The sequence below is a fragment of the Chaetura pelagica genome, unplaced genomic scaffold, assembly GCF_000747805.2.
Source record: "Chaetura pelagica isolate M959 unplaced genomic scaffold, ChaPel_1.0 scaffold161, whole genome shotgun sequence".
NCBI classification, from domain to species: domain Eukaryota; kingdom Metazoa; phylum Chordata; class Aves; order Apodiformes; family Apodidae; genus Chaetura; species Chaetura pelagica.
This window is the reverse complement of record NW_009951965.1, coordinates 1-64,376: the sequence shown is the minus strand read 5'-3', so window position 1 is coordinate 64,376 and position 64,376 is coordinate 1. Positions and strand designations below refer to the sequence as shown.

Genomic DNA, 64,376 nt, shown 5'->3' with positions numbered 1-64,376 from the left:
GTCTCACCGGGGGGGGGGGCTGCCCGCGGCCGGGGCTGCCTCCGTGTCCTGCAAGGGGCTTGCGTTTGGGGTTGGTTTGGAAGTTAATTCTCTAAATGCAGCGAGCCCTGCAGGAACTTGCTCCTCTCTGGTCACTGGTCTTGGCCAGTGGTCACCTTAATTTTTATCTTTTCTTTTTTTTATAATGCTAACGAAAGGTTTGGGTGAAGTACCACGTTGGTCCTGCCTCCCTTTAGCTCGGAATTTGCATGAGATTGCACCAAAATGTTCTCTTGCAGGGAAGGAAGGATTTTGCATCTTGGGGATAGGTATGTGATGCACACGGCTCATGCAGCGCTCTGCTCAGGCGGACGGACAAGGACAGACAAGTTACTGTAAGAAACGGTGGCTGGGAAGAGAGAAACTGAAACGGGGGTGGTTATAGGGCCTACTTCTGCCTCCAGAAAGGAAGAAAAAAACCCAACAAAACCCAACAGACAAAACTCTCAAGGGCTATAACAGGAGCAGAAAAAGGTCTTCAGCCTTGCATTATAATGGTTACCAGCAGCCTCGTTCTCTTTTTATGGTCATCCTGGTTTCCTCATTGCATGACACTTCTATTGGGCCACTGTTCTTAATAATTTAACCTTTTATGAGATTGTTTCGATTTACAGTGTAGATTACAGCAAGAGTGAAAAAGCATATCACCCATTGGCTCCTTTGTGCAATACAGAAAGGTCTCAGTGGTTTAAAAATATCAAGAGAAAGGTTCTTCTTTTCATTTTTTTTTCCCCAGCTAGCTAGTAATTTTCTAATTTTATTTTTTCCTTACGTGAAAAATACCATTCAGACATTGTAACTTCTCTGTGCTGAGCTATGCAAAATGTATGCTGAGTTCTAGATTCAATGCTTGGCTTGTTTGCTTGCTGGAGTCCTAAGTCAGATAAACTATGTTGAAAATAGAATTAAAACCACAACTCAACATGTGCCTTGCCTCTGTTTGTTTTTTGTGTCTAGTCTGAAACCCAGAATAGCCTGTATTACTTATGATTTTCAAAATGACCTTTGAAATTAAGCAATGGAATGTAACACAGCCTTTCTAAGTTTATCTCAGCATCTCAACTTGTTCAACTAATCAATACAAACAAATCTGTATTGAATCAGCTGGGTGTTATGTGATTTACCTGAAACACGTAGTTTTGTGCTATAGCTCTCAAATTAGAAGCCAACTTCTAATTTAAATTTGAACAATGAATCATTATTGAGTAGTCTACTGTAAATGCAACCCGTGTTACTCTGCTAGAACAAGTTCAGCTGAACAGAACTGTCCCCAATGAAGTAAGCTAATATATTAGCTTTGGACAACATTTCTAGAAACTGGGGGGGGAGGTGGGTTAGGAAAGTGGGGGGTTTGGTGTCATTGGCCAGCAACAGCCAAACTGCCTTCTTTGTACTTAACCTGCAGGTTATGAACTGGTCTCCATCAAATGCACACCACCTTAATTTATGTTCTCAGTTTTCCAGATCCTTCCAATCTTCAGTCTTTGAGTATCAGACTTCCTGGTTTTGAATAACAAATCATATTACTATTTGCAGTATTCATCCTCAGACCAATTCCATGGGCTTGTCGTGCTGTTGTTAAGCCCCATGTTGGCAGTGGTAACTGTGAGGTCCTGGCTGGCCGAGCTGCCCACTTGCTGCTGTTAGAAGAGAAAACCTTGCTCTCTCTTCCCTGCTCCTTGGCTTGGCCCCCTGAGCTGGTTCAGCTCACCAAGCCAGAAGGCTATTCCCTCTCAGTCTGGGTTAATTTCCTGCTGTTTTGGTGAGCTCCTTGGAAGGTCAGAGGGGTGGCAGGGGCAGCACCAGGGATGCTGTGGGGACTCAGGGCAGGAGGGCCTGGGGAGCTGCCACTTGCAGCAGCAGCAAGCTGGCCAGGTGGCTCAGCTGCCTCCTGGAGTCTCCTACCACCTACCAACAACAGAAAAGCAGTGTATGTCTTACAGTAACTGCCATTGCTATGTCAGATTTTTGTTAAAGAATATTAATGTTTCTAAGCAAGGCTCATTTAGAAATGAAAGAATTACAGAAGTTAAGAAGTGCAGAGGTCTCTGATCACATCCTCATGGTTCACTCCTTTCTGATGCAGGATTGCTGTGTCATTATCTTCCCAAACGCCTTCGTTTTTAATAGGAGGCTTTGCCTTTAATTTGTGGGCTTTTCAAGAAAGACAATACTGAAGAAAACATAATATTGGTGTCGTAGAAGGCAACATAACCTCATTCAATAAACCCCTTAAGACTCCTTAATGAGTTGGATTTATGCAAGTCTTAATGGCCAAAGTCTCAGCAGCCAAAATACAGATGTCCATCCAGCTTCTCAGTTTTGGATGCCTGTTTCCAGATTGGATTTTGAATTTTGAGTGTTACCTTTAAAAAAATAAAAATCAGACCTTAATTATCAAGTTGGTTTGATTAAACTAGTAACAGGCTTACTTTTCTTTCAATGTGGAGCTTCTGAGCCATATAGCATACTGATACAGGATTTAGGATTAGAAGCAAGTTTACTCTCGGAATCTGACATCCTACATAATGTGGACTGTAGTATTTGTAATTGAGATTATAACCTGCTTAGTTAAAGTTTATTTTCTAGGAAAAAAAAAAAAGTCAATATGGAAATTTCAAGAAAAGGTAAATATGTACCGTGCTACCAGTTGTTCTGGTGTAATTACTGATCGGCTCATGGTGAATTGTTTGAACTCAATTTTTCATTTCAATTTGTGAGCTTTCCAGCATGACATTGTTGGTTCTTTCCCTGCTAAATAAGTTTGTTATCACTGGAATCCCTTGGATTTCGCCATTTACATTTGTCTCTTTGCTGTTACATAAACAAGAAACACTGGAGCCTTGCATGAGTAATACTAAGAGGGTAAGAACAGTTTAAAAAGCTGCTTGTGTGTTTTCTTTGATCACGGTCCCTGTGCACCATAAGGGAAGTAGCCATGGCATCCCAAGCACCTGAACACAAGGGGAAAAAAAATGACAGTTGGCAGTGGGCTTGCTCAGACATCAGCAAATATATCCTCCCAGTTATCCCTGTGCTGAGGAAACTCTGTATCCCTGCTGTGTTTGAAGCTGGTATTTGCAACCCCTCTCTCACCTTGGTGTTCTTTTTGCCTTCATATACATTCAAGGGTGGTGCTTCTCCCTCTTACCTCCTCTCTCCAAGAAGCTCAGGACATTGAGAACTTCAGGACAAAACAGCTTGTGCTGTTTGGTGTCACTTCCTTCCACATCTGTTGCAAGTTAGGAAAAAAGGCCAAGGTTGAAATGGAGCTGAATAATTTTTAATAAAAATGCATCAGGACTCCAGCTACTGCAAAATACTGTGTGCTTCCCTTGGGCTACTTATGCCACCTGGGTGAGGAGCAGGCCTCTGTCAGGCAAGCAGCGTCTTAGCCTTGCTGGTCCAAGTTGCCTCTTGCCCAGTGAAGCAGCTGCTCTGAACCCAGACACAAGGCGAAGTTGTGGATTTCACCAGCAGCCTAATCTCATCTCTGACCATGCCGCTGCCGTTTGAAAACTAATACTGGAAGTAAGCTCTTTTTTGTTGTTTGTTTGGTTTTTTTATTCTCCACTTTCAGCCAGATCAGTTTGCAGATTGCACAGCTTAAGGAATGGTGCAGAAAATTTGCTGAAGAGAGAAGAGTATGAAACCATGCTGCTGTCACTCAGACTGCTGGTGAAAGCCCTGCCTCTTGGTCTCTTCCCATAAAGGCTAAAACCAAATCAGATTGCAATGGCTGAGGTCCTTCTGTCCCCTCGGCAAGTTGCTCCCTTGATCCACGTGGTTTTGTCTCCTGTTTGCACCCAACATTCACACTCACCGCTTCCCTGCTGAGCCAGATAATTTCCCAGCACTGGCAGAAGCCCTGTGTAATTTTTCCCCTGAATTGCTTCACAGAGTCAGCCAGACAAGTAGCAGAAAAGGAGGAAGACACACTTTTGTGTGCCCAAAAGTGGGATTTGCAGCCACGCCAGTTAAAGTTGCCTTTAATAGTCATGAAGCCATGGCTGCTATCTCATCTAGCAGGTAAGATGCTCTTTGAGAAGGTTGGTTCAAGCAGTAGACAAAAAAAGCAAGCCCACATGGCTGTTTGCACTGTGATCAGCTCTGGAAGTCCATAAGTACCAGTTTTCTTTCATATTGCACTTCAGGAACTTTTTAACAAAGGTTAGAACTGCCTATGAGCCAGCTGCTGGGCTGCCCCTCCAGCACAGCCCATGAAAGCTGCCAAGCCCCTGGAGCTCTGGCCCCTGGGCTGATGGAGCCCCAAGACCCAACCTTGACCTTCCTGCAACCCCCTGCAGTTTGGCGCAGGGAAGATGTGACACTGCTTTGCAGGGATGCTCTGAAACAATTAAAGCCTCTACAGTGCCTAGGAATTTTTTTGGTAAAGAAGTTACAGATAGGCAAGTTAGTGATGACTCAGAGATTGTTTTTCCGTGACACTGTTACAGTTTTGCAACTGTGTACCAACCTGGGAAGGGAAAGCTGAGCTAGAGACATTGGGAATTTTAAAGGGGACGTTGTTGCTTTGTTCCTTTTGTGTCAGTCCCATTCCTCTTGGAAGAGTTTCTTACACTATCGTGCTCTCAGGAATAATCTGTGGGGACGTGCATGTGCGTGCAAGAGATGCAGTGACATGAACCATCTTGCGGGACTATGTCCTAGTGAGCAACTTCTTCAGTTTGTGTGGCTTTTTCATATGCTGGAGAGGAGGAAATGCTTCATTTTTTAAATTACACTGACGTATGTATTTATAAATTTACAATTGTGTGTAATATATACATAATATATATATTATATACATTTATAAATAATGAATTAATAAACTTATAAAACTAATGTATCTTCATCAAACTAACATACATTAAAATATCATTATTTTTTTTTTTTAATAATTTCCAGATTTTATGTTGATGGTGTGGTTTGAGCTATTCTAAACTTTAAAACTACTCACTTCGTTACAGCTTTTTGTATAAGTAGACCTGAGAGGGTCTTATAATCTGGGGCCAGTCATATTGTCCCCATTTTACGGATGGGTAAACCAGGGAATAGAGATGGTCCAACATCAACCAGGAAAGTAGCAGCTGAGGTGAAGTATGACAGCAAGTATCCTAAGTCTTTGCACTTTGTTATGTCTTAAAGACAGGCCAGTATTTTTCAAGTAAGACTTGTGCCCAACGTAAAATGTTTGGAGCTTTGACTGATGTGCAGAAAGTTTTATCCTCCTGGCTTTTTATGCACTCCCTGTGGTAACCATTGAAAACTGCTGCATCAAGAAATACACCTCAATCTAAAATGTCCTGCTGTTGTACTACCAGAAAAAAAATTCACAGCTCTTTACAGACAAAGGTTCAATTAAATTACAGCATTCAAAGGAAACTGCCTTTACACAGACACCATCAATTCGAAATAAAATTAAATATAGTGACAGATTTAAGGTAGTGTCTCCTACATCTTCTGCTGAGTGCCCTGACCAATCTTTGTGAATTGTTTTGTCTGGGGTTTAAAAATCTGTTATGTGGTAAAATTGACATATACAAAAAGAGGCTTTGGAATAGCTTGTTACATGTAGCTGTACTAATTTCTAAGGTGTTTACTGAATTATAGAAATAATAATTTTGAGTATGGGAAGGAAAAATTAAGCTGAAACTTGCTAAAGATAAAAGGTAAAGAGTTATTGAAAAAATGTGTGATGAGAGTAGAAGAAAGCCTGGCATCTTAAGTTGCAGTTAATAAAATATTTTCCTGTAACAGAAGGATAATATCTAAATACAGACATGATCAAGTCAGTGTGGTGCCATACCACAATGTGCAACACATCCAAGTCTACACTGAAAACTGAGATCAAGATTCAAGTTTTCCAGTGTATGTAGTGAATTTCAGTGCAATGGCAGCAGCGTAATTTTTTTCAGGATTTTTTCCATCAGAGGTGGACGTGACATTGGCAATAGCTGACTGCATATTGAGTGAAAAGAGCTCAGGATCAGAGCTATCCCAGTCGTCATATCACTCTTCTTTTAGCAGTTTCTCGGTTTTCCATTTCATGTTCCTCAGCACAGACACAAATTATTTTGCTGATTTTCTGCAGAGTTGAATGTACTCCGTGTAGGGTTTGTTGAACGAACTTTAAAGAAAATAACAATCCACATCTTCTGCTCTGAACTTTCCCATTTGGTACTGTAACCTGAATTTTTATACGGCTCTTTTAATGTCATATGTACTGGTCATTTCTAGGTCTCACTGTGTCTTACTTATTTGTTTCTTACATGTGTGACAGTGGGCAGATACGCATTTAAACTGTAAGGATACAGCTGTTATGATTTTAAAAATACTATGACTAACATGACTGGACTTGTATATCCAGTATATATACAGTATATTCTTTTTATAGGGATGTAAGGCACTTTACATCATCTAAGTGAAATAAGCTGTATCATTTCACATTTTTATACTGATGGAAATGCACTTGCAGTAGAAGACAAGCGTGTTTACATTTCTGCATCAGTGTTTTTGTTTGGTGGCCCCAAAACACTTGAGGACGTGAGAGCAGCACTGGAAAACAGAAAGCAGAAAATGTGATGGAGTTACTGTATAGCTGTGGTGAGACAGGGAACTGCAAGGCACCTCTATAAAGCAGGTTAACAAAATTAGTAGTAGAGGAAAACCAATTTGCTCTATAGCTGAGGCAATTTTGCCTGCAGCAGCTGAAGGGCAGCAGATGACAGGTAGCCCCAGGGATATGTAAATATGGGAAGTCTTACCATATGCTTTCTGATGCATTTTTCTTCCAGAGATGAAGAAATTACCTCCATCCCATTCAAGTGGCCTGTAAATCTCCAAACAAATATAGAAGTTGGGAAATGAAACAGAGGATCCCCCAAACAATCTCCTTGCAGTGCTCCAGATGCAGGCTTAGGTCTGTGAGACTTAAGGTCTCAGATTTTTGGTTATGCTCTGTTGATAAGAGAGCTAGTGGTTGGTACAAACTGGAAATAAGGTTGTTTTCTGAGAGGAAATTAAAAGGACTCTATTTGAGCTCACCAAAGTGTGGAATTTTCCTATAAAAGTCTCTAAAATTTTCCTCTAGCCATGTGAAGTACCAACTTATCTTCCCATATCTGAGAGGTCCCTGGGAACCTACCAGTGGTGACTTAGGGACCAGAAGGCTCATCTCCATCTGTGGTACTCACAGCATTGCCAACTTGCTTGAAAACTTTAAGAAATACCAGGAGTCACATCTAGGGAGGGAAAAGAAGTTTCTTAAATTGGCATTTGTTTTTGTTGACATGTTGGTCTGCAGAATCCATTTCACTTTATTCAGACAAGGCATGCATTTGTGTTTCTCTGGGTATATATTTTACAGCTTATATATCCTCTTAGAGTGCAAATATCTCCCTCCCCTTTGGGAAAAGCTCCACAGCTTTTTGTTTAAGTCTCACGCCAGCTGACTGATCTAGCAGATAGTGATAGCTGAAGACTGAGACACTGATAATTCCTCTGCACCCCAGAGAGAGGCAAAGGAGCTAATTATACATTGATTGTGTATCAGTTGAGGAAATCCCCAGATGAGAAGTTGTGGGTGTATTTCACTTTCTTTCCAATACTTGAGTGATGCGCTGGTAACAAAGGAAGACAAAACAGTAAATTCAGACCTGATTATTCATAGCAAACCTGTGGCCTTCTTAAAACATGCTCAGAGCAGGGAGAAAACCCAGGGTTGAGTGAGGCTTCTTCCAGGCTTGTGGGATGCACCATTTGAGGCCATTCTTGCTGAAATGTCTGCCAAAGACCTCTTGAGTCTGTGCTTGAGGAGCAGTCCTGCATGGAGGTCCTTCCCCAGCAGTGTGCCAGTGTTTTTCCCTTCCTATTACAAGGCTATCTGAAGATCTTGGACCTGTTCCACACTTAAGCTCCAAGCATCTTTGTTGCCTATCTGACCTTGCAATATGATAGGCTGGAAACTTTTACTGCTTGGCTTTTTGTAAGGCTTGTTTCACAATCTGGGCAATGTTGATTTCTCCGCTTCCCATTTCCACTTCTGTAATGTTTATTATATTCAATTGTATGTCTGGTTTGGTGTTCATTTCTGCAGCTCCTGCCTACATTTCACACAGTTCTTAATCTTATCTGCAATTGCTATCTGCACTCTCAACCAGCTCATCTCTTTTTATTAGTAATAGATCCAGTTGGTTCATATGCTTGCATGTGCTCTAGGATGGTAATGTCTTGTCTTGCCGGTAGATAGAGATTTGAAGGTTGTGATAACCTATATGCTTGTCTGAGGGATGTGAAAATAATGTTATGAATGCTGTTTATGAAAACTGGGTTTTGCACAGCTTTAGTAGTTTTCACATACTGTAGTTGGATGTCCTCAAAGAAGTGACAAGTAGAACTGACAGTGTTGCAAGCCCATAGTTTACATCTGATCATAACTGACTGAACAAAAAATCCTCAGCATTTTCCCCTGGTTACCTCTAAGTATATACCACTGTGAGGACAGTTGTGTTTTTTGTTGTTGTTTGTTTGTTTTTTTTAATATCATGCACTTTCTTTGCTCCATTTTAACTTCTGATTACACCTTGTTTCCCCTTCCTCATTTTTTTTTTCTACTGACCTTGCACTATGCATGAACATTCTTCTTAGGGAAATTAGTGAGAAATTTGTAGTTCATTTTTTATGTCTTAGATTTTGTGCCCAGTACATAATGATCCAGTTACAAATCAACTTGTGTGCTGTAACCCTTGCTTTCTACTTCTTCTCTCTACTGCCAACAAAGCAAATTTGTTTTCTAGCATCTTAAAGTACCTCCTTTAATCCTTAACTCTTTACAGATGCTTCCCTCCTTCTCCTTTGCTAATTCAAGTCTCTCTGCTTAGGATTATGCCTGCCTCTGCCATTTGCTGCTCCGAGATGGAAGGCAACAGGTAGCTGCTTCTATTCCACTCCCATTCCTGAGCATGGCAGCAGAAAGACTCCAAATTGCTTAAAACGGGGTCTTGGCTGTGCTTTTGACCAGTTTTCAAGTGAGTGTTTTGAAAACTAGTTAGGCAGTATTCCCAGTGTAGACAGGCTCATAGAAGGACCATTAATTACTCAGCACAAGCATAACCGTGGGCAGGAAAAGGGGGCTTTTGTGTGATTGTCAAACCCTCACCATTATTTGTACATGTTGGTTTCGTATTTAATAGGATTACATGACTTCTTTGCTCTATATGCCAAAATGGATGGTTCCTTTCAGTAATAAAACAAAGCCAATAACCTGAAAGGAACCACGGCTCACAAGCACAAACTTGACCTCTGATTGACCTTGACATTTACAGACTAAAAAGAACTTTTCTTTGAACAGACAGAAGAAGTCAGGGAGCCAGCAAGAACCAGGAGAAAACGGTCTTGTTGCTTTCTGATTACATTGTTTAAACCAACATACTACATGGTTTACAATACTTCATTACAATGTATTAGGGCCTGGAGGTGATTTAATGTCTGTTTATAACTGAGACTAATCTTGAAATAAACAAATGAATGTTTGGAAAATGGATGAAGCTGTTCTGCCGGAGACAGCCTTAAATGCATCTCCAAAGAGTAAATCATGGCTGTACAGTGCTTAAATGCTTTTTATTTCTACCTTCAGTTGTATATCAGTAGTTGTATCTAACAAAATTAATCATGGTACAGTAAAAGAAAATCCCTAATTGGTTAGGATTGTCTAGAAGCCATACATTCTATAACAAATTCACAATTTAAAAACTGTTTAGCCCTTTAAAATCAGGAGAAAAGATAAACGAGAAAATGCTGTAGCATTACACTAGGCACCATGGTGATCTAAATTAAATCTGTTACAACCTGTTCTAATTTAAAATTGCTCCATTGTGCGAATGAAGGGGAAAAGAAGAAAAGTTGGTTCACTATTTCAAAGCATTTTCATATTGCCAGATAAATCTTTCATCCACCCTGCCTTTGCTTGTGGGCTGAACGTTCCCATTTCATCTCTGCATTCCCTGTGTAACTGCAGAAAAACATGATCTCAGTCGGAGCCAGTTCTTCCAGCAGTATCAGTGCTTGACTCTATCAGCTGAGAAGCAGCAACGTCATTGAGCATCATCATTGTGGTGTCCAGCTGCTTGTGACACCCAGAAGCCCTGCAGAGCTGCAGGTAGAGAGGCCTTGCTAGAGCGGGTTGCCCCAGTTTCTTCTGCCAAAACACGGTTGCAGCTGTGCCCGTCCTGCCATCCACTTCTAAGAACAACTCCTTGGACACTCTTGCTTCGCTCCCTCTCCTGCCTCTCCTACCACCCAAGGCCTTATCCGTGGCCCCCAAGCATTTCACAGCACATTTCTTGCCTTCTAACACCCGACTCATTCCAAAAATGCCTTGAATTTTCCTAAGTGTCAGTCACTAAGCAGTGCTGCAGGTAGAGAGGCCTTGCTAGAGCGGGTTGCCCCAGTTTCTTCTGCCAAAACACGGTTGCAGCTGTGCCCGTCCTGCCATCCACTTCTAAGAACAACTCCTTGGACACTCTTGCTTCGCTCCCTCTCCTGCCTCTCCTACCACCCAAGGCCTTATCCGTGGCCCCCAAGCATTTCACAGCACATTTCTTGCCTTCTAACACCCGACTCATTCCAAAAATGCCTTGAATTTTCCTAAGTGTCAGTCACTAAGCAGTTAAAGCCTGATTTGAGAGGAAAAAAAAAAAAGAATAAAAATTAAGTCGGATGGCTCCTCCAGTCCCACCGCCCACACCCTTCCGATTGCAGACTGGAGGGAGTGGGAGCTGGCGAGGGCTTGGAGTGGAAGGAAGCACCAGCAGAGGACTTCTGCACTGCCTGGCCCGCGCAGCCTATTGCCACCTAGTGCTGCGAATCTGGAAAAGCAGGATTCCTCTTTCTGCCGGAGGGCGGGACTCCTGCAGGGCTGCCGGGGTGGTCGTGGCTCAGAAGGTCCTTTTCTGTTGTTGCAGCACTGCTTAACCTGCCTACTGCACCGTATCCTACAACCATTACAACAGTTTGAGGTCTCTGAGCTTTGACAATGTACTTTCTTGCGCTGCAGTTGATACTAAATACCATGGCTTCTCTTTCCTAGTGCAGGGGTTTAAAAAAAAATACTGGTCCTACAGCAACATTACACAGACAATTACACTTGATATGGCTGGCTACGTCTCTGTAGACCCTCCTTCCTATCACTTTGCCATACAAACACGAGTGGCAGAAGTCTCAAGGATAATTAAGTTTGTTCAAGCTTGAAAAATAATCAACCACACAAAAGAAAGGCCTGCTAAGGGGGAGGCTACAACATAAGCTTGTCTGTCCATCGGCATCAGCATGTAAGCAGGGGCGAAAGGCGTCAGCTACAGAAAAAATTTCAAGTGGTGCTTGCACCTTCCAAGGTGTCAAAGCTGACCACCCATGGGCCACAAACGTAGTATTTCTTGGTACCAGCTCATGGACTTCTTTGTATTACCTGCTATGCCTAAATATTTGCTAGCAGTGTTCTGAATTGACAGTGAAAACAAATGAGATCGGGCGCATTTTTGCATGTGTATTTTTTTCCTTTGCTCCCATGTTAATTTTCCTCCCCGGTACAACTCATTACTGACTATTATCTAAGCTCCCATTAAATGTCTTTTAGAGGTTGGCATTTCAGCTCACCAGCTTGAGCTCTAGACTGTTGACGTTACACTGCAGAAAGCAGTGAAATTATCATGGACTGAGTTTGCACTGTATTCTTTCTAAGACACTGCGTGATGAGAATAAATCGTGTTGTCACCCTGACGTGATGTGCCAATGAAGATGCACACCCTGCCCTCTTCACTGGGTGTTAAGTCAGAACCCTTCCTCCGTCTTTTTCTTTCATTTCCACTGTGGAAGGAGCTTTCTAATTCTGCAGATCGGTTTGCTTAGCAATATTGCTGTTGCCTAATGCAATAAAAATCAGTTATGTAACTGCCTTTGCTAGGCTTGCAGAGCACGTTCAGCGGACGGGAAGATGGCCACAGTGTCTTTATGCTTTCCATTGTGTCTCCTGGGTTCACTGTCGTTATGCAATATGCTCTGCTTTTAGTATCTTTTAAAAAAAACATTTTTTCCTGACATCATGTTTACAATATTATCCACCTATAATCTAAGATCATGCAAAGACAAAGCACGGAAAAGAAATAAGCTTATTCTGATTTATGGGTAAAAGGGCTGATATTTTAGCACTAGTGCCTCTAAGGAACAAAGAATTGCCTACAGTTTGTCAGATAGTATTTTTAATACTCTCATTCTGAACCAAATTCCTAAAATAACCTGTGTTTTCAGATTACTGTGTGCTCTTTTGTTCTGAATAATGTCTTTCTTAGCGAAGTAAGTCTTATCAATCCACCAAGTACTGGGTGTCATTGTTCACCTCATTCACAATTCATCTTTTAATTAACATTATCACAGGCAAAATTCTATTTTGGTCAGCATAATTTGTCATTGGAATTGGCAGTGCAGAAATAAAAGAATTACCATCTGAATTTATCTGAACACCATGTAGGAGATGGTGACTACAAATCTACCTCATCCGGCACCGAAGAGGAAGGGAGGGAAACCATGTAAATGATAATGGCTTTAAAAATCATATTTGCAATGTAAAAATCACTACTTTGGTCATTTAGGATCTGCTAAACAAACTGTTTTATCAAAATTACTGTTACTGAAAATATAAAAATGAATCCTACAGTCAGACACGTGCTTTATTTGGTGGAAAGGGTTGCTGATTTAGGGAAGATTAAAGAGATACAAATGTCTTTACAAGGTGAGTATCTTAGAAATAGGTGCATAGTATCAACTTAATGCAGAAAAATTCGGATCATTTGCTTTAATAGTTAAGCTTTGAAATAAAGCTACAACTGCAGTATTGTTTTAGACCACAGACAAGGAAATACATGCTTTTAACTGTACCTTTCACAGAGAATAGAAACAATTCCGAATCCTTCTCACAAGACTTGCCTTTCATGTTTGCCAGAAAACTCCATTGATGTGGGGAAAATTAAACAGCATTTTCTTTTTCTGAGTCTATAAAGAAAGCTTCTATCCCCACAATCTAGATATGCAATATTTCTCTATTTATATCCAAATGCATACAGTGACACTAAACTGACTGCATTTAAGATCCAGTGAACATGCCAGCAAACCAGCCACTTAAAAATTCCATCCAACATCCCTTTACCTTACGATTGCATCCAAATGCAACAGGCCCTGAAGATGGTCCCATTCAAGCACTCCTCAGCCAAGAGGACAATAATTTCTGTAAGCAGAGAGGGTACCTCTTTGGAGCATGTTCTACTGGAGGCCCTTTCTCTTTCAAAATAACTAGGCTTCAGCTTGGCTGTCGCTGGTGACTTCCGTTGAATGTGTTCCTCTAGGGTGGAAGATCCTATTGCATTAGTATCTTCCAAAACAGTTTTAAGAAAAAGAAGCATTGATCTCCACTGTCATAATTAATATTTGCTTGATTATGCCTATGTATGTTGTATTTTTAATGGATGCAGCATTTATTAAATATACTGGAACCTAATCAAGTTAATTGACTGGCAGTCAAAGTACATTTTTGGGGTTTTTTGTCTGTTTTTGTTGCTATCGTTGTTGGTTTTTTGTGTTTGTTTGGTTTTTCATTTGGGTTTTTTGTTTGTTTGTTTGTTTTTTGTAATGGCAGGGGCAAGCAGTGCTTAGACAGACAAGTCAGGAAGTAAAAGAGATATATAGGTGGTATCTATATCTTTTGAAATTATAGTCTGTAGCATTCTGTGGGCTGTCTTGTGTGTTGACAGCGAGGTGACACCCAGAAACACATCTAGAGGGTTTTTTTTTTATTTTGTTTTTTCCCAATTTCTATCTGATAATAGACCTGGGAAGAGTTAGGCTTTTTGGCAGAAGATAAAGGCAGTCTCCTCAACCTTAATTATTGTTCCTGAATTTGAATAATATCATTGCTTATGAAGTTAATGGCACAGGCTAAAAGTTATGGAAAATTACACCCAAAGTTATAAAGAATGATAACCAGGAAGTTGTTACGCTCACATTTAAATAATGGTTTTGCAATCTAATTTCTGTCCGGATTGCCCACCTTTCTAGGTAAAATAAGATGCCTTTCACATTAGTAAGCCCTAGAATTTTTCTAACATTTTCTTCATGCAGTCCAGAAGGAGAGACAATTAAATCATACAGCTTCCTTTTGCCCTATGCCTTCTTCCGAAGAAGCATCCTGTTCTGTATTCCTTAGGCATCATCAGCACATGAATGAGAAACAGCATGGGCTTTGCTGATCTTTTAATGAATTTATCATTATTTTATGTGTTCTAAGAAGAATTATTCAAAAAGTGGCAAACGGTATAAAAATAAATACAGTAAAAATATGCACCCTGCATATAGTAAGGTACAATAAAAGAGAAACTAACCTTATCCTTAGAATATTAGAAGGGGAAGCTAAAATACTACAGGCCATCGTATTACGATTCCCTCATAGCAGTGACTAAACCTATCTTTTTCAGTTCTTGCCATCAGCTTTTCCAGAAGTGTGTGTTCCTTTCATCTCAAAATTCCCTAGAACTCCCAAACGTAGCATGTAAGTAAATGCGATGATTTGTAGACCCTGGAGGTTTTGGAAGCCAGTGCTTACGTGGTGTGACTAATAGGCAAGCACGCACTGCTGCCCCCTGATGCGGGGAACGTTAAATCTCTCTTGAGAGCTGCCAGGCACTAGTACGCAGCCCACTTTCCTCCTTCTATTAATGTATGGCCATAGATGTGTTTATTACTGCTTGGACATATACAGGATATCATCTCTCCCTTGGGTAACTCAATATTTAAATTATTAGTTGAGGGTAGAATGAGGAGAAGGAATAAGACAGGAATGAGGCAAAAAAGGGGAAAACCAACTATGCGTACCCACTGCAGGAAATTTCAGACATTGTTGAGGAATATGAACTGTGAACTGGAACTCTCTTTTAATGGATGGTTTTGTTGTTAGTAGTGTTTGGCACAGGTAACATTGATGGCACCTTCAGCTAGCACTTCAGGCTATTACTGCTCAGTTTGCCTTTCCTGCTTGTTTATTCCCCTCACGTGCATTGTGTGAATTCGGGAACGTAAATTGTGCAGAGCAGGGATTTCCTCAGCAGGATTTGCTGCTGTAGGTTCCTACAGGGTGGGTCCTTAACTCTGGGAAGGCTGACAGAGGGCGTGAGGTGAGCAGAGCGTTCAGCCTGTCCGCAGGGAACCTCGCAGCGAGCCGGGCAAGGTGTGGTGCGAAGCCTTCAGCATCGCTGCCCAGGTGCGAAGTTGGACGCGTCTGCTCAGCTCCGTAGCCCGGCTGTAATTCCGGCGGTGCAGCCCCGACACGCGGGCCAGCTGGCGCAGCAGGTTCTTGGGAGGCCTCGTCAGCAGGAGGGCCTGCGTGAACTGAGATGAAACAGAACGATGGGGATGATGTTGTTACTGAAGCTGCAAACCTGGAGCGGCCGAGGCCGAGCTGCGGCGCAGCAGGTTGGGGGGAAGGAGAGCGCCGTGCCACGGCATTTAAGACTTCAGCAATCTAGTAACATTTGTCTTAAAGCTGCAGTTGCCACATTCACAAAGTTTCCTTTTTTTTTTTTTTTCTCTTTTTCAAAGTTGCAGGTATTAATAATCTTCTCTCCAAATTTCTGGAATGGAACATAAGGAACTATAATTTTAAAATTAGTGTTTAAAAAAGATGAAAAATAGCTTCTTCATTATTTCATCTTTAAGTATAGCTCACTAATTACTCTTCTCAGTCTCTAAAATTGAGGTGAGGGGCAAAAGAGTATGTTGTAAGACTATGCAAGGCCAGAAATGTAATTAACACATGACAGCTTGTCGATACGTTGCTTGGATGCAGGAAAATTCTATCAAAATAATCCCATCTCACCACTGTTTGAGAAAATATTCCCTTATCTGGGAGGTGATCAATGGTCTTCTTTTAATATTCTTCCTTTTACTCTATGATCCTTAAATTTAGTGAATCTTCCTACTTCAACATATATTCCCTCAAACATTTCAGACTACAACATCATGTCACTGCAGTGCTTTACTCTCTCTAGAGATGGTCACACCATCCAGTTGTTTCTCAGACCTATCCTTCTGTTTGTACTTCTGTCATCCAAGTGCCCCATATTGCATTTTTAAGAGAGTCTGGTCAGATATACTTAAAAAATTAAATTTATAAGCCTTTGACATTCTTGGAACTGCCTCACAGACTACAAAAAAAAAAGTGTGAACTCCCCTTTATTTGTCATCAATTCAGTTAGCATCAGAGCTGGTTAAGCTAAAAGCCTATGGTGAATGCCAAAGAGAAAAGCTGGCATTTAGAAGCCAGGCTTGCAGAAGATGCTACAGTATTACAAGTTCAGCCGTGCTTAAAGTGCTGCTGATAAATTGCTTTCCTGTAGGAGACTCATTTTTCAGTATGCCCTGCAACATTTGAGAATAATACTTCTTAAGGTGAGAGCAGGGCCGCTCCCCTGTGTGTCTCTTCTTCATCTACTGCTTTCTCGCTTTTTCCAGAGAGCTGTGAGGTTTAGTTTTCCTATCTAGTTCGCGGCCTTTTTACGTCTCTTAGGGCAGTCATGCCTCGACGTGAGAAGTTCCCCTCTCCCCCATCAGTTCAGGTGGAGGTCTAACCCCAAATATCCTTTGTAGTGTTGGAAGTTTAATTACAGGATTGATTCTTCCTCTCCCTTCCCCCCCACCCTGACCCCATAGTTAAGATGCCCTTCTGGCAAAAGCTTGTACTAGTTAAGCTTAGGACTATTAGAATGGGAGGCTTGTAGAGGAAATACAAGGCGATGTACTATTTGAAGTAATCTGCTCTTGTTTATTTACTCTTCCTGCTTTTATGAAGAGAGGTTGAAAGGCAAAAGTGAAGTCTTGACGATAAAGTTTTCACAGAAAGTTTTTTCTGGCTTAGATGCCTGATCTTTATACATTGTGCATTTGAGGGAATGGATATAATGTTTAAATATTGGAACTGCTCATGTGCATGTCTATTGGATAAGACCTTGAAGAGCTGTCCGTGTGTATTTCAAGGAGAACTGCATGACAATTATGACAATGTTATAATTCAGATTGTCAAATTATGGTGGTATATCTATACATATATCTGGTGGTATATGCAGACAAAGGTATGATTAGATAGTCGAATGTGCATAGTTAGCTATATCCTAGTTAGTTTAGCTCCAGGATAAGTCTTCCTTCTCCTCAACAGAAAACCCAATATTTCCATCAAACACTCTGTATGGTAGCCCCTACCAAGTTAAGACTGCCTTGTTTGTGTGAGTAGCAGATGCTTTTTTTGGGTCACACTGTAGTTAAATCAAAGGCAATGGTGCACCCAGTGGAGCACGTTTACCAATGTGCTGTAGGTACAAATGCCATCTTAAACTTAATCAATTCCTTTTCATTTTTATTCTCTGTGATCTCCAGCCCAAGCTGCAATTCTGAGATCTCTCACTCTCAAGTCTACAGTGTGCTATCAGCTAAATGTGCTGGCACTGCCTGGTGGTATAAGTAAACAACGTACTTGGTCTTTGGCATATTTTTCTCCCTCCTCTGCTGGTAGCCCGATGTTAACAAAACAAATGCCAGCCCAAAGCTATAGTTGCAGGACTCTTGGGTTTCTCATTGCAAGGACTGGATGATAAGCTTCCAAAGAACAGCAGTGAAAAGAATAAATTCTCTGTAACAGAGCAGGAGCCTAGGTTGCAAATGTTTATTTGTGTAGCTAAGAAAAACATACATTGTACCTTTTTAACTTTTGAAACAGTAAACTGAGTTGGTTTATGGCGTATTTGTATTACATGTTTTGTTGCCTAATATCTCTTACTTAGATGTGGATTTAATATAAACCCTGACGCACCATTAGATATTTCCTTACATAAAATGTTATTTGATCAATTCTTTTGTTTTGTTGTTTTTCTTTCCAGAGCAGTCAAACAGACTAAGTTTGAGGGGGGAGGAAGTGGAGAACACTTAGCTTTTTATTAAAAACCTCTCTTGGGAGTGTAGAAGATTGGGTTTTTTTAAATGTGACTTCAGGATAGAAGATAGACAAATACCAACTGAAAATTTGCCTAAAACCAAACTTTTTTTGTTAAAGAACAAATTAAAAATTTTTGAGTAGTTTTGCTGGAGATCTGTGCCTCCCAGGTAGCAATATAGAAAGGCAGCACAACATATATATGCTTAAGTATGTATTTATAGTAACAATTTTACATGTGCAACAGTATTTTGAGTTGCCTTCCTTGTAGCTCTTAGTGTGACATCTGATTCTCTGTCCTAGTAGTCTGTACTTCCTCCCAAAAGTCTTTTAGCCAAGATCTGATTTTCAAAACTCTGTGCACACTTATACATATAGAGCTGACTACACAGAGAGATTTAGATGTGATGACAGCGTTGCCACACCTAACTTTCAGGCAACTACTCCCAGAGTTTTTGGGATGGGAAAGGCATTTACTAGAGGAACAAGAATTTTCTCTGGCTAAGTATTTGTCTGAGCTTGTAATGTAGCTAATATACACTGTTTATTTTCTAGATAGAAAGTAGTAATGTACTGCTGAATTAAAAGGCTGAAATGAATTTGCTTATGCAAATGTAAGTGTAATAGCTAATATTTGCCTTAGAAGATAATCTAAAAATGATCTTATTACATGGAAATCACGGAAGACACTAAGTCAGTTTTGTTGTGATTCGGTCAGTTCCTGGTGGTAGCATTTGGTACAAATGGTGAAAGGGGAGGAAAAAATTAATGAGCTCGGAAGGAAGCCAAATCAAATTCTTAGTAATGAAAACTTTACTTTTTAATTTTATTCTTTTTGTGCAGTACTCTCTGAATCCCAGTGGGAATGTTGAGATTATCTGTAAAAGTCTAGATTGTTGCATCTGGCTTTTTGGCAACATTCTCCCATGGACTTCCTTGGAAACAATCTGGGCTTTGGCCATGAAAGCTAGATCAATACAGAAAGATTTAGTAGACCAATTATGATTTTAAAAGCCAAACTTAAGGAAAGAGAAGGAGGAAAGTATATTATTCTACTCTGCTTTAGAAAGCAAAGTCTAATAAATTAAAATACTATAATGTATTTTTAAAAAAAGCAAAAATGCAGCCGTTATTAAATGGCACAAGTGGTCTGCTGACTCTGTCTGTATCCTGAAGAACTTACTACAACTCTATTGTCTCAAACATAACTTCTTAAGTGTAAGCCAGAAACAATTCAGAGTAAATCAGGCCGTAACATTGTATTACCAAATGCGTTTATGTTGGTATAATTAATTCTTGTTTTTCATGTACAGTTTTAGGTTGATCCTGAATTCTTTTTCTAAAGTTGCCAAGGGGTATCTGGTTGTCATATTTATAATGAGAAATGGCATACTAGGGCTGTTTATATAACACAGGATTTAATCAGTGCACACTTGCAGTGTGTGCTTGCTTCTGTTTGCTTATTATAAAAACCTTGCAGCCTTGATTTACAGTTTAAACCTTTATAAAGTTGTGATCTACCAGGCAGAAATAAAGGAAATGTTTTGCTAGAGGATTTTCTTACTCTGTGTGTATACAAGGGAAAAAAAAACCCAAACCAACCTAGAAAGAGTTCTGAGTTTTTTAGTGGCTTACAGCAGCTTTTCATATGTAACTTGCTGAAATTAAATGAGAGGGGTTGTTACCTAATGCTGTGTTTGCCGTTCTCCTTGTACTTTTTGTCTTTGCCTGTTCTTGCCAACTCTAGGCTTCCACTGCTCTTCTGTGTCCCCAGCTGCACTCCAAAGAAATGCAGTCAGCATAGTTTGGGCCTTATCCTAAAAGTTGGTGCTAATGTTGGGATGTTTTACCGGTCATGCATCCCAGAGGAAAATTTTTAAGAATTTGGTCCCTTACATCTTGTCTTTTTAAAAATAATGTTGCATGTCAAAAGGATAAAATATGCAAGCAGGGAAACAAATTATTCCTTTCCTAATGTCTGTCTTCCATGATTAGATTTTACACTTTAGAAGGAAGAATTTTATTATTGCAGTGCCTTTTTTTATTTTTTGTATTTAGTAGTAAAAATGCCATTTTGATGGATAGAACTATGTGTGCTATTTTTATTAATTAACTATTTGTGTTCTCTTTCCTTTTAATTTAAAAGAAATGGCTGCAAGCAAATGACCTTCAGAAAGAAGTATACCAGCATCTGGCCTATTATGTACCAAAAATTTACTGCAGGGGTCCTAACCCTGCCCCACAAAGAGAAGATATGCTGGCACAACATGTTTTGCTGGGACCAATGGAATGGTATCTTTGTGGTGAAGATCCTGCTTTTGGTTTTCCAAAGCTTGAGCAAGCAAATAAACCTTCCCATCTTTGTGGCCGTGTTTTTAAAGTGGGAGAGCCTACGTATTCTTGCAGGTAGTTCAACCTAGCATTGTGAAGTATCTATAATTTGTCAAGTCATGGAACATTTTTCAGTAGGAATATACTGCCTTAATGAAAAGTTAATATCCCAAATGTATTTTTAAAGTAACCTCGCAGTTTTTCATGACAGCTGGGACCAGGGGAAAATTAACACACTACAGGTTTGTAAGTGGAAAAATATTAACTAATATAATGTAAAGTGGTTTTTGTACAAAAGAAGTGCAAGATTAAGAAAGTGGTTGAGGTGAACTGTTAAGAGTTATTTAAGGACATTAATCCAAGTAAGCAAGCAGATGTAGGTGCATGTAATTCAAGTGTTTATTATCAGCTGTTAGTGTTGATCTTGTATTTTAGACCTCTTTCCATGATCTGTTAAACTAATCTATTGAATGCTTGATAATAACATTTCACAGGACTTCTGGTGTTTTCTTTTGAACAAAATAAGTCGTTTCTCTGAATTCGTGAGACGTTCGTTTTCTTGGTAGTTATTTTTATATTGCAAAATCTGACTCCCTTAATTTTGAGGTGCCTTGAAGACAATTGCATTACGTGTTCATTTATTTCCAGTGTTTCTCAGGAAGACAGTTTAATGTTATGCATAATTAATTTATTTAATTCCTTTTGCTAGAAATACTACTGCTATCTAATATAGTAGTGCTTGTGGAAAGGGCCTTAGTATGGTCTCTGATCTCCTAGTTGAGGAAATTATGTTCTCAGACCTCTTTAGTGAGCTTTTAGGGCTAAACTTAGAGGTTTGATCTAGTCTCTTGAGTTACCATTTTTCTTTCCAGTGTTCAGTGAAAAAAAGTCTTATCTGATCGCTGGAGATTGTTAATACTTTTACTGTGTAACTTGAGAGAACTACTGTTTACCTGTCTGTACTGTGTTTTGTAATTCTTTACTTGCTTAAATACTTGTCTCACTTCTTGAAAGCAGTGGCTTTATTGCCCAAATATACATGCTGCCTAGACGATACTTTAAAGCCTTTTCTGTTATGACAAGAGAATTTTTTCTCCTTCATTTGTTTCCCTCTCCTTGGAAGCCATTCCTTTTCTCTTTCAGTCTGATACATACATTGGTGTGAAGGTTTCTGTTGGTGATGTTTGAAAATTACCTGTTGTAAAATGTGTAATTAAAGGCAAAATAATGTGTTTAATGTTGTTCCCCCCTCTCTCTACCCCACATTTGTTTTACTGTTTTCAGAGACTGTGCAGTTGACCCAACTTGTGTGTTGTGCATGGAGTGCTTTCTTGGAAGTATTCATAGAGACCACCGATACAGGGTTAGTAATACTGCTGGAATATATGATGTCATCATTAATAATTTTGTATATCTGTCAAACTCCTTGTTTAAAGTTTTAAAATGTATGCATAGTTTCAAAATATTGGATGAGCACAAAGTTTGGAATTACATCTGCAATAGTTTTACAGGAATACAGTGTTTTGATCCAAGCCTAAATTCTGAAACTGAACACTTAAAAATACTGAGCAATTAAATTTTATGCACAAAAGTTAAGCTTGCAAATGTGTTATTTGTAACATTGCCCTTCATTGAAATTTACAGCATTAGAGTTGTTTTTTGAGTTGATTATTTTTAAAAGCCATTTGAAAAACTTAAGTCACTTTTATTTCAAACTTACTTCCTTTAAATCTATAAATTGTTACCAAATTCTGTGCCATATTAGGATTTTTGTTTTTAAACATAAAATTAAAATAGCAAAATAAGCATGTAGATGCTGTTTATTTTAGCAATATACTGCTATTGGTAGTACAGATTAGTTTAAAACAACTTTACAAACAGAACTAAGAAGGCCTTGGTGTGTTTTTAAACTAAGAAGCTAAGTGATAACTACCAGTGCAGCCTTTTCTGTAAATCTGTTTTTGACTGTACTGCACTGCTGTTAATGTAAATCCCATCACTGCATGGTTACACTGAGCACTAGGATTTAGGAAATAAAACAACAACCACAAACACAACAACTTACCCCAAGAAACCTAATCAAATTTACTGATACTAGCATACTTTTTGCATGTGACATGTAGTGTAAGCAAATGTTTCGTATGTGTAGACCTGTATGCCAAAAAAAGGTGAAAGAGAAATTCTTCTATGGATTGGCTAATTGTTGTGGTTCAAAAAGAGTATTTATTATTACACTTACTAATTTGAGGTGATCATAGGTTTAAAATAAATTTTATTAAACAGTGTAAATATACCATTACACTTTTCAGATGCTTTTTTCTGTGACTTTTCACTTAGACTTAGGTGGGCAATTTAATAACTTCTGTTTTTAAAGGCTGTTACAGTAAACAGCACATCTTTTACTCACTGTATAAGAGTGAAATGAGTTAGCTTTGTTCAGATTAAAAATGTGAGAATCTGAAATATTACAGATAGCCTTGCAAGTAAAAGATTCAGAAAAACTGAAAACTAGAAAAAAAACCCAACACAGCCTTCAGATGGGGTGGAATGATGGATGTTTCAAGCTTTTTTGTTTGTTTGTTGTTGTTTTGGTTTTTGGTTTTGTTGTTGTTGTTGTTTTAAAACCAAAACCAAACACCTCTTTGAGCATAGGCAAACTGATGTAGATAAGCTTTCAGACATCATAGAAACAGGCTCATTCCCTGTGCGTTTTTAAAAGTACTGGCTAAGGCTGTATCAAGTGGTGTTATCAGGCTTTTGTGCCTGTATGTATATGCACATTCACATTAACTGTGTTGTTTTCAAATTGTCTTAGATGACAACATCAGGTGGAGGAGGTTTCTGTGACTGTGGTGATACAGAAGCTTGGAAGGAAGGTCCTTACTGTCAAAAGCATGAACTTAACACTTCAGAGACTGCAGAAGAAGAGGTAATAGCAATTGAGGCATCATGTTTCAAAATATGGCTAATGGTGTGTGTGTATATATATATATATGTGTGTATGTATGTAAGTCATTCATATGAGGTTATTTTTAGTCTTGTATACTATGTATGAGAGATGGGAGGAAATTTAATAGTAGTATTTGAACCACATTGTTAAACAAAATTAATGTCTTGTCTAACTTAAGGCAGCATTTAGAATTACTTTTTCTCGTTAAAGGCTTTATTTTGTATGTTCTTGGTCGCCTCTGCAGCTTTAATTCTGTTTTTCTGTCTTGTTCTGAAAGGTCAAGAGAATCTGCCATGCAGAAAAAAAAATGTGCATGTAATTATGTGCATGAAGAAGCCAAAATAAGCTGTCTGTGCAACATATGTTCTTATTTTTACCAAAGTAAAGTGCATGGATTTTAAATATGAGAATAACTTGCTGTTACAGGAATGCTGTAGTGGAGATTTAAGATAAAGGTCTATAAAAGCTTGTTTGGTATGGAGAAGGTGAATAGAGAATGTATCTTCCCCAATTCTCATAGCGTAACAACTGGGATGTATGAAATGCAAAAAACCATGCTACATCTTACTGTATGGATTCAAGCTGTTGGACTAACTTGCAGAACAGTGTTGTTGTTCTAAAAGAAGTTTTACATATTTATGGAAGGGAAAAAATGATCAATGACTGTTCAAAAATTGCAGATACCATCTTTAGTTTGGGAAGTATTAGTGTCTGAAGTTGGAGACCAGAGGAACATTCTGTCCTTTTCTTATACTCTTCTTGTAGCAGCTGTTATTACATCTCAGGAATGAAAGTAGCTAGTTGGGCTTCCAATCTAAACCTTCCCTGGCACAACTTGAGCCCATTTCTTCTCATCCTTTCACTTGTTACTTGGGAGAAGAGACCAGCACCCACCTTGTTACAGCCTGCTTTCAGGTATCTGTAGAGAGTGGTAAGGTGTCCCCTCAGCATCCTTTTTATCCAGGCTGAGCAGCCCCAGTTCTCTCAGCTGCTCCTTGTAGGACTTGTGCTCCAAACCCTTCACCAGTTTCCTTTCCCTTCTCTGGACTTGCTCTTCTTGTAGTGCGGGGCCTAAAACTGAACACAAGGGTTTGAGGTGCAGCCTAACAAGTGCTGAGTTCAGGGGGACAGTTTCTTCCCTTCTCCTTCTGACCACACTATTTCTGATACAAGCCAGGATGCCATTGGCCTTCTTGGCCACCTGAGCATACTCCTGGCTCATGTTCAGCTGGCCATTGACCAACATCCTCACGTCCTTTTCCACCAGGCATCTTTCCAGCCTTTCTTCCCTAAGCCTGTAGCATTGCCTGGGATGGTTGTGGCCCAAGTGCAGGACCCAGCTCTTGACCTTTTTGAACCTCATACAATTGGCCTCAGCCCATCTATCCCACCTGTCCAGGTCCCTCTGTAGAGCCTTCCTACCCTCAGACAGATCAACAACACTCCCACTCAACTTTGTGTATTTTGCAAACTTACTGAGGGTGCACTCAATCCCCTCATCTGGATAGTTGATAAAGATATTAAAAAGAACTGGCACCAACACTGAGCCCTGGGGAACATCACTTGGGACTGGTCACCAGCTGGATGTAACTCCATTCACCACAACTCTCTGGGCCTGGCTATCCAGCCATATTTTTTCCCCAGCAAAGAATACACTGGTCTAAGTCAGAAGCAGCCAGTTTCTCCAGGAGAATGCTGTGGGAAACAGTGTCAAAGGCTTTACTAAAGTCTAGGTAATTTGAGGCCTATTTTACTTAAAGAGCTTTGAACATGTATTTCCCACACCTGGGGTGGGGGGAGGGGTTGTGCCCTGGCCAGTGAGCCATCGTACTGCAGCATGTCCTTAGTGTTTCTCCTTTTAATACTGGTTTACACTGGGTGGGGACTGCATCACCCACTTTACCTACTTGTCCGAAGTTGCCAATTACAGAGATTTTCTTCATTGTTCTCTTCCTTGTTGATGGTTCTTTGTATCTTCCTTTAGTCTTTTTTCCTTGCCTTTTAACACAGCAGAAGGCAGTGTGTATTTGTGATATGAACAGGTTATATAGATGTCTCTCTAGAAAATATTGTTGCATTTTTAAGAGTTGGAGAGACTCTTGTGGGGACTTGGCTTTCCACATCAGAGCATCCTCTGCTTGGCTATTTTGCATACGATGGACTTCTCAAAGAGCAGGAGGCTAAAGTTTGATTTTATTTTGCTTACTTTTCCTCCTTTAGAGTGCTAGGTATGGTGAGAGAGAGAAAGGTGATTTTAAAGTCTGTGTTGATGGGAAGTGGAGGTGTTCTTGCAGAGTTCTCCACTGGGGCAACTGGAGCATGTTGCAAAGTTCAGGGAAAGTGTATTCAATTCCTCAGATAGAAACCAAATAAATATGTATGAAAATTGTCCTGACTACATTGACTGCACCTTTTTTATCTGTATAGGTCTTCAGTAGTACCACCCTACCCTGCATATTACTTTTAAAGCTGCCCACTTCCTTTAGTCACACTCTGAGTGTAGTGATCAATGGCTCGATGTCCAGATGGAGAATAGTTATGAGTGGCGTTCCTCAGGGGTCAGTACTGGGACTGGTGCTGTTTAACATCTTTGTCAGCAACATGGACAGTAGGGTTGAGTGCACCCTCAGCAAGTTTGCTGATGACACCAAGCTGTGTGGTGTGGTTGTCACGCTGGGGGAAAGGAAGGCCATCCAGAGAGACCTTGACAGGCTTGAGAGTTGGGCTTGTGTAAACTGCATGAAGTTCAACAAGGCCACGTGCAAGGTCCTGCACCTGGGTCAGAGCAATCCCAAGCACAATTACAGGCTGAGTGGAGAATGGATTGAGAACAGCCTTGAGGAGAAGGACCTTGAGGAGAAGGAGTGTTGGTCAATGAAAGCTCAATGTGAGCCAGCAGTTTGTGCTAGTAAATTCTAAATCAGAAATTGGTCTACTGCTCAATATTTTTAAATGGCTAACAATTACACGTACTTCAAATTGTCATGTGATTAATTGAGTCAGTGACCCAATATATAGTACATGTCCAGGTGACCTACAGGGCATGCAGTGCTCCCTTTCCAGCTTTGTAGAAGAGGAACTGGTTGTTCTGAACATCAGAAATTTGAATTAGAAGAAAAAGAATCATTTCAGAGAAGTTCTTAATGTTTTCTCTTCACACGCAAATCCCCTGAAATGGAGTAGAAGGAAAGGGCAGTGGTATCTGTACTACCAGATTCAGAGTTGGCAGTGGCTCTCATTTGATGCTCCAAAAAGTAGTCCCATGGACTTTCAGACTGAGGCAACACTCCTCTTCCTCCTCCTCCTTTCAGTTTTCCCACCTGCAGCAGCAGCCATTCTGTTCTGGCAGAGAGAGGGTGCTGAGTTTATAGTGACTGCTGCAGATACCATATGGAGGGCACCTTGGAAAGTAGAGAATAGACAGAATTGGGTGCATGGCCCACATACAAAAGCGGAACAGCTGTCTGTGACCAAGACATGAGCAGATCATTAGGAAAACATGTAGTTGTATTTACCTGTCCCTGCCCATGGTAGGCGTTTGGAACAAGATGATCTTTAAGGTCCCTTCCAAGCCAAACCATTCTATGACTTAAGCATTTAATTATATGCCACAGCATGTAAGAGACGTACATCATGAATCATGATCCCAGCGTGCTAGGTGTTGTGTAAGCTTTGATGGGTAAGACTTACGCCTCTAAATGTGTGCCACATATAGAACAAGGCAATAGGTACATGGTTGGTTGTGTTCTGCAGTTTTCTAGTTTTGGGAAGTGGAACAAAAAATACAGTGATTTCAAATAATGTTTTTGAAGGCGTTGCGGAAGCTGAGGTTAAAAGTTTTTCAGAGCTATCTTAGAAGATATGCAGAAGTGGGACCAATGGAAGTGAAAACGGAGGAATGTGTGTGAAAATTTAAGTGGGTCATCAGAGGCAAGCTAACATTTAGGTATGGAATGTTAGATTACTGCTTTGGTGATTGTCAGTGAAGAACTGGAAAAAACAGGATGTTTATTGACTGTTCCTTTAATATGTGAAAGTATTTAAAGACATCGTTAAAGATGCTTACATCATATTTGGCAAAAAAATGTGCAAATTTGACAATTTCTGTTTTAAACGTAATTTAATTTCTCAATTGCTATTTATATTTATTTTTCAGGATCCTCTTGTGCAGTTACCAGAAGATATGGTAGCAAGAGCTTATAATATTTTTGCCATCACATTTAAATATGCAGTAGATATATTAACATGGGAAAAGGAAAATGAATTACCTGGCCTAGAAATGTTGTAAGTATGGTATTTGTCTTCTGCCTTTTAAAGGCCTGCTGGTATTTACAAGAGAAAATGCAAATTCTGATTTTAAGTATCTTTTCTGCCTTTCCTAAAATTGTCAGGAATATTTTGTAGACAACAGACTAAAATATGTTTAATAGATTTGGTTTTTTTTGTTATACAGCCCATTTCTCTCCACAGATAAAATTAAAAAAATCTTTGTAATACCTTCATTTTCTTAAAATTGAAAAGGAAGCATTAATAAAACACAGTACCCTAAAACAAGTGATGAGTTCATTTCTTATGATCAAATATACTGATCTCTTTGATCTTATGATCAGAATGGCAAAAGTATTTTGTACTTTTAGTGATCCACTTGTTTCAAATTTTGAAGCAGCGCAGAATATTTAAGTGTATTGTAGCATCACAGTTATCATGGATATGTTTGTGACATCTCGTTAGTAAGTTATTTTGCTTTGTGTTGTGTGAGTAAGAATGCTGTGGAAATAATGATGGGAATCAAAAGATTGCACCTAATCTATTTAAGCTTATTAAGCTATGGTTTTGATGATTGTGGAGTTTGGGCTTTTTAAGAGACTGGCAACTGTTTGTTGTCTAATAGACCTTTATGCAGTATTGGGGAAACAGGTGTAGGAAAGTAATGTCAGGATGTGTTAAATCTCTGAGAACCCATGGGAAAGTGTATTGACCACAGCTGCAATGGAAGGAAATGTGTTTTCCTTAGTAGGAAACTATCAATAATCAATAAGTGTTCAAAAACAAGAATTAAACTCAAGTATTGTCTTAAAATTTTGCTAATTTTGGACTTAATTGTGCAGGAAAGATGCACATTCCTGTAGAATTTAGGGGTGGTGAGTTGGTTTCAAATATATTGTTGTGATATGTATACAGGAAAGAAGCCCAGGCTTGATGGAAAACTTCAAGCTAGATGTTGATTTTTTTTCCATTACCTTACTTTGAATTATATAAATTCAATCCTTGCTTTGAAGTGAGAAGAGTGACACTTACTATTGCATGCTGTTTAATGATGAAGTCCATACCTATGAACAAGTTATTTATACTCTTCAGAAGGCAGTCAACTGCACACAGAAGGAAGCTATTGGCTTTGCAACAACAGTAGATAGAGATGTAAGTAAATTAATTTTACTTATACCTACCCTGATATGTATTTTATCTGACCACACTTCAGTTTGTTTTCCCAAGTGTGGTTAATGTGATTGAGCACTGTATGTCAGGCTACCCTTAAATGTCAATCCAAATGAGACCCAATATTAAATACATGCTTCAGTGGAACTGTATTGCAGTAAGTCTTCTGAGTGTAAATAGCAGGGTGTCTCATGCTGCTGTCAAGGACAGGCAGCATCTCTAGTTTGTCCCTTACTGTACACCAGGGAGCTGACATTGGAGGAGTCCCTATATGTGCTCCAGGTATGGGAAATGCATCTTTGAGTAACAGCAGTTATCTGTGGGAGATAAAATCCATAATTGGCTATTTTTGTTCTGGTGCTTTTTGCACATTTGCAGTTTTAAAAAATTCGTTTTCTTTTTTATAATTGCCAGGTGATAATGGCAGCAAGAGCTAAAGCATGCTGTTTCATACAGCATTTCAAAAGAACAATGAGTTCAGAATCGCTACACACTGAATATAATTTTAACTAGTATGTCAGTCTTGGAAGTACTCTGGCAGCAGGGTTTGTATTCTGGCTTGTGTGCATTTATTAAGAAAGAGAAACTTGCTAGGGACAACTGCATCTTGTTATTTGTGCCATGAGTCTGTAAGCAGTTGCTGCAAAAATGTTTGGTTTTATGTTGTTTTGTTGACTTCTGCTTTTTTTGGGGGGTGTGCGGGGATGAAGTCTCTTCCAAAATGGAAGTGAGAGTGTTGTTTTGGGTTGTAGAAGTACTGCAAGAAGGTCAGTGAAAAAGGAAATATAACCACCTCATATGACTTAACACTGAACTCAGTTTTGGTTTTGTATTACCACTACTCTTTTTTTTTTTTGTGATAGCAGTAGCCAAGAGACTCCTGCCTGATCCCTGAATGTGTGCTGACTTGAGCACACATTGTATATTGTAGGATGAACTTTGGAAATTCTTCCCTACTGTTGATCCCTGTCCTACTTCTAAACATTAAAGAATGCATATAGACATGTGCATTTGTGTATGCATGTATTATATTTAAAAGAAATGAGAAGGTTGTGCATGAAAACTGTCATTTGGCATCAGATCTAAAATCTCAGTAAGCTATTCTGTCTATAATACACTGTAAGTTGAATTAACTATTGGTTTTAATGTATTGACATTATAGAAAGATTCAATATGGAAACCTTCCTTTTAAATAAACCAAGTGCTTCAGTTGTATGTTAAAAGGACAGATTAGCTTTCATGCTTACTTTTTAAAAGGCAGTGAGAAGTCTGAAGTATCTTTAAATTCTACCCAAACTAATGATCAATGCATTAATACTAAAGAAAACTTCTGGTTATTTTAAATAAGTGTGATGGTTATATCTTAAAAACAATATTACAAACAGAAAATTTAGTAAAATTGGGTAAATGCATATACGGTATAAATTATTTTCTTCTAAAAAGTATAGGATGCATTTTGTGATTTCAAGTATGTAACTATATATGGTAATTTAGAAGTAAAAATAGCATGAAGGCAAGAATGGTTAACGTCCATCTTAAAAATGTACTGAATCTTTTACACTGATATAAACCAAAGCATTTAAACTTACTGTTTAGAAGCTGGTGGTAATGTTGCTTCTTTACCAATTTAAAGGGACGCAGGTCAGTTCGGTATGGAGACTTTCAGTATTGTGATCAAGCAAAATCTGTAATAGTGGTGAGTAATATTACCTTACTTATTTGCCTCATCTTAAGCAGAAGTAGGCTTTGCTACACAGTTTTAGAATATTGTTACCATAATGATTCTTTGTATTTTAATAGTACAAAGTTTTGGGAGATACTACTGACAACGCACACTGTAGAGGTATCAAAATATACAGGTTTAGACTCCATTTTTCTTTGGTTTTTCTACTATGATCTACCTTGCACCCAAAATAATTCCCAAAAGGAAGTTTCCAGCTTTTCCCTTCAGAAAACAGCACTTGATCAGGAACTTCAGGTGTAGACTTTTAGATCACAGCAGTTCATATCTGTGAAATAAAACTTTTTATTTTCTTCAGGAGTATGAAGTTATTTGCCTCTGTCACAGCCACAACTTTGTTACTGATTGAATCCAAATGTGAAACTACAAATACACTTTCATTTTGTTTGTGTGCATTTATGTGTGTATACATGTACTTATACCTATATATATTAGTGTAAGAGCATAGGAATAATATTTTGTATTTATTTTTAACTGCTGTGCTGCAGTACTTAATCACATGAAATAAATAGTTTGTGTACTGCTACTGCTACTACTGAAAAACAAGTGCTGCAGCTTGAGATACCCACCTTAAACTATTTAAGGTATTTTGAAAACATTAATGCATCTTTATAAAGTTATGTAATATTTTACTTGCCACCTCTGCACTAAAAGACAAATGGATTTTATGTGTAATATCTAACTATTAAGGTTACTAACATGAGGGGAAATGTTTTCATACTTGTTTTAACTCTGTTGAATGTGTATTATTGACAAGAGTCTGTTGGACGATCAGTTTCTTTCCATGGTGGGCTGCTATGTGACTTGCATGTCATGTTGAGAGGAGTAAATGTGCGTGACTGTCTTAGGTTGTGCCTGGAACTGCTTATCTGTAAACTGCAGCAAATCACTCTGTACATTGATAAGAGGCCAGAAGTGGAAAATGGGCTGCTTTAAATAGGTTGATATTGCATAATAAAGTCCATAAAATATTAAAAGGATACACAGAGTTCAGACTTTTTGGTTTTCTTTCTTCCATTTGTAGGTGTTAGAAATTATAATATGTACTGATATTATAGGTCACTGAAATGAATCAAACGAATCTGTGTTTCTGTAGAGAAAAATATACTAGTCTTCACTTAAATATGTATTACCTCCTTTTTCCTTTTTTTTTTTTTTTAAAGAGAAATACCAGTCGTCAGACAAAGCCGTTGAAAGTACAAGTTATGCATTCATCTATTGTTGCCCATCAGAGCTTTGGTCTGAAGCTCCTAACTTGGCTTGGCAGTGTTATTGGATATTCAGGTGGGCAAACTTTAACTTTTTTTGAGATAAGTTAGAGAATATTTGTGAGGCAAGCTGAGTTCCTGAAGCAATGTTGTCTACTTATTTCAGGTATGTAATATATAAAGCAAAGCTAGTAATAATTTGTCAGATTCATTCTGTTTTCTGTTACTGAGTGGTGTTCTGAGTTCTAACTTCCATATGAAAGCACTGCCAGTCTTCTCACAATGGTTTCTGTTCAGTTGCTGCTGAACAGAAGCAAATGTTTTGTGCCAACAAACTATTTTTCAGTCCCTCATTCTTTTTAAATAAATGCAGTAAGCTGAAAATAACCTGTATGATTGGATCAGACAAAATTACTTCGTAGTAATTTATGAGTGATGAGAAGGTGGCTGCTTCAGATTTTTTTGTTACGTATAACAGAGAAAATGCAAAAACAGAGAAACAAGGATGTGTGGAGGTTTTGGGGTAAGTCTAGAAGCCAACAAAGTATTAATCCAATATTTATTGAGAGGTTTCTTCAAAGGGAATCAATATGCACACTGTCATTTTTATGGGAAGGCTCTGTATTTGTTTTGGCTTGGTTCCTCCTTTGTCCTGGGGAATCATAAGGTTGTGAAGATGTGGAGCATGAGAGGAAGTAAAAGGAAAATAAGTCAAACTATTTATATGTATAAATGTAAATGCAGTCTCCAATGCACTTTCTGTGCATCTGTAAATGTTAACAAGCATTATTATCAAAGCATACTCAGCTGTAGTATTGCATACAATTTCTGCATAGGTGCAAGATTTCTTCAGAGATTGTACATTTTATTAGTCTGATAATTGAAAAACTAGCCAAGATGTCAGGCATAGGATCTCTATACCATGTTACCTTTTTTTGAAAGATAAGTAGTGTGTTTGTACGACTTCATTTTTAAGGTTACATAAATCAAACTTCTGAAAAGTTATGGTAGCAATTTGTTCAGCTATTTGCTAGTGTTGCTGGAAAATAATAGGTATTAGAAAGGAGAAACTTAAAGATAATTAATTTCAGAGATAATTTTTCCTTTCAGTGTAACATGTAGGTGGGCACTGTTTTTCTTGTATTTTTTAAGTCCAGTTTTGTGCCACGTCACTTAGGCCCGTTACCAAAGTCACTGATTTTCAGCACTAAATAAAAAAATTAAGTATGTTAATGGAGTATCAAATTACAGATGAGCATTGCATTTATAGTTTGATTTGTGTGTGGCTTTTTTGAAATTCTGCAGGGTTAACTTTGTTAAGTTCATTGTCCTTTATGATTCAGAAGGGCAAAAATAATGTTTGATGGTAGCATTATGCTTGTGTTTTGTCTGTCACCTACGTGCTCAACTACTTGCAGTGCCTTCTTCCCTTGGGATGAAGTCTTACAATGTGCTCTGGAGTCTGGTATTGTGAATGGCACTTTTGAAAAAAATGGCATCCCATAGCTTTTTAACAAACACACCCAAACATCTAGATTTCTACTCAATGTTGTAAACAGCCTGTAACTGTTCCTCTGTCATATGGATGATAGATGCGCACTGCTGAGATGGATGATTGTTGTGCAATGAATGTCAAACTTTTGTCAGTGAATAAAGAGAAAAACCTTACTATGGAACTTAATCACAAGCTTGACTACCACATCCTTTCTAGCAAATGTCAGTTCCTTAGGAATAAGCATCTGTTTGCCATTTGTTGAACGATGCAGTTGTTTCTATTAATTTGTTACCCTTCATAACTAGTTGGAATCAAACTCTGCAAGGCAAAAAACAAAAATCAAAACAAACCCAAAACAGCAGAACGAAACCCCAAACTGCAGCATAGGTTCATGGACTGTTCATGGACTGCAGCACATGGTATGGTAGACATGGCACTAAGCCACTGCCAGCTCTGTGTAAGAAGCTGAGATGGCTAAGCAGCATGCAGAAATAAGGGCAAATGAGTGTAAGTCATGTAGTTGTGTTACTGAATATGCATTACCTGCAGTGCAAAGCTAGTTTGCTAATATTAGCATGTCTGTGTTGTGTTCTGTTGCAGATGCAGACTTGTCTGCAAGCATATAACAACTTAGATGTTTATAAATAACAATTATTATTGTTTTCCATTAGGAAAAAATATGTAGAGGAGCTTTAAAATAATAGCAGCCAGTAAGTGTAAAAAAACTTTATATATGAGTAATTTTATATATAAAATATTTTTTTCCTTTTGGTAGGTCTCTAAACAGGAAAAACAGAACCTAGAAAGTTAGCCTGCTGTGTAATTACTTATTACATTAGTAAGCCAGCAGTACTTTTAAGAAAGCATATTATTTGGTAACTTTGAAACAAATCATTGTGCTTGGCAGTTTTCACAAGGTTCTTAATGTTCCCTGAGGTTGGTGTGAAACTTGAAAGGTATTTGTGTTTCTATCAGCAAAATACGAGCAGTGTTGCTCAGCTGTCAAGGAAAAGAAGGCCTGGTGGCTTTTAGTGTGCCTTATGAAAATTCCAGTCTGTCAAAATAATGTACAAATTTGTGTTTAATCTGTAACTAACTTACATAATTTCTATTTAAGATGGCCTTCGTCGAATATTGTGTCAAGTTGGTTTACAGGAGGGGCCAGATGGTGAAAATTCTTCTCTTGTGGATAAGCTGATGCTGTATGATTCTAAACTGTGGAAAGGTTAGTTTTTTTGAACTTGTAGAAAATAATAAGTAATGTTATGCATATAAGTTTTCCCTTTACTGTATCTTCTAATGCTTGATTGTTTTTACTGTGGTGTATTATAGAATTGTGATAATCTGTTTCTTCATGATGCTCTCAAGTGTATTGGAGACAAGAAAAGATGGAGACCATTTGGAGATGGGATGGTTTTAGATCTAGTTTTCTGAAGTAGTCTGAAATTACGGCTGACTTAAATATGTAGATGACTGTGATAGTTAAGGGAAATTGAGCAAACAATGAAGTGATTTGGGGATTGTCTGTTTTATACGATCCCAGTATCTATAGTGTATCTACTGAAATGCCTTCTACTGAAATAAGGTGGAAAGTGTATGTATTATGGAGAAAATGGTTTCTTTAGGTTTTTGGTATCTAACACGTTTATCTCGTGTGAATGAATTCCTGGCACTCAGATTTTTGTTTTGTTTTTGTTTGGTTTTCTTACCACAAATTTTGTGATCTGAATGGGACCACTTCTTTGGACCGTGACATTTTAAATACAGGCTTTGTTAGGCTAATGTCTTTCATGTGAGCAAGCCATAATTTGTGCATTTCTATTTCAATATTTCTCTACTTTTTCATGTATTCCATAGTTACTCTGCATTAAGGAAATCATGTAATGGCTTTTGATTTTAAGAATTACCTACAGGAAGAAATATATATGTATTTCCAAGCTGCACACAGTCAATTCTCATTTGTATTGTTATCCTTCCTGGGGTGCTGCTCAGGCAGACTAGAAATTCAGAGGTAGCTGAGCTGATTATTTTGTAGAGTTGTTTGCAGTTCCCAGGACTTCTCAAAAAGCATACTCCTTTTTTCCCTGGGACATCCAAATCCTCTATTTATCCTGAGGAGGAATTGAGTTCTGTACTTTTTTGCCTGACTTGCCTTTTATTTGAAGGTTTGTTTCCCATTCAACAGCTCAGTATTGTCTTATACAAAAGTACTAAATAATGCCACTTGAAGATTTTTTTTTTTATGTATTCTTAGTCCTTTGCTACCACCTGACAGACTTAATCAAAGCAGCTTCTCCTCTGAAATGCACACTTACCTCATTCTGTAACAGTTTTTTCTAAATGTTTCCATTATATGTTGATAGAAAATAGTGACATGTGGTATTTCATTAATTTTTCTTGACAGGAGCTAGAAATGTATATCACCAGTTATTCATGAGCAGTCTACTTATGGATTTGCAATACAAGAAACTTTTTGCTATCCGTTTTGCTAGAGTAAGTATTTTTCTTACAAAGAGTCATTAAATGATTTAACTGTCCAGCAAAGAGAGCTTAGTTAGCATACAGTGTTTCAAGTGAACTGTTATCCAGAATTTGTTTCCTCTTTTTAGAAGTGAAAAGTTGAAATGAAATGCTGACTATCTTATTTCTGTCCTCAAAATCTTAGTTTTAATGGTATCTCATCTCCTGGGAAGAAACTGGACTTTCTAGGTTCCCCAGAACTAAAGTAGTTCAGATGTTTTCATCTTCACCACCAACTATGCAGGCTATCACTTCTAAAGAGCTAATGGCTTTGCATGAGGTGTTACAGCACTACTTAGAAATTATGCTGAAGTTCAGTTACGCTGATTAGTATTTCTGCAGTAACTAGTATTTGAAATGCTTTAAATCAGCACCACAAAATTCTGCTCACTCTGCTGAAGACAAAAGGCTTTTCTGAGTAGAAAATAAAATATTAGCCTTTATTTTGAAAATGAGAGTGAGTAGATCTTGATTCTTATTATTGTGAAATGAGTGTGAATAAATCTCGGGTGTGGGCATTTTTTTTGAAAAAAAAATAAAAAAATTAAAAAATCTATGTAATAATCCTTAAGAGCTACTCCTCCCTTTATCATGGCATTGAAGTTTCCCAGAGCAGACATTTAAATAAAAAAAAAAATCAGGTCAGTGTGGATTAGAGGTGAATTTCCCCTTGTTGTTTAGAATTACCGGCAGTTGCAGAGAGATTATATGGAGGATGATCACGAACGGGCAGTATCGGTGGCTGCTCTGTCTGTCCAACTCTTCACTGTACCTACTCTGGTGAGTAGTGCCTGTCTTTCTTTTAAAAACTGATAGTTGGCACTCCTTGCCTTTTTTTGCCTCCTTCTTAATAGAACTATGAGCGATTGCAGAGTGATTTTATGAAAGATGACCACGACAGAGAGTTCTCAATTGCTGACCTCTCGATACAGATATTCACAGTGCCTTCTCTTGTAAGTACTGAAAGACCAAAAAAGGAAATCTTTACTTGTTAAAAGCAACTCGAGGTTCTTGAGTCAAGACTGCAGATTTCTTTTAACATTTCTTTGGAAATGCATGGCACTGCTGCTGCACAGCAGTCAGACTGGTTACATATGTTGCTGTGGGTTTAGAAGGTAAAACTTTCAGTATTGCTGAGGCTGACTTCACAGAGTAGCCTAGGTATTTTTGATTTTTCTTTTTAGATTTTTCTTTTACTATTTTAGAAAGGTACTTAAGTGTTTATTTAGAGGCACATACACAACAATAAAATTCCTCGTTGTACTGAGCCACAGTTACTACTTTTAGAAGTCTACATTAGGGTTTGTGTATCACAGTTTCAGAGCATACCATTCTGGTGCAGTTTCATAAATTGTCCACTTTGGGTTCATTTTTCAATCAATACAAGTGCAAGCAAGAGTTGTTTCATGATATTCTCTACTTCCTTTGATACTTCTAGACTCAGGTGATGCTTTCTTTCAGGTTTCCAGTTAATTTTTTTACATTGCTTCAGGCACTCTTACTTCTCCCAGCTCACTAACTCTCCTGGCCTTTCACCATCTTATGCTTGTTTGGAAAACACCTGTTTTTTTGCTCTAGTCTCCAAATAAGTTTCTGTTTGCTTGCATTATGAAAGAGACAAATTAAACTTCAAAGCGGTACTGGAAATAAAACTGGTTTTCAAATGGTTTAAAAAATGAATACTTCAGAATCGTTCAAAATTTAATCAACTTAATTGAGCTCTAAAATTCATTAGTAGGATGGCAGTTACGGTACTGAGCAGAGTTGTTTTTTGCTTTCCTAGGGCTGGTTGTTGTTCATGGAAATTCAACAGGACCTCAGGATTTTATTTCCATGGTTCAGGACAATAGTGTGTTACCTCTTAATTTTGTTGCTGCCAATAAGAATGTTACTAGTATTCAGGACTTACAGCTAGACTTAACCAACTCATTATTCAAATGGTTATGGCAGTTGGGGTGGTGGAATATGTTAATACATATTTTTTTAAAAAAAGGAATGTCAAAGATTTTCCTATAGGCAACTAGTTGCAGTGTCCTTTTTACAAGTTTCCTTTTTCAAAAGTCTGCAAAAATTAGAATAAATTGGTTTTAACTGTTTTGTAGAAGTATAGAATAGATATGACAGGAAAGTAATTATTATAAGCTCCTACCATATGAAATAAGATTTTAAATATATATTTAGAGCCATTTGGAGTTAACTGAATTAATAACTTGAATGTAAAACCACCCCCCCCCAGTAATATTTTCAAACTAATCTTAGTAATTTAAGAGTTTGAGTTCTCAAGTTTAACTGTAGTTTGGTTTGAGGAAGGATGCGTGGTTGTGTTGATGGTGAGGTTTTTTTGGGAAAATAGTAACCACTAGATTTTATTATTTTTACCCTGCAGTAGCATTTTAGAACCTGTATTTGGTAGTATCTGTAGCACCTGTAGAACCCAGAAACTCTAGTCAACAACCACAGTGTTGTTGAGGTAGATCAGAGTAGCCAATCTTCTTGAATCTACCAGTCACATCATAAAATCCTCATGAGATATGAGAACTGCAAGACTCCTGGAGAACCAACAGAATGGGGGTGTCTTGGAAGAGCTCACAAGTAGGAAGTGGCAGTAACTTCTTAGTGCCTCCTCTGTTACAGGGTTGGGTTAGGTTGGATGTGGAAGATGTTTTTTATTGGACTTTGCAATGCTTGTTGATTTGTTTCCTGCAACGTGGATACTTGCAGTAGCCCTTGGGGGGAATCATAAGTCATTTCATGTAATTTCCTTGTGGAAATTGCACTGTACAGTTCCTTAGCAGTTCAAAAGCTGCACTGTTTGCTACAGTGCTTGACAGCTTGTAAACAGAAAGCAGACCTGTTACTCCCCCAAAAAGCTCATACTTAAATTATATGAGGAGACAACACATACTTAAAGGGAGGTACGATTTAATTATAGGACACATAATATATGTTTTATGCCATAATTACATAGCTTAGCAGAAGCCTAGCCATAGTCAAACTTCTGTACAAAAGGGATTTGAAGTGAGAGGTCTGGATTATGATAATTTCTGGGTAGATTGATTTTTTTCTTCTGTGAATGTTTGGCTTTCAGTATGTTCTGTTTTTATTTGTGTAATTATTTTGGATAAAAAATAATATATTTTATGAACTTACTTGGTGGTGCAGTGAGAAACTCTTGTTAGCTGTGTCTGTTAATTACAGCAAATTTCAATATGCTTTGGCATAGGCTCGAATGCTAATAACGGAAGAAAATCTCATGACCACTATCATCAAAACTTTTATGGACCACTTAAGGCACCGTGACATCCAAGGCAGGTTTCAGTTTGAACGTTACACTGCTTTGCAGGCTTTCAAATTCAGGCGTGTTCAGACCCTTATTTTGGATCTCAAGTAAGTATATTAACTAATTGCGTGCTGATTTGATCAATTGAGGAGGGGAGAAAAAATAATTAACACTTTTGTCTTTCTAATGTACCCAGGTATGTGTTGATAAGTAAGCCAACTGAGTGGTCAGATGACTTGAGGCAGAAGTTCCTAGAGGGTTTTGATGCCTTCTTAGAATTACTCAAATGTATGCAGGTACGTAAATGTGAATTATAGAATTTGCTCTGTGTTCAAGCAGGAACGTGGCTGTCATGATATAAATATGGAGGAAATTTCATGTACTCTCCTTTTTATAACTTCAGTGCAGTGTAACTTCTGGAGTAATCAGGTTTTCCTGAAACACATCTCACCTAAGTTTTTTCATTTAGTTTTTTGTGGAGGGCCATAAAAAGGAAGGGTGTTTTAAAAAGAAAAATGTCATTTGGGGTATATTTTGCATCTATGCAGGAAGACAAGACACAGTTACTTGTGTGAGCAAATCTTGGTTCATCTTAATCAACTTTTCCTCATAGCAAGAGCTGGAGTTACTATTTTTCAGCAGAATTGTTCCTTGTATTGAGGGGTAAACAGTTCCTAATACAAATAGACCACTGTGGGTTTTTTCCCCCCCAGCCTTTTCCTATGCTATGTTACTTTTGAGGAGTATTTTAGAAGCAGTGCAGCTTTTACAAGGGCACATTGGCTGTGCGATCAGTAAGGCATAAGTCAGAATCACTGCCATTTTTTCAGTACATCAGTAGCATACCTTTCTCAGAACTTAGCTTTCATTAATTTGTTTGTGATACTCTCTTGAGTATATTGTCAGGTACGTAAATGTGAATTATAGAATTTGCTCTGTGTTCAAGCAGGAACGTGGCTGTCATGATATAAATATGGAGGAAATTTCATGTACTCTCCTTTTTATAACTTCAGTGCAGTGTAACTTCTGGAGTAATCAGGTTTTCCTGAAACACATCTCACCTAAGTTTTTTCATTTAGTTTTTTGTGGAGGGCCATAAAAAGGAAGGGTGTTTTAAAAAGAAAAATGTCATTTGGGGTATATTTTGCATCTATGCAGGAAGACAAGACACAGTTACTTGTGTGAGCAAATCTTGGTTCATCTTAATCAACTTTTCCTCATAGCAAGAGCTGGAGTTACTATTTTTCAGCAGAATTGTTCCTTGTATTGAGGGGTAAACAGTTCCTAATACAAATAGACCACTGTGGGTTTTTTCCCCCCCAGCCTTTTCCTATGCTATGTTACTTTTGAGGAGTATTTTAGAAGCAGTGCAGCTTTTACAAGGGCACATTGGCTGTGCGATCAGTAAGGCATAAGTCAGAATCACTGCCATTTTTTCAGTACATCAGTAGCATACCTTTCTCAGAACTTAGCTTTCATTAATTTGTTTGTGATACTCTCTTGAGTATATTGTAATTCTCAGATCATGCTTCTTTTTTTTTTTTCTTCTTATGCCAAGGTCTGATTAGGTACTGTAGTGGCTAGTCTTTAGTTAGTACTTAATTTCATTTAATTGCACATCCCTAGAAAATACATTCAAAAACCAAAATATGTATGTAAAACTATGTATGCAAATGTTGTTGTACTGTTTGCAATACTGAAATCTCTGCAGGTGTTAAAAATAATTAAAGCTTGTATCCAAAAGCTCTCTTGTCCCATATTCTTCCCCTCCAATTCCTGTTTCAGCTTCAGGTTATTTAGATGTATATAATTCCTTTTCATATGGTCCCAAACTTCTTTTTTCCTATTGTAGCAACACTATAAGGACACATACCCACTGTCTAACACTTCTGCTAATGTTGTCAACTCATTTCAGTGATATATTATTGAAATACAACATTCTTTTTGTCCTAGGGTATGGATCCAATAACTCGTCAAGTAGGACAGCACATAGAAATGGAACCAGAATGGGAAGCAGCATTTACGTTGCAGATGAAGTTAACACTTGTTATTTCAATGATGCAGGACTGGTGTGCTTTAGATGTAAGTTCCTACTGAATTGCTTTTCCATGTGAATGTGTGAAGGGGGGGGTGGAAAACCCAAACAAATGTATAACAATTGAAGAAGAGACATAACTGCACCGTAAGTCAAGATCGTGGTCTCTGAGCAAGTGCAAATCTTTATATAAACATGTTTTATAGCTTGAGCTGACCAAGTCATAAGTGTGTGGTTAAGCCTTTTAAAAACTATTGCAGAGTGTCTTCTGTGATGCATTTGGAAGTTGTGATCATCACAACACTATCAGGTTATAGTTCTCAGAGAAGAGGGAGAAGGCTCTGAATCTACCAAATGCTTTTTGACTATAAGTCTGATTTCTACTCCATGAGTATTTCAAGTTCTAGGAGTACACACCTTCAGCATTATAAGATACGGCTGTGGAGCAAGTGATCCTAGAATATTAGAACATTCAAGCTGGGTTTCATCTGTCACTGTTAGATAATATGCAGGCTTCACTAGCCAAGCATGATCCTTTGCTCAAGAAGTTCACATAATGTAAGTTACAAAAAAACCCAAAATCCCCAAAGAAAACAAAAAAACTAGTGCATGTTTTTATCAACAGACATGCCCATATGAGTTTCTCAGTCAATGTCCCCTTTAGTTCAGCTCTTTTTACTGTATTCCTTATTTTAATTTTGCAGGGCTCTTAATAAAGGTAAAAGCCCCAAACCCATCTGATTTTAAATGCTGGCTGTATTATTTTGTGGAGCTGATTTTTTTTCATAATCTTTGAGAACTGCAATCTTTCTTTTAGGAAAAAGTGTTAATTGAAGCTTACAAGAAATGCCTGACTGTGCTGATGCAGTGTCATAGTGGTTTTACTGATGGAGAACAGCCAATTGTTCTCAGTATGTGTGGACATTCAGTTGAGACCATCAGATACTGTGTTTCTCAGGAGAAAGTTAGCATTCATCTCCCAGTTTCTCGTTTACTTGCAGGTATGAACTAATTAAAAAATGTTTCAGGAATTGAAAAATTGTGTGTAAATATGATTTTTTTATTTGTGTGTACATAAGGAACCCCACACAGTTGGTTTAAAGTCTGAGTACGATGCATTTTGCCGTTTTCTAGCTGTTTGATAACCTCTAGGCAGAATATTGCTGAGTGTTGGAGAAGCTGTTATTGTTCCAGGCCTGGGTGAGATTGTCTTGTCTCTGGATTTGTCCGTGGGGTGTGTTGTAGGCAGATAACTGCCACTTGAATGATGCAAAGAAATGCAACAAAATATGGACTGTGACTGTTTTGAAATATGCTTAGATGTCGGATTGAATAGACTAATGAACATTTTGTTAGAGAACAGATGTATCAAACGGATGTGTCACCAGAAAATTGTGTCTTTATATCTTGTCTATCTTGTTCAACAGTCATGTTGAAAAATGTGGAAGGATTTTAGTTTACAGAATCAGGAAATCATATGATAAAAATAAATTCACAGGCAATGAAATTAAAAAGGTCATCTTTAGGTAAAATACTGTGCAGCTCAGTGTCAAATAACTTTGAATATTTGAATTTTTAAGCACAACCTTGTAGCTTTAAAACAAAGCAATTCAGAAAACCCATATATATTTTGTAGGAGCCTCATTATAGTTCCTGAGGTATTTGATGAACCTCTGAGGACTGAAAAGATGGGATATCTGTTGCTAAATTGTCCTGATAGACCAAAGATTCTTGACTGTCACTGAAGGGACACAACAGAGTCAAAAAAAAAGGCAAAAATCACATTGGTACTGCAAGTTGGGAAAACTAAATTCTCCCAAAATGTGTGCTTTGTAATATATCTCTGCAGGAAATAGCTGTGTAACTCCAGTGTGCTGAATCTGCAGTTTTACTTGTAGCTAGAAAATAATCTGATATTAAATTAGATGACCTTTTTTGTCCTATTTGAGTTATATACAATATTTTATATTTTATCTAATAGTATTTATGTATTTGTTTCATGTATTTACGTAGGCTTGCATGTTTTGCTGAGTAAAACTGAAGTGGCATATAAGTTTCCAGAGCTGCTACCACTGGTATGTAATTAAATGTAGCATATTCATTAAATATAATCAATGCTGAATGTGAAATTTGTCATGAAAAGTAGGATTTTATTAAATAAAACAAAGGACCTTTTTGCTATGAATTATGTTCAGAGATAATGTCTTTAGTAGATAAAATTACCTCTTAGAAGATGAATAGCTAGATACTAACGCCTGGAGCATAAGCAATCAGCATTGCTCTCTTAAATAACCGAAGACTCAGGTTTAAGGTTTGTATTTTTGTTCTTCATGCATTACTTTATTTTTGTAGTAGAAACTGTTTTTAGGAACTCCTGGCGGGGCCTTATTCCTTCTCCTTGGCCTAGGTTCTAATTTTCTTCCCCAGCTGTTCCTTGCTTCCTGTGTGTTCTTACTGGTGTTTTTATTAGGGGGAAGTTAAATAGAACAAGATAAATGAGAACAGGAGAAAACATAACTGGGAGAAGGAGTATCAGTGTCTTTTGAAAGAAGTAGTACTTAATTGAACAAAAGGAAGCAAAGGACAGTGTTAAATGGATAGGGTTGATGTTTTAAATTACAAAATCTCCTGTCTTTAAGAATAAACTAAAGCCTTTGTGGAGTAAAGACAATGTAAGTTTGGTTAACAGCAGTTGGGCAGATTGTGAATAGGCTTATCAAATCTTTGTAATAGTTGTGCTGCATTTGCATCTCTTTTGTATTGCCAAAACATATTAATGATCACAGATATCATCCTTCTTCATTTCACTCCTATTTTCTTTTATTTGCACATAACAAAGTATTTAATTTCCATAATGCAGAGTGAACTTAGTCCACCTATGTTGATAGAACATCCGCTACGATGCCTGGTTCTCTGTGCCCAAGTACATGCAGGGATGTGGAGAAGAAATGGGTTCTCTCTTGTTAACCAGGTAAGTACGTAGTAGCTGTAGAATCACTGTCTTCTGATAACTCCTCCAAGGTAATTTCAGCTCTCAAAAGCTCTCCTTTCTTTATTGGTTTCAAATTTTGCTTATGTAAATCTTAAGGGATGCAGTGCGAGGTAGGTGTTTACATAAGCACTCGCATAGTTGGAACATCTGTGCTTTTAAACTGGTCTTTGATTTCTTAGAAGATGCTTTTTTATTTCAGGACTGCTATGCTGCTCAGTGAGCTTAGTGCTCTGTTCATAAATAAATTTTAATACAATGCAGTGTATGACTCCTAGCCTTTTTATTGTATGCTGTCCAGCAGCAGCATGAAGTGCAGAATTAGACCTGTGCAACTTTAGTAATGCATTAATCACCTTCACATAAAAGTGTCTCAAATATAAAAATATGTATCATTAAGATACTATTACTGTTTATGTTTATAAGGTAATTAAAATCCAAAGACCACACAGAACTGAGTGTTTCTTGACTTTTTTCTCTCATACTTCTAGGAACTAGCTCTGTCCATGTCTAACTGTATGTTCTTTGTACAAACTAGGTCTTAGGTATTTCAGGCATAAAAACTATAAGATGTGAATTGTAGCGTTGGTGCCACGCACTTGGGATGTTTGTCTAAAGTGATTTTCTCAGTAAGACATGGATTACAACAGAAATAGGATTTAGTTCTGAGAGATGCTGATTTATTTGCAAGAAACTTTTCCCTCCCACAGACCCCCACCTTCCCTAGGTAATGGCAATACTTGTGCACTAAGAGGCTGAATTAAGCCGCTCAAGCTTATTCTGTTCTGATACTTCTTGACGCTTTAACCTAAAGTGTCTTTATAAGGTGATATCTTCTATTGTCATTATTAAAGCAAAAGGATCTCTTGTTACATACAATTATAGCAGTGCCCGTATTGCTGTAGACACATAAAATCTTAAATTTTGGCATAGCTTTTGATGGTCAAGTAAGTCTCCCTGCTAATTTTCCCTGGTTGTCAGCATTTCAAAGAGCCTTATTTGGTTTAGGTAATATGGCTGCCACAGTCTGGAAGTCCTTTCAGTTTTGTTTGACTATTGAGAGCTCGTGTTTAGCCAGCTCCTTTTGGATATTTTCCCAGAAGATAGGAGTGGGCATCGATGTGTGGATTATTAGTGTGGGGAAGAGAGGGAAGGCAAGCCTAGCTGTCTTACATATAATTCTGGTAAGAAATTATGTGTCCGTAGAGGAAAGTTTCCCTGGTGGAAGCTTGGCAGCCGTCCTTATTTTTCCGTGATTGTGATAGAATCAACCTTCCCCATGTTTCAGTGATACAGAGCAATTGCCATGTTACTGCTATTTGGTGCAGTACTGTTGAGTTGACTCCCAGGATGGTTTGGGTTAAGTATGGTTCTATCACAGTATTAATGTTTTGCTTAAACTGGCAATACCTGAAAGATTTATCTCAAATAATTAGAGTTATTTATGGAGCAAAGAATGAACATTTCTCCATCTTGCAGTTGGGCTTTCTCTTCCATGAATTTCGAAGTTAATTGCTAAGCAAGTAGATACATTAAAACACATCCAGAAGAGGTCCACAAGATTTTTCTGTCTAAGTGTATGCAATCTAGACATGAGATCAAAACAAACCAGCCATCAACTATGCTTGTTTTGTGTTATATAAACATACTTTTTGCATACAAATATATTTATGTAATTTTTTCAAGTCAAAAGTTCTTTTTGTTTACTAATATTGTATAACAGTTGATTTTTCCAGATTAAAAATAAGTCTAGATTAAATATAATGATTGTTAATTATTGTGGTTTGCTTGTTTCAGATTTATTATTATCATAATGTGAAGTGCAGGAGGGAGATGTTTGACAAGGACATAGTAATGCTTCAGGTAACCTCATGTACCAATTTGTGTTTTTACCAAGCATTTTAAGGATATGCGTGCAAGTGTTTTTAGCTCTATCAGAACCTTTTAATGACAAGGAAAAAAGTACATTTTTGTGGAAGGACTTCAGTTGTTGTTTTTTTTATTGTGTCTGTGTCTTTGTGAGATAATTTGTAAAGGAAATACTCTTTTTGTATTTCTAGTTTTTTAATACACTGTGGAAAGTGCAGAATCTATGTAACATGGATGTAATGCTACATCTTCAAGATGTAGTATTTTAACTAATGGATTGTGCTGTACTGGCAGTTCTGTGAGTCTGCAGATCTTCAGTAACGTACTTAGTGTATATGTTGCCTCCTCTCCCTCCCTTCAAAGCTGGTATATAAAATGTTGGACAGAAAATGGAACCTGATATAGTAGTCTGTGATTTATTTTGGTTTTCCTTCAGAAGAAGTTTTACAAGTCTGGCAGTCTACTTAGCTCTGACACAAAGAGGTCTGATGAATGAGTGGTTCTACACTGAGAACAGTGGAAGCTGAAATTTAAAATTTGGGTTGTGTAGTTCACCTAGACAGCATAATCTTTTCTCAGAAAGTCCCTCAAATTTTACCTCTAGTTAGCAATACCCACTATGATGTATCTGTCCCGAGTTACTTCTGCTTTCAGACACATTTCCCTGAGGCTTAATCAGCTTTATCATCTGCATCTACCCATTTGGGGGGATATCCTTCAATTTTGTTGGAAATTATTTTGTCTTAAAGATGGTCCTGTTTGCAATACTAAACTAACAACAAGTATTTATAGTTGGCTGATGTAGATATGTCGTTTAATAACCAGAAAAATACTTTGGCCAGTAGTTTTCAAAAATCAAAGTAAACGTGGCTACATTGAAACATTAATACTCTTCTTTCTGGGAAGGTTTGGAAGCCTTGTGAAAGTCTTCAGCCTTTGTTTTGAGGATTGCAATTTGTTTTTAAAATCTTTGGTCTGTATGGCAAGTGATACTGTGCCTTTAAAAAGTCGAGCCAGCAGGAACAGGATTGCAGAGACACAGCCAGCCAACCAGAAGTTTTCCATTGCGTTTTATTTAGATCTAAGTATTTGAGATAGAAGGAATAACCCTCAATATTTTACACTTAAAAAGGCATCAGAAATTGCTGTTAAGGCATAGGATCCTGCTTGTCAAACATGCTGTCACTTGTGTTATTTGAGTCCTTAGAGAATACAGCTTTAAGTAATTAAATCTTCATGCCCAGAATAGGGAGAGGCATAAATTTAATAAGAATATACTGTGAACATTGTATAGAAACATACAAATGTGCTATAGTAACATCCAATCTATTTTCTGTTTATAATATTTTTTTTCTTTAATAGACAGGTGTGTCTATGATGGATCCAAATCACTTCTTGATGATAATGCTGAGTCGCTTTGAACTTTATCAGATATTTAGTACTCCAGACTATGGCAAAAGATTTAGCACAGAAAATACAAACAAGGTATTTTTTGTACTACTGCAATAGAAAAATCTGCATTTTTGCATTTTTGTTTTTTAAAGTGTATCAGATGCTGTTGTACAGAGACTGTGCAATTTGCTGATAAAAAAAGTAAAACCTATCCTGTTTGATTTTATTTTGATCAGTTTGAAAGATGCATAAAGGTATTTACCTATCAAACTGATAAATGTCAAACATGCATAATTTTTGCATTGTGTAAGAAGTTTTCAGGCAGTTGTGATTGCATTTCAGCAATTATTTTGGGAATGCTAAGGGTGAAAACAGGCAATATTTTGAAGCAGCAAAAAACATTTTCAGCATATAGAATAATTCTTTTACCCTGAATTGAAAAAAAAAAATTAATTCCTTAATTTTTTTCAGGATGTGGTGCAACAAAATAACACTCTTATAGAGGAGATGCTATACCTCATTATAATGATTGTTGGTAAGTTCAGAATACGTGTAATTTTTAAAAATTAGTCTCTTTAAGGGCCTGGTGTGAGCATTCTTCATTATCTTCTTAACTTCAGTTCTGTTTTCAACTTCTTGTAGTTCTGACTTCTGTCCTAGGAGAAAAGCCTTGAAACTAGCTTAGATTACTGTAATTAATTTTTGAACAGTGGTGGGTGAACATAAAATTTCACAGAAGACGTTTACTTTCCAGTCTTCTGCTTTAAGTTTCGAAAGAGGAGAAAGAAATGTTTAAAATCCTAAAAAAAGGTTACTTTTTTTTTTAAAGGTGAAAGATTCAGTCCTGGAATAGGGCAGGTAAATGCAACAGATGAAATCAAACGAGAGATCATCCATCAGCTGAGCATCAGGCCAATGGCTCACAGTGAATTGGTAAAGGCATTGCCTGAAGATGTAAGTAACTTGGGAGGGAAAAACAAAAAGCAACTTGAACATTGTAAGGCTGATTGCTGAAAATTTTTCTTACTGGAGTTTATGCCACTGAATGTGTAATGAGAGCAGCATGATTATGCTGAGAGTAAGGCTGGCATGCATACGGATTAATACTTGTCATGGAGAAGGTAGAAAGGAGGTATTGGAAGAAGAAACAACATATGAAAGAGGCAGGAGTCCGAGAGTTTCTTCAGCGTCTTTTGTTTTTTTAATACTGTTCCTTATCAGACAATCTAGGCAGGAACCTCTGCAGGCTGCCTGTAAACTCTGAATAGATGTTACGAATGTGGGTTGTTGGAGCTATACAGAAATGTGAGCTGTTCTATTTTAAAGCCAAACAATAATTGAAAAGATGGGGAATCAAACACAATATGAAGACTTGCGTAACGTAAATGCTTTGTTTGCATGGACAAAAACACCTGAATTCTTGTATAAGTGGTTTTGTAGGATAGCAAAGCTTAATGCTTTTTTAATTAATATTTCTAAGGTACTCTTTACACATGATTTATGAAAGCAGTCAGAATTCAGAAGTTAATCTTCTACTATATTGGTCATACTTTTAAGGATAAATTCTGAAATACTCTTCTTTGTTCTAGGTATTTTAAACTTGACCAATTTAAAAGCAAAATTTCAGAATATCATTGATTTTTAAAAAACATATTAGAGTTGGATGAAAGAGCAAACAAGAATTTAAGCTAGAGTTCTAAATTGTATTGTCAGTCTTAAATACCTTTTCCTTGGCTTGTTAGCTGCTGTGAATATGTGTTGCAGGAAGAGGAGGGGAATGGTAAAAGGTAATTTGTGTATCAAGTAGGGTTACATATGTGAGTTGATTTCTCTTGCTGCCTTTGGAGGTTGTTTTACCATTTTTCAGTGGCTTGTTTTTTTAGCTGGCCTGTATTTATTTCATTTTAACAGAAATATTGACCGTATATTCCTAATATAGGCTGCGTAAGCTAATTTAGAGTTTTCTTTTGTTACTGTTATATCCTAGTTTATTATGACAAGGAAAAACTGTAAAAGTTAAGTACTTAAAACAGCATGATTTTTTAAAAATACTTTTTGCAAGATGGTGTTCCTGAATGTATTTTCATGTTATGTGCTTTAGTGTTCTACCAAGTGTCAGTAAAATTAATTTGTACTACCTTTGTTTTACATACTTACATAGCATTGTATGATATTAAAATAGGTTTAATCCAGAAACTCCAGTAACACACCATCCTGCCTTTTTACTCAATGTAGGAGAACAGAGAGACTGGAATGGAAAGTGTGATCGAAGAAGTGGCCTGTTTCAAGTACGTTGCCCTTTATTCTAGTATTTCAGCTTTAAAAATAGAATATCTGAATTAGTGAAAATCAGACAACAGACACAAGGGGCATGGGTCATGGTGCTTTCCTCGTGGTTTTACTCATGTGCATCATTCTTAGTGCTGTTACTTAATTGATTTCTAGAATGACTCTTGAGCAATGTTTTTCAGCTGTTCAAAGTTAATATTTTATGTTCAGAAGTTAATAACCAATGAATGTAAGTTTTTTGTAAATTTGTTTTTTGTCTGTGTAGGAAGCCTGGATTAACAGGCAGAGGGCTCTATGAACTAAAACCAGAATGTGCCAAGAGCTTCAATCTGTATTTCTATCACTTTTCAAGGGCAGAGCAGTCAAAGGTACCTAGTAATTTCACTTTCTGGGTTTTATTTAGTCTTTTTTTCTGTTTGCTTTTTTCCAAAGCTTTATTCTGTGAAGAAATATTACCAGCTGGTTAAAAGTTAACTTAAAAAAGATAAATTATTGGAGAACATTGACAAAATTTTGTCAAAGGTTTTGCAGTGATTGCTGTGCCACCAAATCATGTGCCCTATGCAGAGCTGCTGAAATCAGTGGGGCTTCAGGAGATTGCATGCGGATTCTCTTAGGTCTTATTTTCATAGAATCACGGGATGGTTTGGGTTGGAAGGGACTTTAAAAGATCATCTAGTTCCAACTCCCATCTGCCATGGGCAGGAACACCTCCTTCTAGATCAGGTTGCTCAGAGCCCCATTTGACCTGCCCTTGAACACTTCCAGGGATGGGACAACCACAGCTTCCTTGGGCAGCCTATTCACTGAAAAGCATTTTACTGGAAGTATTTAAACAATTTGTTTTTTCACAAACCTTTATGGAAATTACCATTTTAGCTCAGACTTGTTATACAGCTATATGTGAGAAAAGCAGCCTAAACTGGCTCAAAATGAAAGATTCATTTTGAAGGTGCAGGCCATTTTTACAAGTAAAATGTAAGACGAACTAGAAAGTCATGGAAGCTTCCTTTTTTTTTAAGGCTGGGAAAAAGGGAGAAAAACAGTAACAATATAGTAAAATATGAATGGATTATTTGTTAATTTTATATTTGTACAGGTTTTGAGTAATATTTGTGTCATCTGTTTCAGGCAGAGGAAGCACAAAGAAAGCTGAAAAGACAGAACAGAGAAGATACAGGTATTTCTCTTTGAGACAAGGTGGGAGAAGAGTGAAGCACCTTTCAAACTGTACTGCCTTGACACTTAGACTCAATTCCTGTTCTTGGGCTGGCCAGAAATCAGTGAAGATGTAGCAATTTCCCCTACGTCAGACAGGAATCTGGTCTGTCACGGAACCAGCCTTCTGAATGGATTATTCCTTTGGCTTTTCTGTTGCATGCAAGCTATTTTGAATGCTACAGCCTGCTGTCTGTAATACTGTTTGTTAAGCAGCTGTGTACTGACTTGGGTTAAGCTGTTTGAAAGTCAGGCATTTTATATGAGTGTTGCAAATTTTAGAGATGCTGAAATGTCAAATTCACACATTTCCCTTTCAGCACTTCCACCACCAGCTCTTCCTCCTTTCTGCCCACTTTTTGCAAGTTTGGTTAATATTCTGCAGTCTGATGTCATGCTGTGCATTATGGGAACTATACTACAGTGGGCAGTAGAACACAATGGCTATGCCTGGTCAGAGGCCATGCTGCAAAGGGTATGTCTCCTTATTTAAAATTATGCTTATGCTAAAGGAAAGAATATGCATTTTAGCATTTTAACATGAATTTATAGGTTTGAGTTGTTGCCTTGGTATCTAACACATTCAGAATACTCGAGAAATAAGTGGTGCTTGCTGATATGCAAGGCTAAGGAAACCCTTCCATCTCCAATGCAATTTATGTTTTAAAAGGGAACGGATTACAGAGGTAAATTCCACAATAGAGGGAAGGATTCTACTTTAATTGGTTGAAATAGTTTTTATTGCAGTAGAGAATCAGTTTATCTGAGTTGTTCCATATTAGGTAAAGCACATTGACTTTTTCATGATGTTCCTGTGCTAATTTTCAGCTTAGGCTAAATCACTTCAGAAAGAAAACATCAAAGCACAGAAAATAATTTTCTAACCTGAAAATGTGTTAGTTTTGGGAAACTCGAGTCACCCGTTTGTTCCTCACTATTTATAATGATCTTCAGAAACCTGAAGGGTTGGCGTAGATTTTCTTGTCCATAATGGTCACTTTCTGGGTTCCATGGACATAAGTGGTGAACTGCCATAAAATGGTTATTGATCAGGATTGTTGGTTTAGTGTCCAAACCCAAAATATTAAAAAATACTGATGGCTTTTAAAATAACATTTTGAAATAAAACTCTGACTGAAACTTGATTATTAACTTTTTGACATTGAGTCTTACTGAGTGTAATTTATGATAAGTGCAGTCTGACAAAAATAATAAAATAAATCACAACAAAAACTGAACAATATTGTTACATTTAGGTAATATGAAAAAGCTAGGCTATGGAATAACTATTTCAACAGAATAAGATCTCATTTTTATTTTTATTTTTTTGAAACTGAACTAAAACATGCTCACCAGTTTGTGTACCTCTGTGTTGTTCTTCAAAATGTGATTGATGAGGAACCTATCACTTGTCTCAGAAACAGTGCTTTTAGTTACTGGTGCCATGCAGTTGAACTGCATCTTTTTCAAAGTCAACCACTCTCATCATGTAAGCACCATACAAAGGTTGATGATATCAGACATCTGGAAAAGATGACCCATATCTGACGAGACCTTATTAGACAGATATGATAGACCAAAGAAAAATTGACTTACTTAATAAAAGAAATATAAAAAAACTTCAAGACTCAGCAAATCAGGTTTTACCACTTTTCTGTAGGTATTTTAGGTATGTTAGACTGCATTCCAGTCCTGCTAGAGATTTTCCGGGGATTATCTTTTCCTACATGGGTTTCAGTGTTGATTCCAGGCAATCAGTTATGCGTTTTGTTAAGAGCATCCTGCCAGTTTGTGTGGTGTGATTGATTCAGCATGGCAAGAGTTCATCACCAAGATTTAAGTATTTCATCTTTAAATTTCCATTAAGACTATTGTAGTGCACAATAGGGAAATTTCAATTTTTCAGTTCAAGAAGATTACATCTTTTTACTGACCTAAAAGTTAACATCTTAAAATGTGTTTCTGGAGTGTTAAATTTAGTTTAATAGTTCTAACTTTGTCAGTTAAATTTTGTGTGTATAAAGGATTTGAAGTGTGTCATGCTTCTTTCCAGACACTTGCAATAACATGCAATTGCTAGAGAGAAAGCTAAGACGCACTGACTTCTCACTGACTGGGCAGGACAGCAAACAGAAGGATACAAGTAGTATAAAGTGGTTTTTATCTGTCAAAGTTTCAAGGATTTGTGAACACTGTTACTCCTGTGTAATGTAATAATGACATATATAGAGATAACTTCAAATATATTCTTACTGTGTCATTTTATTATACTAGTTCCTTCTCTCTTAATTAATAACCCAAACTACTGTCCTTGTTCTTGCTGGTTTAATTGCTGATCCTGAGTCGAACCGTGACAACTACATAAAGAGATCATATTAAGTATTTAAGAAAACAACTAAAATTTATCATTTTTTACCTAGGTTTTACATCTACTTGGAATGGCACTACAAGAAGAAAAACAACATCTAGAGAATCTCAGTGAGGAGAATGTTGTAACATTTTCCTTCACTCAGAAAATATCAAGTATGCCTTTCTTTTCAAATGTGTAGCATATTTTAAATAACTGAAAACGCTTGTATATAATATTTTATTCTTCTGAAACACTATTTACCAGAAGAGTGTGTTTGTTTATCTATTAAAATTTTACCAAGTTGACTGTACGTATTTGCTTTACATAGATGTAGATTCTAGGTAGTAGCAATTCTAAAGGTCTTTTCTAGAGGAGAAATCCAGAAGTAGAATCATTGCAAGTAAATGGGATTCATAATATCTTTAACTAGCATCTCAACAAAGAGAGCAGTATATGATGAGATGCTACAACTGCAAAAACTGGGGTGTTCCTGAGTGTTTTTTTTAATCTTGACTCTCCTTTGCATCTTCTGACTAGTGCCTCCAGAGTTGCTAAGACCCCCATTTAAAATAGGTGGGAAACAAAATATTGGAAGTTCTATGTGTCAGGCTCCCAAGGTGATAACAGCCAGGGAGCACATACACTACATTTGTCTTGTAAGAAAATAAAACCAGTGAGCAAGACTTCTAAGAATATTTCCTCTTAACTTTTCAGGATTTAGAGGTAGTCATGAAAATATTTAGGAGGGTGGGAGGAGTGGAATTTCAATATTGTACCTATTTGTTGAACGAATTCTTCAGCTACTGAATATATAGAAGTGTGTGTGTGTTGTTGGGGTTTGTTTTGTTTGTTTTTGTATTAGTATAATCAATGATCTTAATAATTTTTTCTCAGGACCAGGAGAGGCACCAAATAATTCCCCTAGTATACTAGCTATGCTAGAAACACTGCAAAATGCACCTCATCTGGAAGTGCACAAGGACATGATCAGATGGATATTGAAGGTAAATCTGTTTTATATAACTGTTGAAAATCACTGGAAGAAGATTTTTAGAACTTCCTTTATTGATGATGATCTTATTTCCTGGCTTGATTTGGTGTACACCTACTTTTTGCTCTGTTCTGGAATCCAACACTGTGCGTTATCTGGCCAGCATTATTGTATACACAGCTATATTCATGTGTCACAAATAAATTTAGTATGTTGTTTGTTTTTTTTCTTACAGACTTTTAATACTATTAAGAAACTAAGAGAAAACTCTTCTACAAGTCCTGTTGCTGAGACAGAAGGAAATATTATGGAGGAGGTAAAAGTAAGCTGTAACAGATAGCTGTTACCAACAGGTCTGGGTTGTGATTAGCAAAGGATTGTAATTCTAATTGCAGCTCTGAATCAATGTTGGGAAACATCAGTGGTTTCTGAAATTCTTCTCTCAGCTTATAAGTGAAGCCCATTAGTTTGAAAGACCTATTGGGAGAGTCCTTGGACTATTTTACTTTGCTTCATATACTGTAGTTTCCAAATCTTGTGCAAGTTTACTGCTTAGAACTGTTTGTAGTAGTGATCACAGCATTTGATAACTTTGCTCTTTCCATAATTTCAGACTCTTTGGGAAGTTGTTCAAAGAAATGGTATCTATGTATTTTCACCATGTACATCATTACAGATAAGCTGTGCCAATTCATTTAGCTTGACATGACATTTAGATACTACACAAAGATGTTGGAGCATTATAGTGCATTTAGGGATACAGCTGGTCTGGAAGAAGAGCAGTACTAGAGTTCTGTTGCTGTTTATCGTATGAATGGTCAAAGGGAAGAGGAATGCAAAATATAGTTAAAGGTTGAAGGAGAAGTACCCTTCTGAATCTGCAGTTCTACCTTGTATGAGGTAGAGCATGAGCTAAAGAAAAGAGAGCACTAAATAACTTTCTGATAGACTTTTCTTTTGCCTTTTTATGAGATTTTCATTGTTTGGATGTTAGTACAAGTTATGGATTGCAGTTGCTAAAATAAATGGTTGCAATGAGGTATTAGAAATGACTGACTGAACAAGGTAATTTCAGAGCTCACGTGATAAAGACAAAGCTGAGAGGAAGCGAAAAGCTGAGATTGCCAGATTGCGCAGGGAAAAGATCATGGCCCAGATGTCTGAGATGCAACGGCACTTCATTAATGAAAACAAAGAACTCTTTCAGCAGACTTTGGAAGAGCTAGATACTTCCAGCTCTGGAGTACATGAAAACAGGTAAAGGATTCTCATACTCTTTTTTTTCCTTATACTTCAGGTTGTCCTCTTGTTACTGCTTAAGAACGCCCCTTGTTTATTCTTGATTAAAAACTACTTGAAAGTTTTTGAGACTAAAAAAGGAGCAGGATAAGTAACATTTTCTTCCCTGCTACTGTCAAGATGGTGTAATAAGTACTTGTTCCTCCCTTATCTCATCTTCATAGTGCTCAGCATAAACAAGCAATAATTTTTTTTTTGCATCAAATCATCCAGTAAATTGTTAATAATAGTGAGATTATGGTATTAAACATTGTAAATTAGAAATAGTTTATTATGTCTGTTGAGGATCTGAAAGAAAATCTGCTTGTAGCTGGAAATACAAATTGAAGCATGCTAATGACTTTGTGGGAAAGGGAAGAGTGTTTTCAGAATTTATGTCAGGTGCTTAATGTGATGATGTGGAGTTGCAGATATTGTTTCACTGTTAAATTGGAGTGGGTAATACTACTAGGAGGGTATGAATGTTTTCTGGAAAAAATGTCTTGCATAACTATTTCTGGGAATGTAGATATTGTATAAATGCCAAAATTACTTTTGTCAGACTGCATTTATCATAAAACAAGAAAAATCAGTAACTTCATTTAAAGAATGATCTGATTGTTATGCTTTTCAAATAATTTGCTGACTAGTATTCTTTGAATGTTCTAGTCCTGTAATTTCAGATGCAAAGCTCACAGCCTTGGGACCAGAGCAAACTAGAGTAGCTGAACACAGACAGGTTGTTATGTGTATATTGTGTCAGGAGGAGCAAGAGGTTAAAGTGGACAGCAGGGCTATGGTCTTGGCAGCATTTATTCAGCGATCAACTGTGTTGTCTAAAAATAGAAACAAAACTATTCCAGACCCTGGTAAGTATTATGTATTCATAATTGTTTCTAATATTAATTAGAGTCACTGTAGGCATCACAGTTTGTGACAGTAACATTACCTTCTTATGTTAACTGTGTAATTGAAATTAAATTAATTGTAATTGGTGGTAAAACTCCCTTTTTTTTTTTTTAAGTGAGGTAGAAATGTGTTTTCTAACTAATAATGTAAAATTACTGCAGTGCATTATCTGAAGGTCCTGGCAGCCATTTATGACAAATTATTTGGAACTATTAAAAAAAGCTTTCAAAATCGGAAGTGTTTATTCTTAAACTATGTCTGTAACATTACAGAGAGAGGAGGCACAAGATGTACATTTCCTTCCTCTCAGTTGTATAATCTGAAAGGCCTCTTAGTGGTGATAATGTGAAATGGTTGGATTTAGTTAACTTTATGGAACAGATAGCTTTTTGATCAATGGCACCATTATAAGGATCCTTTGGATTCTATTATGTAACACAAAAAACTTCTGTAGCAAATAATTTTGCACTCTCACTCTAAAGGTTCATTTTCTTAGGCTCATTGTTTAAGGATAGTAAACCACCAAAACTGCAGGTAGATGGTAGGAAATTTTACCAGGCCTCAGTGCCTCCGAAAGCTTGGTTTGATTAAGTACACTGCATACATTCCAAACAAAATTACACAATACTAGTAAATGAACTGAACGGTTTATATCATTGGGGATTAGCAATATTTTATGCTTTATCAAATGACATAAGCTTTTGTGCTAAAGTTTAGTAATGATCCAAATGCAGTAATATTTTATCAGCAGCTAAGTATTTTGATAAATGTTTTATCTCAAAGTTGTTTTGTTTTGTTTTAAATACAGAAAAGTATGACCCATTATTCATGCACCCAGATCTGTCATGCGGAACACACACAGGCAGCTGTGGACATATTATGCACGCTCACTGTTGGCAAAGGTAAAATGCTCTATTTAATTTTTTTAGGCCAAATAGCATATCATGCCATCAGTTTGCCTATTGGCACTGATTTTAAGGGCAAAATTAATACAATGTAATTAATTCAAAGCTTCACAGGTCAGCTTTCCTTCCCTTTGATTGTTTTTTATGCGTAATTCCCAGTGATCCAAGTATATCAACAAGAAATCTTATTTTTTCATTTTTTTTTCAGTTCAGTAATAGACATATTCCTGCTGCTTCTTGTGCTCTCTACTGAAGTTTTAAATGACAGTGCATCCCTTGCACTCTCAATTCCTCCATCAAGTTTAGTTTGAGCTGAAAATATCTGTGACCTAGTTCAAACTCATCTTCAACAATGAACTCAAATTCCTCCTTTGTTCTTGGGGTTTTTTAATAAAACCTTTTTCATTTATTTTTGTTCTTTATTTTTTAAGGAGGAAAAATACGCTTAGTGCTATGTGGTGCCAATGTCATGGCAAATGCAATCCATTCAGGCCTCTGGCATTAATTAGGCCCTTGCTTTGGGCCTGTCCATGGCTCCTGAAGTGCCTGGTTTCAAATTCTTTCTTGTGTGTGAAGACCTTTAGGAGGTCTCAGGGATTCTGTGGCTGAAACCCTGGCCAGTTTTCATTTGTGGTCTTTCATATCACTGCTCACTGAAGATGTGGTATTAATCCTCTTGTGTAGCTAATGTACAGTCATGTGTGGTTTTAATACTTTGCCTCTAATATTCTGCTCTTTTCTAAAGATACTTTGATGCTGTCCAAGCAAAAGAGCAACGAAGACAACAAAGATTGCGAGTACACACAAGTTATGATGTAGAAAATGGTGAATTCCTTTGCCCGCTTTGTGAATGTTTAAGCAACACTGTTATTCCTTTGCTTCCTCCACCAAGAGTTTTGTTTAACAGGTCTGTTTGCTTTATAAATAAATGTTAAAAAGTCCTAAAACAAGCTATACCCCCAAAAAAGCCTTCAAAATGTTTATTACCTTTTGCTTTGGTAATCTAAAATGCGTTGCCTTCCTCTGTCTTCTGGTTTATGGGCCTTCCTTGGTTATTGTATAGTATGGAATTTAGTGTTTGAAAGGACAGCAAAATGTCCGACCTATAGGAAGAGAACTAAAGATAGTGAAATATGTGGGTAACAGCAAAATTGCCTGTTGAGAAACAAAACCATGTGGAATGCCTATGAAATACTAATTCTCTATATAGTTTGTTCTTAACTAACATGTATATTCTGTTATATATGTTTTTGGACAGGTTAGACATTTCAGGCCAACCAAATCTAGCTCAGTGGATCAAAACAATATCCCAGCAAATAAAAGCACTGTATTTACTTCGAGATGAAGGCTGTGCAAGTAAGTCTGAAGAAATGCTTATAATTGTATGTGAGAATCATAGAATAATTTAGATCAGAAAAGAGCTTCAAGATCATCCATTCCAACCATTAAACTAACACTGCCAAGGCCACCACTAAACCATATCCCTAAGCAGCAGGACTGTGCATCTTTTAAACACCTCCAGGGATGGTGACTCAACCACTGCCCTGGGCAGCCTGTTCCAGTGCCTGACTGCCCTTTCAGTAAAGAGATTTTTTCTTAATATCCAATCTAAACCTTTCCTGGCACAACTTTTCCCGTGACCCATTACTTCTTACTTGGAAGAGGAGAACAACCCCCACCTTGCTACAACATCCTTTCAGGCAGCTGTAGAGAGCAATAAGGTCTCCCCTCAGTCTCCTTTTCTCCAGGCTAAATGACCGCAGTTCTTGAAAAAGACCCAAGTATTATGGTTCTGCCACAGTGGAGTTGAGAGTTGGTGGCAAAAGTAAAAAAAAATTTTCAGTTTCTGATTATGTGTTCTTGCACCTTTTTATAATATAAAATTTAAATATAGGGGAATAATGGGTGTTTTATTTCTTCTTGTTTTTACAGGCAATTCTGGTAATTCAGAAAAGATGGATCAGCTGCAATTACCAGAAGGATTTAGACCAGATTTCAAACCGAAGTATGTATTTACATCTTAATAAATCGTTAAATCATCATGAAATAATAACATGAAAACAGTATGGATATAATAACATGTGATTTCTGTGCTATAATGTCTCACTAATTGAGGGGAAAACATGAATTTTGCCATAACTAGAAAAGTTTATCCTATTGTTATCATGGTATTGAAGTGCAACGCACAAGTAGTAAATAATGCAGTAGAATTTCAGAGATGGCATGTTGCATGAATGTGGAGAGATGATGCTGCTGTTGTCTAAATTTCAACACCAGGATGGAGCTTTTTTCCCCTATTGCATGTAACTGGATGAAGGACACATCATAGTTCAGCACAATGAGTAAAGCATCAAGAGATGTCGAGTATACTAATATGTAATTTCAGCTACTATAGGGTGTTTGTATTTGAATCTACCTTTTCTTCACTTCACGAGAAAGTAGTTGAAATTGATTACATGGTACGGATGTTTATCTGCCAGCTGCATACAAAAATGAAGGACACCTATCCCACCTTATGACAGGTTTTGCCACGAGTCTCACACAATCTTCTAAACTTAGTCTTAACTATAAGTTGTCTTTGAAGACTGAATGTGCTTAATGCTAAAAAATGAGGTTGTTTCCAGTCAAATAATCAAGAAATAATTGGAACTGTATCTGTCACAGAAAGGAAGTTACAGAATATCAGATCCAAAGAAAGACACTGGAGTTCTCACTTAAATTTTAAAAATCCAAGTGTTGGTTTGTGGTGTAAATGCTTATCATTAAAAGAACTATGCTGCCAGTGGAGAAAAAAATATATTAGTAATATTATCTTCTTTGCTTCAGGAATCCTTATTCCGAGAGTATAAAGGAGATGTTGACAACTTTTGGTACAGCAACATACAAAGTAGGCTTGAAGGTTCATCCAAATGAAGAAGATCCACGTGTACCTATAATGTGCTGGGGAAGCTGTGCTTACACGATACAAACTATAGGTACTAATGTATTAATTTTGCCCCTTTATATGTGAACTTCAGAATTTAGTTAAATTTATGGCTTTGAAATATTTTGGGGTTTTGTTTTTTCCAGAAAGAATTTTAGCTGATGAAGAGAAACCATTATTTGGTCATTTACCTTGTCGACAGGTAAGGATCAAGTAGCAGTTCCTCTCTGAGTCAGTGGAAAAAAGGGAATTATGCTTCTTTAATGCAGAGTATCTAAATTTTAAGTTACTGTTATGTGGTAGTTTTCTTTGTTGGATCCCACTGTCCAGTCAGCCTGTATCTGATTCTTAATCTACGTAAAAATAAATCTAGAAAACCGTTTTTTAAATAAACGCATAGTTTAGTAAGGCCAGGATTTTTCATGGTAACGGTCAAAATAAGAATAGTGAAGGGAACTTGTGTATTTGCATAAACATGAACTTCTTTGTCATATACTTATGACACTCAAACTGCTTCCATAAACTGCAGCTATTCTGAAAAGAATGCCTGAAGTCAGACAATCTTTTTATATTGAGAAACTTAGTTAACTGTGTCAGTGTCTGTTTCTCTTTGCATTTAAAGGATGACTGCCTTACATCATTAACAAGATTTGCGGCAGCCCACTGGACAGTTTCATCTCTTTCGGCTATACAGGGTCACTTTTGTACTCTCTTAGCATGTAAGTTCAGCACCTTTATTCTGTTTTTTGCAAAAATACAAATATAGAAAGATGTTTGCAGAATGTTTGTTAGTCCTGGTTGAAAGAAGATTGTTTTATGAAATGGTGTTAAGTAATCATGGAATCACAGAATTGTCATGGTTGGAAAGGACATCTGAGATCAGAGTCCAACAGTCAGCACAAGAAAAACCCCAACAAAGCAAAGACAACCACACACACACTGCCAAAAACACCCACAAAAAGGCCTCACAACCTCAACCACTAGAGCACGTCCTGAAGTGCCACATTTACATGTTTCTTGAATACCTCAAAGGATGGTGACTCCACAACCTCCTTGGGCAGGCTGTTCCAGTGCCTGACCTTTCTTTCAGTATAGAAATTTTTCCCAGTACCCAATCTGAACCTCCCCTGCTAGAACTTTAGGCCATTTCCTTTGGTCCTGTCATTATTTACCTGGGAGATGAGGCCAACACCCATCTCCCTATAACCTCCTTTCAGGTAGTTGTAGAGGGCAATGAGGTCTCCTCTCATCTTCCTCCACACTAAACATCCCCAGTTCCCTCAGCCGCTCCTTGTATGACTTGTTCTCTAAATAATAGAGCAAGAAGCTGGTATTTTCACATCTGTGCTTATACATATTTCAACATAAAATAGAAAAAAGACATGCATTTCGGTATGAAATTTCAAGATACATTTCAAGAGAAGCATGGATATTTTGCTGTCAAGGAGTTCTGTTGACCTTTCCCAGCGTTTATATTGCTGCTTTTAGAAAGGAACCTAGAGCAAAGGTGAAGGAAGTATGGTGTCCTTCCCAAAACAAAAGCGATAACGCTGGAACTTTAAAGAGGAGGAAATAAAGATTGATACAGAATTGAAAAGATTTGAAATAGAGAGTAGCAAAAGTCTGTAATGTATCTGCAAACTTTTATCTGCCTTTGAAAAGTAGGATCTGTGATAAGACAAGACTTATTACGCCATGTTAGTTGAGAATTTTAATGAGAACAACCACAATGTTTCAAGCTTGTAGCATTTGGAAATAGAGGTAAAAAGTCTAGAGTTCAGCCTGATTCATTGATTACGCTTGAGAGGACTATTCTGAAAAGGTGTTATAAGACAGGACAATTTAACATTTGCAGTCAGTAGAGCAGGGAAACTTTAAAAAGACATTAAGATACTAAAATGACTAGTAGAATCGATACCACCTACTTCAGCAAACAGTTGACAGCCTTATGGGGTTGGAACGTAATTTACATAAGTTTGTAGCAATAATAATTGAGCCATTTTCTGTGTGAAGCAGAAGACAAGATGTTGCTAGATATTTGGGACTTTGCAAGTATATGGTGTTCTGCATGGTTTGGGTTTCCTTGAAAACTTGAACCAATGTTTCTTAAAAGCTCTTCATCCCTCCAGCTTTCAGAAGCAATGAGGGATCCTTGTATTTTTATGAAGGAAAAGTGTTTGTTACTTTATTTTTCAAGGCTAGGAATAAGGAAAAACATTTGATCTGTCAGTATTCTATGAACTAGTTATACATGAAGATAACTTAATGAAAATAAGTTTGGTTTTAGAAGTTCCTTGCTCTGGTCACGTTTTAGATAGAAGAATTTTTTAGACTTTTAGGTTGAGTTCTGTGTCTATACATTTACAAAAGTAAAAGCATTTGAAGTCTTGAGTGGTGACTACATGTTTGCTGATAGAAATAGCTTAAAAATGTCACAGATCTCCAGCTGTTGATTTTCTCACCAGCATGCCAGCAATCTTCAACTGAAATATTTTTAAATTATTATGACGAGACTGTATTTTACTGTAGTAGTTTTTTTAAACTTGGCAGCTTAATGCTTATAATAGCTACATTGTAAAATGATTCTCATACCTGCAGCTTAAACTTTTGTATTGTAAATCACATTTTACTGCTTGAAGAGAAGTTTGCAGCTGTTTCTTGATGTTTTAAATACATTGTAACATTCTCAAGACATTTTAGTTATGTTAGCTTTTAGATGAAGTTTACTCCTTTGCTTGGAATTTAGGAACTGTGGGAATTCTGTGGACATCTGGAGTGCTTTGGTTAACTCTTTGTGGTTACTGTGAATGTGAATACTAAGGAGATGGAGAGACCAATACCTGTTCTTTCTTACTGAGAGATAAAATAATTAATTCACGAGACTCATTAGCAATGCAATTTTGAGTCTGTAAGACAAACGACTTGTGTGAAAGAAATGTAGGGAAGCTTGTAAAGCTAAGAAAATTGTAGAATTTTCCTTTGAACAGCTGACCAACAAACAATTAGTGTTTCCATTTAGTGACTAGTGCTTGAGCTTATTTCTGTGTCAGAGCTTGAGATACTACCTTCATTTATCTCATGCTGGAAACTAAGTAATGAAAGAAGGTTCCTATGGAAGTTAGTGAATGGCAGCACTTGCTTTTTTATAGTACCTTTGGGGTTTTATTTCAGTACAGTATAGTCAGGTAGGCAAGTGTCTTTTCATGTTGAACAGCTCTTGAAATTACATCTTTCTGGCCAGAACTGGTACATTCATATTTTAAGCATATAAACCAAGGAGATGGCTCTCATTTTGTAACTGAAGTACACTAAAATATTTTCATAGATAAATGCTCAATAAATTTATTTTTTTCTCTAAAATACTCAGCACTGGTGCCTAATGAAAAAAATGGAAATCTTCCTTGCATACTTGATATTGACATGTTCCATTTATTGGTAAGTATTCCATAATATATGCATTAATAATGTTTTGATCAAATAGCCACTGATCCAATAGTTCTGTTGGAAAATTTACTCTGGGTTAGGAACCTTTCAAAATTTTCATTTTTTTAGTGTTTTTTCACTGCTTGGTGAATTTAAATTGCAACTGTTTTTATCTGTAAGTATAAAAGAGGTAACATGAGGCAGAATGTATAGTCTTTGGATGTTAAAAAAAAAAACAAAACAAAGAACCCCAAAACCAACTCCCCCACAACAAACCACAAACAAAACAGCAATCGCCCCCCACCCTGAACTAAACAGCCCCCCAAACCCCCTGATAATCACTGTTCCCTACAGTAATAGCTGTCTAACTAGCTTCTAAATTAGTGTTGTAATGTATGCTACCTTCAAAGAATTTAGTTGCAGCATGCACAGAGAAAATGGCAAGACTCAAAAAGAAAAGGAGTATTCCAGCTTTCTTGTTTTCTTTTACAGGTAAGCTTGGTGCTCTCTTCCCCTGCCATACATTGTCAGGATTTTTCAGGGGTTAGTCTTGGCACTGGAGATCTTCACCTGTTTCATCTTGTTACTATGGCACACATAATACAAATTTTACTTACCTCATCAACAGGTAATGCCTCTTTCTTTTGACTTTTATTGAAATGATTCTTCAAATCTGTACTTGAAAAACACTTAGGGTAACTAGTGGTAAATGTATGCAGTTAACATTGGCAAAATAAAATTGCTGGTGCTCTCTGTCGCGAGCCGGTACCAGAGGGCTAC

At 37.3% G+C, this 64,376-nt stretch overlaps 1 protein-coding gene across 1 annotated transcript; it reads left to right on the top strand.

Moving 5' to 3' along the window:
* Positions 1 to 20,252: 20,252 nt before the first annotated feature.
* Positions 20,253 to 64,224, top strand: LOC104391653 (E3 ubiquitin-protein ligase UBR2; the record flags this gene model as incomplete). Its single annotated transcript, XM_010000984.1, has 39 exons — positions 20,253 to 20,470; positions 21,680 to 21,758; positions 23,211 to 23,324; positions 27,502 to 27,629; positions 28,625 to 28,763; positions 30,415 to 30,477; positions 31,686 to 31,806; positions 34,343 to 34,450; positions 35,630 to 35,718; positions 36,427 to 36,525; positions 36,600 to 36,698; positions 38,969 to 39,132; positions 39,222 to 39,321; positions 40,979 to 41,107; positions 41,878 to 42,061; positions 43,074 to 43,135; positions 43,921 to 44,031; positions 45,847 to 45,912; positions 47,281 to 47,403; positions 47,782 to 47,845; positions 48,140 to 48,264; positions 49,546 to 49,598; positions 49,865 to 49,967; positions 50,731 to 50,779; positions 51,138 to 51,292; positions 53,238 to 53,340; positions 54,062 to 54,171; positions 54,394 to 54,474; positions 55,234 to 55,415; positions 56,106 to 56,305; positions 57,154 to 57,247; positions 57,996 to 58,157; positions 58,509 to 58,606; positions 59,183 to 59,255; positions 60,077 to 60,225; positions 60,320 to 60,375; positions 60,796 to 60,892; positions 63,541 to 63,608; positions 64,089 to 64,224. Coding segments are annotated over exons 1-39 (4,288 nt in total), but the record flags the coding sequence as incomplete, so codon positions are not given.
* Positions 64,225 to 64,376: the final 152 nt, after the last annotated feature.